We start from the raw sequence: 71,728 nt of genomic DNA, 5'->3' as shown, positions 1-71,728 counted from the left end.
AGGATCAAACTGCTAACGTTATACTCCTTCCGTCCCAGAATATAGCAATCTAGGACCGGATGGGATGTATCCTAGACTATAAATCTGAATATCTCTCTGTCTAGATTCAATATGATTTTAAGTTGCTATATTCTGGTACGGATCAGGGAGTAGGATATAATAACCACCGTGCGCACGCGCTACTCAAGCGTTCCGATGAGTTTTACCATATATTACTCCCCTCTTTCCTGTAATATAAGAAGAGATTTTGTCCTTTTTGAGGGATCAAGGATAAAGAAAAAAAAACTAGGATGTCTCATTAAACAAGAGGTGATAGTTGTTAGAAGTATAAATATGACGGCTAAAGATAAGAGTCAAATACAAATTATTGAGATAAGATATATTCTAGAGATAGAATCCTAGATATAAGATAGAGTTCTAGAGATAGAATCCTGGAGATAAATCGACTCTTACTTGTATTGTACTCCCTCCATTCTAAATTGATCTACATATTTCATAGGTACACCAAAACCAAGAAAAGCTAATAACTCTCTCATACTATATTTACTCTAGCAACAAACTCTATGCATGCACCATCCCTACTATTTCCTAGCCAATAGCAAACTAAGATATTACATGTGGGTTATAAATACTTGTGTGCATGGATGCATGCATCAATGTCCATTTACTCCAATGCACAAATAACGAATATACTTAATGAATGAACACAAATATGTAGATCATTTAGCAATAACCTCAAAAAACTATATGTAGATCAATTTAGAATGGAGAGGGTACTCTCTATCCCTTATATACTCCTATATATACCCCATAAGAGGATCAATGTATATTAGAGAAAACATGAATACAGCAATTAGATTAGATTTTTCCACAGTGGTGAGTGGAATGTTTATTGGGGGGCAAGGCGTATAGAAAATAGAATTAGAGTTGATTATGGGATAACTAGTACATCAATTTCGGATTAAGGCCAAACAATTGTAAATTATGGATGTAGGGAGTATATATAGGTCAACTAGACACAAACTCTCCCCTTACACATAAATTTCAGCTCTCCAAAGAGCAAGAACTGTCAAAATCTTAAACAAATGGTGTTTGAGTTATGGTTCAGCAAACAAAGAACAAAGTGGAGTGCATTCAGCTGATAGGAGACCATGATTTTGATTCCTACCAGCTATAAATCGTACGGCGAATAGCTTATTAGGGAGATAGGCCCTCGCGCCGCCCTCCCCCGGGCGGCTCGGGACGCGACGCGCGCGCCGCCGCTTTCCTCCTCCCCCCGCCCCCTCCTCCACCTCGCCGCTGCCCGAGCAGGTGCCGGCAAAGCCGCGCAGCCGCAAGGACGGTGGCGGCGGGGTCTCGCCTCGCCCACCCCACGCTCGGCGGCTGGGGGAGCTGTCCGGGGCGGCGGCAGTGGCGGCCAGATCCGCGCCGCATCCGGCCGGATCTGGAGGGGGGTGGCCGGCGGGGGGACAGACGGTGACGGTGCCGACGACGGCGGCAGACCTCGGCGACTGAAGGCAACATCGGCGGCGGACCACGACGACTCGACGTCGGTGGTGGACCGCGGCGCGTCTAGGACGCCACGGCAGGGACCTCCGTCGCGTCATCATGGTCGTCTCACTCCAGCCCGACACCGAGGCGTGCTCCGTCCCCCGGATCCGTGCCACCCCAGCCGGATCTGGACGGGCGGTGGCTGGTGGCGGCGACCGGTGATGGTGGCGGCGGGCGGCCGCGGCTAGTGACGGTGGCGGGGAGACGACCGGCGGACCACGGCGGCTGACGGTGGCGGCCATGGTGGTGTTGGCTGGCGATGGTGGCGCCGTGCGACAGACGACGCGTCGACGTCAGCGGCAGCATATGAAGGCGGCGAAGGAGTTGGGCGGCCGGAAAGGAGGAGACCAGGAGCGGGCGTGGCGTGGGCGGCGGTTGCGTGTGGTGGGCGTTGCACGGCTCGAGAGGGCTCCGGCAAGCTCGGCGGCTGCACGAAGTCGAGGCGGGCTTCGGCAGGGTTGCTCGCTGGCGGCGAGCCTCCTGCTCGTGATGTGTGGATGTGGATGCGTTGGCGTGTTTGGTTGCCTCGAGGTATGACTGCTTGTGAGACGTCATGGACTATTCCATGGTCGTTGATGTGGGGTGCTTGTGTGCGTGATGTGAAGACGCTGGTGAAAGCCTTGCCGTGCCTTTGGCCGGTTCGACGACGACGACGCTCATGGGCGCCGTAAACCTCCTTGGAGGCATTGTCATGGCATTCTTTCATATTCCCCACAAATCTCCAGGTGAAAACCGTGTTCCGATTTCGGACGAGCGGCTGCGACGTTACGCGTCGTGTCCTCCTTGGGGGCGTCGCTTCGGAGGAGTTCCTATGCATCGATGACCGTGGATGGTCTTTTTCGGTTCAAAAGCTTTCATACCTTGGCGTTCGGCGAGGCCTTTGCCTCCTTGGGTCCACTTCGCTCTTGTGGTGGGCGACACGCTCTTTGGTTGCTTCTGCCGATGAAGTCGGAGCTGCTCGCTGATGGGGTGCGGCGATGCTTGGCAACGATGACAAGTTGCAGTCTCTTCCAAGGAGTTTGGTGCTGGCTGTGTGAAGGAAGTGGCTCTTTGGTGGCTTGGCTGATGTCCATTGTTGGATGTTGGAGCTGCTTTTCGCTCTGGCGACTTTCGCGGCTTCAGTGTCGCTGCGGTTGTGAAGTCGGCGCTGCTGGGTCGCTTGGGCGGCCAGCTCGGCAACGATAACACCTCTTCTGTGATGTTGGAGCTGTTTAGGCCGCTTCTGTGTTTTAGCTTGACAATGATGTCGTACAATTGGGCTCCGCCGTCGTTGCTAGTTGTAGTTAGGTCTCTTGCTTTCTTCTGTGTGGTGGGTTTTAGCCGGTTTCCCGTAATTAATCGTGCAGCTGTATAGTTTTCGGGCCCAGTTTTCCTTATAAACTGGGTCAATTCTTTTCTTCTAAATATAAAAGTGGAACAAAGTTCCAACTTAGGTTTCAAAAAAAAATAAATCGTACGGCCCAGAGATCTTTCAGGCCAACAGATGCTAACTTTTTCCATGACTGGTCTTGCCAAGAGAATTTCTTCTCAAGAAACTGTACAAACATGATTAATATGCTCCATATCTCTAGGCTGGTAATACACATGCATCGAGCTACAATTGGGAAAGAAAATGCCAAAGTTTTATTGGTGATGTTCTAATGCTCCTAGCTAGAAAGCAAAGTCTGAACAGCACCCACCACATGCATGACCACTCATCTATCATGCGCTGCATATTCCCCACTCTCTCATGCCCATCTCTCTCTATCTCTCCTACTGCTGGTTCTCTTTGCTTGAAAGAAAAAGATGGTGTGGTTTTTTTTAGAGAAAAAGGATGGTGTGGTTATAGTAGGAAGCATGCACCTGGGTCAGACAGAACGTAGCATCACAAATTTCCAATTACAAATTGTACGTAAATCTTCTGTCTTAAAATATAAGAGATTTTACCCATAAAATTTGAGACGAAGGTAGTACTTAATTTGGCCAAAATACATCCTGCAGAAGCTGGATTGAATTCCTTTGTCGAAAAAACCGTAAACATACTATGTATACTAGTTTGATCATGCAAACTTTGTTGGTCTCATCATATATTTCATTAACCGGATATATCCACCGATGAAGAGGTTGGTTGAATTTATCGAAAAGAAAAAAAAACGAACTTACTACTATGTACGTACTGGTTCGATCACGCAAACTTAATTTGTTCTTCTCGTCATAAACACTGAGATCTTATACTATACACATCACGGCCGATCGATCAAGAACACAAGCGTGTACGCACGCACGCGTCGCCTACCTGCTGCAGAAGTGCACACAGATCATGCATTGAGATGCAAAGCATTCATGGTGCTCATTTGCCATGGCGTTTTTTTTTTTCGATCAGCAAATGGCGCACGAGTTGGGGTTCTCCTCCATGCTCATGTTGCGGACGTAGTAGTACTGCGGCGGCGGCACGTACGGGTAGGCCGGCGGCGGCGGCGGCGGCCGGTGATACTGGTTCATGTACTCCATGTTGAAGTACTGCGGTGGGAGGTGGTGCAGCGGCATCGGCATCGGTATCGGCGCCACCGCGGCTGGTTTCTTCCCTCCGCCGTCGCCGCCGCCGCCGCCTTCCTCCTTCTTGGCGGCCTTCGCGTCGCCCTCCTTCTTGCCGTCGCCGTCGCCGTCCTTCTTGTCGCCGCCGCCGTCGCCTTCCTTCTTGCCTTCGCCCTCCTTCTTGTCGCCGCCGCCGTCGCCTTCCTTCTTGCCTTCCCCCTCCTTCTTGCCGTCGCCGCCCTCCTCCTTCTTGCCGTCACCTCCTTCCTTCTTGCCGTCGCCGCCGCCGCCGCCGGCGTCCTTCTTGGCCTCCTCCTTCTTCTCCTCCTTCTTCTCCGGCTCCTTGGCCGGTCCGACCGACTCGATGTAGGCCGCCCACGACGCCTTGCGGAGCTTGCTCACCACGTCCACCGGATCCACCGTGCCGATCACCGTCATCTTCCGCGACGCCATGTCCATCGAAATGGCGTCGATTCCTGACACACGCACACACAACAATCAATCAGACATATGTTCAGACTTCAGAGAGTTCGTTGATGTACACAGAATCACAGACAGAAATGGTGGATGCATCGATCGAGATTCGAGACGATTGTTCGTACCGATAACCGAGGAGACGGCCTTCATGGCCTTCTGCTTGTCCTTGTTGTCATGCAGGTCCAGCTTCACCACAATTTTCTGCAGCAGAGCAACATGTGAAACAGAGGGTTAAGGTTGGCAATGTGTGAATCACAAACACCTGAACATGATACAATTCAGGAAGACAAGCAAGAAAAAAGGTTGTTGGGATCTGAAGAAGAAAAGATGATGATCCTGATTCTACACGAGCTAATCAGGATCAGAATCCAAGAGCAAGAAAGGCTCACCTTCGACATGTCACCAGCCAATCAGAATGGCCAATCAGGAAGACAAGAATTGGATGATCAGTGGAGCAGAGGAGAAAAAGCAGAGCAGAGATGAGCGGTGGCCAAAGCTAGGCGAGTGTATCACCACACCAGCAGCTGCCGAAGCAGGGGAAGGGGAGGGATGGGTGAGCGTGCTGGGAAGGGTCCTAAATACTCCCACTTCCCTTCACCTTTTTGAAGCGCCCGCCGTTGATTGTGCCGTCCGTGATACTACGATCATCGTAAAAGTTCTCTATTATCGTAATAGCTGCTTATTAAGCAAATGGCTTCTCCAGTTGTTTAATGGTGAAGGCATATGGTAAGACCTTTTACGAAATAAATACTTAAAGGGTAAACCTCTTTCTGGTATATCCAGCAAGATAGGTATTTCTCAGTTCTGGGCCGGTTTAATGAAAGTCAAAGACCAATTTCTTAGGTTTGGTTCTTTTAGATGTGGCAATGGGACAAACATAAGATTTTGGGAAGACATGTGGTTGGGATCGCGTGCTTTCAAAGATCAATACCCTACATTATATAATGTGGCTCGAAAGAAGCAGTCAACTGTGGCAGAGGTCATGAGCACAACGCCGCTAAATATTTCTTTTAGAAGAGCTATTGTTGGCCAAAAGCTAATCGAATGGAACGATTTGATTCTCAGGCTAGCTAATATAACTCTGTCAAATGAAAAGGACTGCTTTGTATGGTCGCTCCATAAGAATAGTCAATTTTCCGTCAAATCTATATATGCCGCGATCATGAACTATAATGTTCGGATCAAAAAGAGAATTCTGTGGGATTTGAAAATTCCACTAAAGATCAAGGTCTTTAGGTGGCTTCTTCACAAGAAAGTAATTCTAACGAAAGATAACCTGGCTAAAAGAAAATGGGGGGGGAGACAAACAATGTTCTTTCTGCTATGCACAAGAGACAATCCAACATCTTTTCTTTGAGTGTCATGTCACTCAGTTTGTTTGGAGATGTGTGTTTTTTGCTTTTAATATCCCTCCACCCCATAACGCCAAAAACATTTTCGGTAATTGGCTTAGAGGGGTATCTAGGTCCATTAAGAAGATGATTCTAGTTGGAGCTAGCGCTGTATGTTGGTCAATTTGGCGTTATCGCAATGATAAAGTTTTTAATGGTAAACAATTATCTAACCCTATGCAGGTTATCTTCATGTCTTCCTACTGGCTCCACTTCTGGTCTACAATGCTACCACAAGAGGAGCAGGATACTATGCGTAATGGTGCTACACTCTTGGAATCGGTAGCCAAGAGTCTCTTATTACACTATGGGTGGCGTAGTTCCATAAGAATTGCTAGCTAAAATATTTTATGTGATTTAACGCTAGTCAATAATAAAGGGGAGTTGGGGATTTGTCCCATCACCTTATTTCTTATTTTGATTTACTTTTATCTTACCTTTTTATTACTATTAAACTTATGGCTGTGTGTCTTTTGACAGAAGCCGAAGATGTAATCCATTTCCATTATCTAAAAAAATTATAACACGAATGCAGACATGAAGTGATTGTGCTTCCATGATCAAACTTTTGGCTAAGCCTAACTCCTAATTATAGATTAGGGTGGTCTTAACAAAACCATTCTGCAATAATCACTAGCTAGCCGACTAATCTTGAGTTTGGTTAGTGAAAAAAAATGTTTGCCAGTGCTACACTAGAAAACCGAAAGGAAGTGATTCTTGCTCTGTTTTTTTCAGCTCTTTCATGTGGCTGCTTCTTCCTGTAGGAAAGCATAAGACCTTTTGCTGATGAGTGCTAGCTGACCAAGCTGCTTTACTCCAATTCATGGCTGTAATGGCGGATTAGAGAAAGTGATTTAGGTAAGAATGTAAGATTGCGTCTGCCTACTCCAGGAGAGGAGAGAGACGTACCGAATATGATCGATTACCTCATGATAGCAACCGGTGATGACATGTTTTCAGCGCAGCCCTATCAGAAGAGCCGGTGTGCATGTTTCTTGCAGCTTATAATTATCATATATTCCTTTATTTGTCCTGGTTTACCTACCTACCTACTTACATTCTTTATTTTGGTTCATGTCAAAGTTAATGAAAGCATATTGTATGGTTCAAATTAATGTTTCTAGATGGTTTTCCGTTGATACTGGGATAAAAGGATGGAGATTTTAAGCCCTCGTTTCTTACATTTTTTTTTCTAGAAACATTAGAAAACTTGGATTATTGATTGTAGACGTCCCTATAAACTTGCAAAATCAAATTCAATATGCATGGACAAAAAAAATTCAAATTGCAAATGTGACTATGTTTTTTCAAGTCTAATCTGATATTTTTCTTTCTCCATGTGTATATCGTATTCTGGCATACTTTAGAATATTTATAATTATTTGTACCATAAGTGAAAAACAAAAACATTTAAGCTGTGTATAAGCATGTTTAACATGGCGATAGAACAGGACCCCAAATATTTAGTTATAAGTATATACTACAAAGGCCTGGTTCTATTCTTCAACTCCAATTTTAATTTCCTCGTTTTCCGTTAGCACGCTTTTCAAACTATTAAATGATGTGTTTTTTAACAAAATTCTATATAGAAGTTGTTTAAAAAAAGCAAATAAATCCATTTTTCAAATAGGAGAAGATTAATTACCAAATGGCCAATTTTAACTTAGGAAGGGAACTAGGAATTGATCAAAATAAGAATGGAGAAGTAGTTAGTCATATAAGATAATATAACATTGAAGAATTCTTTACAAGGGTATTATAGACTTTTTAAGATATCAGTAAGTGTTTACATAATATCTTTACTTAGTACTCTTTTAGGACGAATGCTTAATGCAATTCTTAGTGTTACATTTGCATTTATGTAACGAAACAAACATTACATTTTTGCTATTGTTGTTTCTTAATATATGGCCTTATTTTGTAACTCCAAGGTTTAATTTCTTTGGCTTGGCCTTAAAATCCATGTACCTTCAGAGGTTTAAAAGGGGATAAATTTTACGGTCCTTGGAAAATATTAAAAATATTTATACGTAACAAAATTTTACAAATTTTGATAATTCGAAATATATAGTTTTATAAGGATGTGATATAAGTTTTATAATAGAAAATGTGATACCTCCTAATACCTTATCAGGATGGTAGAATATTGGCAGTAGATTGTTCTTCCATGCAGTAGATAGACTTGATTCGGCCCTACACACAGGAATTCAAAGTTGCCAGCAACAAATTCTAGCCCCATGGCCTTGAATTCAGTTAAGCAACACGTGACGAACAATCTTGGCATGATCCATGAAACAAAGGACAGAGCGTCGTGCCTCCAGCTGTTTAGACTTAGGAGAGAGAACATGATTTTGATTCCATCGGCTAGAATAGTACGGCTCAGACATCTTTCCAACCAATGCTAAGCTTTCATGCCTGGTACGGTCTTTAATTTCTGAATTTTGTTACCAACAGCATCACTAGTATAATTACTTCATGGATCTATCTTTTAATTATCATTTACTCCCTCTGTTTCATAACGTATGTTATTCTAGCATTTTTCACATTCATGCTGATGTTAATAAATCTAGATAGATGCATTCTAGCATTTTCCACATTCATGCTGATGTTAATGAATGTATAAATGTGAGAAATGCTAGAATGACTTACATTGTGAAACGGAGGAAGTATGTCTTAAGACTGTCCTAGAGAGTTATATTTTCACGTGTGTGCGCGCCAACGCATGTAATTAAAAAAAGTATTGCGGAGACATGAAATGTGAAATATCACACGTGCTTATATACATCGAGTCGCCTTGCAATATAAAATGCCAAGAGATTATCGGTGTGGTTAATTATATTGCTGTTAGCAATAGAAATTATGCAAAGTTGAATTAATATAGCCCCTAATTAATTAACATGCATGACCAATTATCACATTATCCGCATAACGCACCGCAATATTCCGCGCACTCTCTCGTGACTGATGGCCTAGCAAGAAGAATATGATGTGGTTATCGTACGTAGCATCAGAAATTCCCAGTTACAAATATAGAGTACGTACGTACCTACGTACGAATTTCGTACTGCAGGCAACATAACAATTTTCTGTGAAATTCCTTGGAACGTACATTCGATGGAATTGATTCCTGTGAGGCTTATTAATCATGCTCGTCCTGTGCCCTGCCGGCCGCTTTATGGCTAGTTCGATCTGGCATGCATGCGTGGCAATGGCACCAAAAGGGCGAAGCCAGTCCCATGTCCGCCGCCCCACGCGGCCGTGCGCCCTCAGCTCAATTATTTCACCCTGATTTCCATTCATTCCATCGTCGCCATGGCCCTCTCTCTTGTTCTCATCACTGAGTAGTGCCAGTAGCCATCCGTCCTCAGCGCCTGCAGCCTCTGCTATTGTCAATTTCGAATATTCGTATTGATCGTAGCCACCTCTTTCAGTTATTAATTCCGTACTAAATGAGTTCTTGAGAAGTTGTCTCTTCGGTTGGTAATTTGGTATTGTCGAAACATGAATTCGGCAATAATAAAAAGGGGTAGCGCACGAGACCTAAAAGTGGATGGATGCGGAGACAAAGGATTTAGACAGGTTCAGGCCCTCTCAATGAAAGGTAATACCCTACTCCTGTTTGGGAATTTGAATCCGCCGGGTATAGTATAGATCTGACGATCATATGTGGTCATGCCCCCTAGAGGGCCTCCTGCCCACCTTATACAGGATGGGGGGCATGATTACAAGATAGAAACCTTAACCAATACAGTACCGGCTTCCTAAATCTACTTTACAATATTATCAAACCAGGACTTTAGGCCGTTCCATATTATATAGATATAAGTTATCCCCTACAACCAGTCGGATAACCATGCCGTGTGGGTATGGGGTACCCATAATCTCCACAGTAGCCCCTGAGACCTTCACAGTCGAGAAGATAATCTTTCCTCGAACCAGATTACTCCAAAGCCGAGTGCTTCAATCATCTTCGCCATGGTCTCTCGAGTACTTTTACCAAATCAGAAGACTGGAGGGCTGAAAAATAAGGTCAGGTGCATCGATTAGATGCACCTAATAGGTGTAGCCCCCGACTATGTAGTTAGTTGAACAAACCAAGCATATAGTCAAGGAATAAATAATCCAACCAAATGAGTGATTTTTGATAATTATAGTCAACCAAGTGACTTGATATCAATATATAGCATATGCGGTGTGAAATCCCGAATAACATGATCTAAGTGATATACCGATTGCTTTGTAAAGCATGATGCATGCAATCTAAAGTTGACTACATCATTGAAAATTCACATAGCAAAACAGCTCTAAAGAAGCTTGTATGTTGTGAATAAAGAAATTTCCAAGGTATTGAGCACACACCATGCGCACACTACTTTAACATATGTGCTTAAATCTCTAAAAGACACATGGTTTCACCACACCTGGAAATATATGGCCTATGTGGTGTAAAATCCGAGTAAATAAACTCATAAGGATTTACCAACCGTCTGAAAAATGACCACAATATATAATCAGCCTAAGCCATAATATTGGTCAATAATAATACACACTTACGTGGCAAAAAGCAATGATAGTGTATCCAATCAATTGCTTTATAAACCCAAACAACGCCTTGACTATATAAAAAAGTCAGCGGGGCAGCTATGAGAAACTTCACTATTGGGTACCTTTTAAAATGCATTGTACCAACTCCTAAAAAGTTGAGTAACTGCGATATAAAAGGATTTTAAAGTATTGGGCACTTGATCACGCGCACTTTGGCCTAAGCGAAAAGTGCCTAAGTACCTAAAAGAATGTGACAGGCCACACTTGAAAATATGGGCTGCAGACATATTAGGCCTAGGCAAAAAAATATGCCTTCGACACCCTTTAAAGGATGGCGCATGTAACATGCTCCCGAGTAATAAATCTTCCGGGTGATATAGACCAACTGTAGCTCATAAGAATAGCTTCTGATCTGAGTGATTATTCCTTATGGGATACTCCAAAATAGATATAAAAATTGAATCCCGACTGGTGCAAGTAGTCGGTTGATAGCCCTTGTGGGGAATAATGAATAGTCCAGCCGTTAAGCATATGAAATCGACTTGTGACCATAAATTCATGTTGAATGTATCCGGAACAAGTCCAAATTGAAGATATGATCCTTGTGATTGAGTTGATAAGCCCCTAAGTATATATAGCTTATCCTTCTGTCATAGTCAAAATTTTCCATTGGCAATAGCTTATGCAGTCGACATGAAGGCAAAATGACGAACATGGGGATGATATCGCCCGTCAGAGGTGACGAAAATGTTGGTGGTGGTAAAAACAATGACACCAATCAAAGGTGATGAAGTCGCATAGCCATCGAGGCGAATAAGCCAGTCGGCAGCAGTCAGGTCAGCTAGCAGTGAAGATGAAGGCGCCCAACAACAACGACAGAGCAATCGGTGGCGACGAAAGCAAGCCGACGATGAAGAAGTAGACACGCATCGATGGTGATGGCGAAATCCACCAATTATGAAGATGAAGAAAATAGTCGGCGATAGCAAATGCATCCGACGGTAATGATGATTAGCGGCAACAGAGATAGCCGGCTATGATGACGAAGTTGCCTATCAACGGCAACAGAGTAGGCTATGTTGAAGAGGCTTGACAGGATGTTGATGAAGATGACGATGTCGGCGATCCAGTCAATAGCAGTGTAGCAACCGATGATAATGACGAAGACGCTCATCAGCGTTTGCATTGTAGGTCAACCGTGAAGGTGAAATAATAAGTCGGCGAAGACATAGTCATCCATTAGCAATAGCGGAGATGTCAGGGCCGATGAAGCAGAGGTGCTAGTGATGATGTCAGCGACAATAATCCATCAAACTGTTGAGAAGATATCAAAGCTCGAGTAGTTTCCTTGACGCGAGCGTGTGCATAAAGAAGACTGATGCAACGCTTCTTGATTTACGAAGATGACTGCAGAACTTACTGTTATAGCTGTTGTAGATACTTTACTTGGAGGAAAGTAGATGTTGTTGTCCAACTCGTCTAAACCGAGCTGATTGGTTGATAACTCCAAACTCTCGAACATGTAGATTAAATCATAAACTTGATACTTTGAGAAATTTGGAGTAGATTATGGCAGCGTCCAAAAACCAAAATTGCTGGTGAAATAATTGGAGTTGCTGAAGTAGAATATCTGCTTCGAAGCAAAGATGAAGATAACGACTCCTGGAGTTGACTCGTTGGCTGATTAATTGATTTCTTCAGCTTGTTGAATTTTGAGTCTTGTATTTGTGTAGCCCCCGACTCTTTGGTTAGTTGGAAAGCAACTGAACATAGAATCGAGAACTATAGCTTCTTGTCGTCGAGTACTCATTGCACGAGTAAAGATATGCGTTGAGGATGTCCGAATAGAAATCTTGAAAATTAGGGAACCACTTGTTGTAGTAGAATAACACGGCATCGAATATGGAAGTGCATGCTGAGATGTCGAAGCTCTTGTAGACGTGGTTGGTGAAGTAGCAAAACATGCAAAGTTGCGACAATTGGGTTTGCCGGTGCCGAAGATAATAAAGATGAAGTCGCTCGACCATGGTGACAAAGTTGCATAGCCGTGACGAAGTGAACACGAGTTGGTGGCAACGGAAGCAAACCAGTAGCGAAGACGCGTAGTTGTGAAGATAAAAACACCAGTCGGCGGCGACATAACCAGTCGGCGACAGAAGACGATGACGTCCATCAGTAGTGGTAGTGGTATAAACCAGACGTAGAGGCGAGGGCACTAGTCAGCAGCAGACGAGACGACCGGCGATGAAGACGATAAGGCCAATCAACACTAGCAGAATCATGCAGCCATGGAAGTGAAGAGACCAGTCGGCAGCAGACGCAGACAGCTTGCATTGAAGATGACGACGCCTATTAGCGGTGGCGGCGACGTGGCCAACCGTGAAGACGATAGCTCCAGTTGGCATCATACAAGGTGGCGAAGGCAATCGGTCGGTGAAGACGTAGATGCCCATCAACGGCGGCATAATAGGCCAGCCGTGTAGGCGGAAACACCAGTCAGCGGCGACGAAGGCAAGCCAACGGTGAAAGTGTAGACGCCCAACAACGGTGGCGTGACCAACCAACCGTATAGGCGAAGACACCAATCGGCGGCGGACGAGGTGGCCGGTCGGTGAAGACAACAACGCCCTAACAGTGGTGTGACCACCCAACCGTATAGGCGAGGACACCAGTCGGTGGCGGCGACGGCAAGCCGGTGGTGATGTTCTGACTGATCCATTCCCGGAGCATAAGAGATAAGCTTAAAACCATGAATCCCTTTTTTGCATATTTGGATCTGGATCCTGCAGAACAAACATATAGGATGAGTAGTATCTTATGTAAATATAATACTCAAGGAGAATTCAAGTATTTTTAAAATGTTTATAAATATGTATTTCTCGTCTTGTCAATTTTGATTTCCCCGAGCGAATGACTCCTTACGTTTAAACACTCTGCCCGACTAGTCATAGCCCCAGCGCACCGGGAGTCGGCCTAGATACTTCCCAAACATGCATACGAGTGACATGAGTTCGTCATTAATGGAACAAAGATTCACGGATCAGAGTTTACTACTCGGGTACTTTTGCAATTGTTAAGAGTAGAAAATAAATTATCTTATCTCTATACTTTTGATTTATTCCGAGTAATACTTAGCACCTTGCGTTACTCGGTCCATCCAACGAGCCCCCGGGTGCTAGGAATCGGCCCAAAGGCAACTATCCATTGACAAACCAAACGGAAAGCATAGGAAGATAGAACTCCATAACTCGATAGGCAGCTTTGTACTCGGATTATGTCGCAAGCAATCAAGATAAATATTATAAAAATTGTTGAAAAAATATGATATAACATCTGTAGCCCCCGATTCACTAGTCAACGGTGAACCAGTTGATGTAGTGAGGCAGAGGAAAAGGAAAATATCATATAAAGAAAATTAATGATGACTTAGCTTTTTCGTATTCCCTCGGTGACAATAGAAGTAGCCGATGTGGGAACGAAGTCGTCCATCAATAACAATGCAGACACCAGTCGGCAGCGATGAAGGCGGTCGACGGTGAAAGCGAAGATGCCCACCAACGGCGGCATAATAGGCCAGCCGTGTAGGCAGAGACACCAGTCGGCGGCGGCAAAGGCAAGCTGGTCGGTGAAGACGTGGACGCCCATGAACGGTGGTGTGACCAACCAACCGTATAGGCGAGGACACCAGTCGGCGGCGACGAAGGCAGGCCGACGGTGAAGTCGTAGACACCCAACAACGACGGCATAATAGGCCAGCCGTGTAGACGGAGACACCAGTCGGCGGCGGCGATATCCAACCGGTCGGTGAAGATGTGGACGCCTATGAACGGTGGTGTGACCAACCAACCATGTAGGCGAGAACACCAGTCGGCGGTGACGAAATCCAGCCAGTCGTTGAAGACGTGGACGCCTATGAACGGTGGTGTGACCAACCAACCGTGTAGGCGAGGACACCAGTCGGCGGCGGATGAGGCGGCGGCGCACAAAGGCGAAACCCCTGAGCCCGCGGCGGAAGCGTCATAGTCGGGTTGTGTTGGCCGGGCGAAGACCGAAGCCCCCGACATGCGGCGTCGCACCCAGGTCGTGCGTGTCCTAGGAGCAGTCGGGCCGCGTTAGGCACGCAAAGGCGGCGCTGGCCCGCAGCCCCCAGGCATGTGGAATCTCCAAACATGCGAACAAAATAGCGAACACAAGCTTCAGTTAAGTTGTGATTATAAATAAATCTAATTAGCAATTAGAGATTAATGCTCTGTAGGTATAATGCACGTGTCAGTGCATATATGCAGTATGCATGTTGGTTCGTTTGCTAATAGCATGATTGACTGGAGATTTGGCCGGCATTAATCCAGCAACACATGCATGGATTAATACGTGGCAGAGATGACCTCAGTTGGATGCCGCCCGTCTCGTCACCAGTACATGCAAAAACAGAGAAAGCAAAACAGAGCAAATTAATCTGATTAGAAATCAATCTAATGATGATAGATTGGAGTATCCGAGGATGCCATCAGGGAGAGATCGGTCTTGCTGCCTCGCGACACCAGCGCGAGGTCACCACGAGCACTATCGCGAGTGCGATGCGAGGACACCGCTGACACCGCTGCAGGCACATGCAGCACACGATCTCCCTCCTCACGTGTCGGCGGTGGCGGCGTTCTCCAGTCGGGCGGAACTGATGAGGCCTCGTCGGGGAGATAACTCCTAAAAGTGGCATCTCCTTCTTAGTTAGATTGAATCTCTCCTGACTAGTTTGAATCCAAGTCAGAGAACGAGAGCTTGTTGAAGTTGTCGGCGATGAGGAAGCGACAATCCCGAAGTGAAGACGAAGCCGGCGACTCATGGAGTTGATTCCATCGCACTTTTCGACGGGTAATTCGACGCAACCCCTACCTGGCACACAACCTGTCGAAACATGAATTCGGCAATAATAAAAGGGGGTAGCGCACGAGACCTAAAAGTGGATGGATGCGGAGACAAAGGATTTAGAAAGGTTCAGGCCCTCTCAATGAGAGGTAATACTCTACTCCTGTTTGGGGATTTGAATCCACCGGGTATAGTATAGATCTGATGATCATATGTGCTTATGCCCCCTAGAGGGCCTCCTGCCCACCTTATATAGGATGGGGGGCAGGATTACAAGATAGAAACCTTAACCAATACGGTACCGGCTTCCTAAATCTACTTTACAATATTAACAAACCAGGACTTTAGGCCATTCCATATTATACTACGTAATACCCAAGTCATGATCCGTTACATATTTTATATAGATATAAGTTATCCCTATAACCAGTCGGATAACCATGCCATATGGGTATGGGGTACCCATAATCTCCACAGGTATCCTCTTCTTCGGTTAATTTGGTAGCCTTAAGTTCATACGTGAATCCAAATTCTGGATTATTCAACTTAATAGCATCTACTAACACTCTCAGTTCATACGTGAATCCAAGTTCTGGATTATTCAACTTAGTTTTTTCTTCAAATTCAAACTTGCCAAAACCCATTTTCAATATAATAACAGCCCTTGACACATTGAACTAATCTTGTAGAATGAGCATGACACTACTAGAAAAACGGTTTTTTACAGGCAACCAAAAGCACAAAACCATAACTATTTGCAAGCTAGCTAGATCTTATGACAAAGAGGCCGAACCAGGCCATCAGTGGACATGGAGAGGCACTGGCAGGTCCGACTCGGCGTCGGTGGTGGGTCCGACTCCACGACGATGACCACTGCTACTCAGCTGCTGGATCCGGATGGTAGTGAGCTAGAAAGCGGCGGGGTGGCTTGATCCGGATGGCGACTGGTTGGGGAGCAGTGGGGAGGCCAGGTCCAAACAATGGTGCAGGTGGTGGTGGCATCCACCCTAATCTCCCATCTCCCTCTCCAAACTCCTCTCGACCTAGAAACGACGACAACCATTGCTGGATCTGGGTGGTAGCGGGCCAAGGAGAAGGGGGTTGGAATACAGTAACAACAATAGCTGCGTGGATCCGGCAGTAAGAAGGTGGCGGTCTTCTAGTGAGTGGCAAAGCCCATGCGACAGTAGCTTCGTGCACGGGCGCTTAGAGGAGTGGAGTGGCAGGCTTTGGTGACAACGACGAAGCCCGAGTGACAGCAACTTCGTGCAGCCGACCTTGGGAGGGGCTGATCTGCTGTCGAAGTTAGGGTTTTGCGACTTTTTGGAATTTTTATTTTTATGCATATTTTTTCAGGTGGGCGGCATAACTTGATTGCCAATGAAAATCACTTTTCACATGCGGTTGTGCTGCCCAAAAATATGCCGATCTTTACAAATTAAAGGGGCATGTAGTTCCTCAATCTGCCTACGAAAATCTGTTGTTGCCATATGCAAAAATCCTTTTTTACTAGTGATAGAAAATGATGAAGGAAAAAAACCACCTGTCGCACTTACGGGTGATAACTATCCGCAGCACCGTCGTCCCACTTCCTCCCCTTCCTCTCCCCTTGGTGTCTACAAGGATAGTGGCGACATGGCTTCTTATTGTACCTTGAGCTCAAAGCCGACGGCATGGATGTTGCCATTGTTTAGACAAATCTAAGGATAGAGCTGGCATTGGTGGTAGGGCGACGGATTGTGCGGAGTCGCAGCTAAAGCACCGTGGTGGCGTCGATGGCAGTCATCCTACCATCCTCTCATGCTTGGTCGTTACGGATGAGCAACTATGACGGCTGGCTGGCTAGGGAGATGGAAGTTGGTGGCGTTAGGGATGGGTTGGAGCGAAGGAGCAGTTGAGGTGCCAGCCTGGTGTAGCAATGCTGCTGGCAACTCTCTCCCTTCACATGTGTTAGTCCTCCGGAGAGAGTGTTGATGGTCGATAAGTGCAAACTTTAACCGCTAACTCTTGCATAAAAGAATTCAAAATAAAATATCAAACTTAGTGGTAGGGGTTAATTACAAACCGTTTCCACGAGTTTTGGTAAATATATGTATGCAGGTGGTTTTGGAAGAAATTACACCCACCATACGATGAAATTCACCTCCGGCCAATCATGATAGTCAAAACCAACCTAAACTAGGACCAAACCATCCTCAAACCCCATAGGGGCCCACCTGTCATCTCCTGGTGAAAGACGGTGGAGAGGAGTGGCACCCATAGGTCAGCCAAACTGGTGGTTCCGCAGCATGCTAAAGGGTGCTAATAGCAGTGCACAACAGCGGTCTTGCTGATAGTAGGACTGGAAGTTGGCTTGCGGAGGGTTGTTGGTCCCATGTGGCAGAGGCCCTATGATCAGTGGCGGATTCACCGCCTGGCTTGGGCAGACAGTTGCTCGGGCTGCACGAGTGCAAATGAGACTGATTTCAGCAAATCTAGTAAAAGCGAGTGTGAACAAGAATGGTAAAATCCATAGATTTAATGACTTCCCAACAAATCTAGTAGATTAAACTTTCAATTACTTCAGTTGGACCGTACAAGCAGCAAGCCTTGTAAGCCGTATAGCATGAAATTGAGTTGTACTGTTCACCAGAAGCCAATTTACCTGAATCACAATGGATGATGTGACGCACTCGAGCTTATATAAATCGTTTGTTTTACAATAACATTATTTTTCTTCAACTATTGAAAATTTACATGCATTTAAACTAACAAAATTGTTTTGTCTTTAGTTAGTAGTAAAATGAAGGTATAGACATTATATATGTGGATAGCCGTTTTGGTTAGGCTTTCCCAGGCTTCACGAAATTCCTGGCTCCGCCACTGCATATGATGCAACGTTTGGATGGTGGAAACTGAGATGATGGGTGACGAACCACGGTCAATGTTGTAGGGGGTTCTAGGCAAAAGCCTCGCCCAATGTTGCACTGGGGCGGCAACAATTACACCTTTGAACACCGTAACCCTCCTGAGGGCGCTGCCAAGGTACCTCCTCTTGGCAAGAGTCTCTGGTGGAAACCATGTCCATCTTGGATAGGCAAAGTCAGCGCATCATCAATGGCATAACCTCCATGGAGGCGTTGTGTTTGGAGTCTACACACTGGATAGTGTGCAGACTCAGTGGAGATTGTTGTAGGCCAGTGGAATTTCGCCACGCATAGCGGTGTTCGGTTTAGTGCTAGGTTCCACTCTCAGCGACATGTGCTTGTGTGGTTGGCGTGTTACATGGGCATGCAGTTCGGTGCACAATCAACTTCGATTGCCTTCTATCGAGCTTTTGCAAACTTTTTTTTCCTCAATCTTAACGATATTTGAATGGTCTTTTTCTACCACCATTCCAGTAAAAATCTATCCAGTTCACATTCTATCCAAAATGGATTATCTCATCAAGCAAAGATTTCACCTTGTATTTTTTTTCTTCAATTGGAATTGTAGAGGCTATTTACGGATGGTCGAATCTGTCATGAGTGCGGAGAGGCAAAACTACGGATGACCCATCACGGTTTTGAGCTTTTTTTTTTGGGTTAATTGGCTCCATGCCACTACAAATTTATTGATTCAAAAAAATGCCACTACTATTAATGATATCGGCTATGTGCCACTGGAATTTCGGAAAAATTGGAACAATGCCACTCCGTCACGTTAACTGTCAAAAATCTCCGTTAACCCCAACTGCATGTGGGACCTAGCTGTCAGTTCCATCTTCATCACCTCTTTCCCTTACCTCTCTTCACTCTATCTCCGATGGTCATCATCCTCCACCACTAAGAGGGCTTGGAGCCGCTGCCATCATCGATCCCATCCACAACGTGAGGGCTCGGGAGGCACCGCCACGGCTATCGTCAACCTCCAAGGCGAGAGGGCTCGGAAGCCACCACTGTCGTGCCGCCATCGACCTCCCTCACGGCGGGCTGTTGTCGACGCAACCTCGTCGCGCGAGGGCTTGGAGCCACCACCGTGGCCATTGTCAACCTCCACAGTGAGAGGGCTTAGAAGCCACCGCCGTTGCACCGCCATCGACCTCCTTCACGGCGGGAGGGCTTGGGAGCCACCGCCGTCGCCACCGTCGTCTTCAACCCCATCGGCCTCCGCCGCCGCTGCCGTCTTTGGCCCCATCCGCGGCATCGGTGACATCATCGGCGAGGGAGGTAGAGGCGCCCGAGCCCTCCACCGCAGAGGAGGTCGACGACGGTGAGAGAGACGGTCGCGGCGGGCTGTCGTCGACCTCCTTCACGGCGTGAGGACTTTGGAGCCACCGCCGTCGCCACCATCGTCTTCGACCTTATCGGCCACCACTACCATCTTTGACCCCATCCATGGCATCAGTGACGTCATTGGCGAGAGAGGCAGAGGCGCCCGAGCCCTCCCGCCATAGAGGAGGTCGATGGTGGTGAGGGAGACGGCACAATGTGTGTCTGTATGGTGGTTGGGGCAGTCACGGCGTGCAGTCGGCGTGGAGGGGTGGCTTGGCGACGAGGTCCGGTGAATGAGGGGTGATGCCACCGCCATTGCTGGTGGTGATGGTGGTTGGTGTATGTGCCGGAGACGGAGAAAACATGATGGAGTGGCATGGTTCCAATTTTTCAAAATTTCCGTGGCACGTATTACATATCACGAATACTAGTGGTATTTGTTTGAATCAACATATTTGTAGTGGCATGGATCTATTTAGTGGGTTCGCGCTGCCGTTTGTGTCTAGGACGGTGGACCGCTCAGGGTGGGTTCCTGCTGGATGCTAGTGAAACGGACCATTTTTGAAAGAAGAATCTGGATTCTGCAACCGTTTGCTTTGCCGCGTCCTTGTAGCTAGCAAGATTTGAGGTATCAGGTGGTGATTCGAGCTGCGATCTCAACTTTACTTTTGATTTGCTCATGTCCTTTTCGATCCTTATTCTAAGTGATATATATTTTGAATATGGACATTTTTTTTATTTCTTTGGTACGTAACTATTATTAGGATGTCTATTTGAAGATAATGTACGGTGCTCATCATCAAACTTTACTCGCCAATAATTGAACGCACGTAAACTGGAATGAGGTGATACCGTATCGATCGCAAGGATGGTAACCAATCCTGGCGAAGAAGTAAGAATTGACAGGAAGCACTGAACGTGACAATGTGTGGTACTGGAGTTGTGGTACATGACTCTACTTCTCCCTCCGTTTTATGTTATAAATCTTTTTTTTTTTGGGAAAGGCTATAATTCGTTTTGATTTTGGTCAAAATCAAATTTAGTTAAACTTAAATAGTTTGATTTTGACCAAATTCAAAACTATGAAACGGAGGGAATAATCATCAGGCTTTAAATTTTGAGGACCATGTATATTACACATAACCTGGGGAGGAGGACCTTTAATCTAGGTTGTACTTCTCTAATCTTTAACTAAATCCTATTTTTCACTAAAGCATATCAAGTGGCTGGTTAATTTGCTACATTACTAATGTTACCAAAAATAAATAATTCAAGTCAGCCAACACATCAAACTGTCAATATCTACATTTTGTAATCTCGAATATTTTGAAATTACTAAAAAAAACAATTATTTTACTAAAAAACAATTATTTTAAAGGGTGTACTGTGCTCGACAATGGTCCGGGTTGCTAAGAGAAGAGGGTCGTGATGTCATGAAGGAAGGGTGTACTGTTATGCACTTTTGTTCAGGGACATGGCTGAAAATTTTTACCCACTAAATTATAAGATAATTTTCGCTTAAACGGAAGACCCATTATTTTGTTCTATTATTTTCGAATAACACGCTATTTGAAAATAAAGTTTACACTGTTATATTCTATACCCACTAAATTCATTATTTAAGATCTATATTGACTAAATTATATTTAAACCAATAGACCATTACTTTAGACTATTGTTTTTATAAAAATATTTAGTGATTGAGCATGAGTATGTCCCAACTAGACCGTATTAACTCTCAACCATGAAATTATTCAAAAGTCTTATTTTAATTTTCTATAAAACTCCTATTTACTCATCTATATACTGCCATAATACTATTTACTCGTCTATATAATGCCAGTATATACTGGTAATGTAATATATTGTACCGTAAAAGTTTTCTAAGTATTACCAATATTTGCAATATCATCTTTATTCTTCCTGTGCAGGGGTGAAGCTGGTTGAGAGTATCATTGGGGTAAGGTCTATTGGTCGGCATCATAAACCCTGGATTTTTCACCTTTTGGTCTTTTTAATACTTATTCTACAAATAAATCACTAAAACAACTTATTCGACTCCTTTTCGCGGCACCAACGTCATTAGTGTTGTGGTCCAACATGATGATTGGAATAACATTGGGGCCATCCCCTCGCCTCCCGGTGAAAGCTAAGTCATTGTAGTGTGAAAGGGACGACGCCAATATTGTTGGTGCCAAGAACCTATTTGTAAAATAATTAAAAATGACCTATTTGTAATAAAAAGATATTTACAAATAGATCCTCAGTACAGTGACGCTGGCATAGTCACTTGCGTCAAGGATCTATTTATAAATATTTTTATTACAAATAAGTGCTTTTCTATAAATAGGTACTTTTTCAAAAAAACATACAAATATGCCCTAGTCGTCAATGATGTTGGCGCCATCCCCCTACACATTAGTGACTTAGTTTCTATTTGGGCGCTAGGGAATGACGCCAACGTCTTTGATGTTGTCATGTTGAACCACGACGCCAATGATGTTTGTGCCACGAAAACGATTATTTATAGAATAAGTTTGTTTAAGTCTATGAATACGTTTACTAAAAAGATAAAAAAAAGTGAAACATCCCTCCATAAACCTTGAATTGAATCGAAACAATGGCTTACTAGAATATTTTGGAATTTTTCGGGTTTAAAATTTTTGAGGATGCTGGTTACACCAAGTATCATATTTTTGTCATCACTTTTGCAACGCCGTGATACATACGGCTTACAAGTTGACTGGTCCGATCAAATACATGACGTAGGTTCTTAATTAATATACGAAAGCATATACTCCACCGTTCTCAAATTTTAGTATTTCTAATATTTGGAGTTTACACAATATAAATATTTCAGGGACATTGATTAATTCTAATACACAAGAATCCGAGTTTTTTTTTTAATTCAAAAAAAAAAGATTCCAGTATTCACTACTGGAGAAACCCTCTTCTCTCCCGGTTCGCAACCCCCTTTACTCCCGGGTTGCGAACTGGAAGGGAGAATCCATCACTAAAGATGGCGGTCTTTAATGCCGGTTCAAATACCCGGGAGTAAAGATGCATGTTTAGTCCCGGTCAGTAAGATGTAGCCAGGCCAGGACCGATTGCTACTTTATTTTATTGTTTTTAACATTGAATATTGATTTCACTCCATCCCTAAATAGATCATCACAGATCACAAATCCAACAGATCACAGAACAAAAGATATCTCCAAATCCTCAAATTGATAATCTCCAAATACATCACAAATTATAAAAAATTGCATCACAAGTTATACAAAAATCACCACAAATACAACACATGAATACATCACACACAAATCAAATACATCTCAGATCCAATCACAAATTCAAAAAAAAAAAAAACGCTAGCCCGCCGCCGTCTCCCGTTTCCCTCCCGGCCTCCTCCTTCGCGCGTGCGGGCCGCCGCCGCTGCGCCCCACCGCCGGCCTCGCTGGCCCCGCCGCCGCGCCCCGCCCGCACCTTGCCAGCTCTGTGAGAAAAGGAGAGGATAAGACTGTGTGAGAGAAAGGAGGAGGAGGAGGAATAGGAAGATAAAGAGAGGATAAGAGTGAGAAGGAATAGGAGATAGAAATTTTTGAGGAAAAGTGCAAAGGGATTATATACGGTATATTGATTTTTAGGGATTAAAGATCTATAAAAACTTTAGTCCCGGTGGGGAACAACAAGCAGGACTAAAGTTAGGATCGATCTTTAGTCAACCGGGATTAAAGATCTCTAAGGACCTGACAGCCTTTGATATGAGGTGAACCGGGACTAAAGATCAAGTCCCAGTTGGTGTTACTAAACCGGGATTAAAGATCGTATAGTCCTCTTGCACAAATAAACCGGGAGTAAAGATTATCTTTAGTCCCGGTTTTTTAGCAACCAGGATTATTGTGGAAATCGACCGAACCAACAAACATCACTTCTCCGGTAGTGATTTCAGCCAATTAGGTGCTTATGGGAGGCATCCAAACAATTTAAAAATCAAAATTTAACTAACAAGATAATTGAAAATGAGAATCTTTTCTCTAAGAACTGCATGTATTAAGAATGGAGGAGTATGTACTAATGTACAACGAGATCACTATCTACAAGTTACGTCGCTGTCAAGTGTGTCACAGCACACTCATTCAATTCCACCTGGAATTTGCGATTCCTGCTGACACACCATGAGTCATCTACCCTTGAAACTTCCCATTGCCAACTAGATTTGCGTAGGATCTACAAGGGCAAATGACAAAAGCGATCGTCGGTTTTGGCCCGATCGAATTGAATGATATCGGTAGCAGCCAGCTGCCGCGCGCGCGCACGGTTTCGACGTCCACTTCGACCGGCCATCGTCGGTGGGCGGCAGCAATTTTCCCCGCGAGCCTGCGTGATTTCCACGCGCGAGGGCGGGCGAGCGGCACGGCCAACCGCTCGTGTACGTCTCTCCGCGCCGCGCACGGCCCACGAGCGGGCAGCACGCGTGCGTGAGCAATGATGGGTGAGTAGTTGTTGGCTTATTCTCTCTATCTCAACATAAACAAAATAAATATAACACATCGATATCAGTTCAGATTTAACTCGTGATAATAAAAGGTACTATCGTACTCCCTCCGTACTTATAAAAGAAGTCGTTTAAAACAACGACACGGTCTCCAAAACATAACTTTGACTTTTTTTCTAGACAAATCTATTCATATAATTTTTATATTTTCAAACTTAACAACTTGAGAGTTATTTATGATTTATATTCCCAAGGTTTGACTTAAACATTGTACTAAACGACTTTATTTATGAGTACGGAGGGAGTATAGTATAATACTTCCTCTATTCCATAATATAAGGCACAGCCACTTTTTCTAAACTAGGAAGGTAGCCCGCGGATTCGCGCGGGCATACGTCGTACGCTAAGCTGGGGACACTTATAGCAGCAAAATATTAACCAGAGAACATCTGCTACGATTTCTCCATAAATTATTTTTGTTGGCATTAATTGCTTTTATAATTTTCTAACCTATGAGCTTCTTATATGATATTTTAGTAATATCTACAAGTAATTATTTATAATCTTCTCCATCATTTGAAAAGTAGGTAGAATTATTTTCTTAGAAAACATGTCAAAAAAAGATAAAGTAAGGTTTTTTTTAATTGCATATATATTATCATGGTTTAATAGAGGAGAATTGGGTGGGACATGAAGCTCCACTAAATGTATGGGTTTATATAGCCTAATATAACTGATATATTTTGAGAGGTGATCCATCTATAAACATTTCATGTACAGTAGGTCAGACACTCCACACAGCCTAACATGAATACTATAATGACAAAACATAATTGTGCTGTATTAATTTTGAAATGTTATAGTATTCATATTACTATAGCATGAATACACATTTGTTTTTTATATAAGATCGATCCAACGATATGAAATAATGGTTCCACCGATTTAAAAGGCACAGGACTATTCCAAAAATATAGCTTAAAAATTATGTGTGTTTAAAATTCAATATTATTGCAAAGTGAGTGTAGCTCAACTGGTTAGGTTCCTTATATTGGAACTTGCCACCGGGTTCAAGTCCTAGACTTTGACATGGGTGCTCGCATTTACGACTAATTATTCTTTCAGTGGTGGGTGGAGTATCCATCGACAGCGAGACGCCCGTGGTGATTTCTTAAATCTCAAAATATGTCGTCTAATCTTTTGGAGATACACAAATGGGGGTAAGCTATATGTTTGTGAGTTAATAGGGGTGAGTGTGCGTCCATTAAGTTGTGAGCGCCTACGTTTGTTGTGTGTTTCAAAAAAAACATTCATAGGGGTAGGCTATGTATTTATGCGTTCATAGGGGTGAGTGTGCATGTGTTGTGAGTGCCTATATTTGTAATATGTTTCTAAAAAATATCAAACATTATTGATTGTTTTTCTTTTAGTTTAAGATCTAAACAATATGAAGGGGATGGGCAGTGTTGTGCGCATGTGAGGGCGAGGAGGAGGTGGAAGAGATTTTATTTTTGTAATTTTTCTAAATGATTTAAGTGATAGCCGATGATGGGGTGCTTCACTTTTATTTAAGAATTTCTAAGATACTTTCTTTGCTTTATAGGACGTGGCACACGACAATTTAAGATTATGTTTAAGAAATAGATCTAATAGTTAAAAATAATGGATACATCAATTTAGTTGTATTTTTAACTTAGGACATGATAGAGAGTGACTTATGAACGCTCGCGAGGGAGTTTAATTAATACATATTTTTAATAAATTTTTGGTTGTTAGGATATTATTTTTTAAGAGATATTATGGGTCCTAGTTTTGAGTTATATATTTTTATAAATACATTTAATTTTAGATCGATTAGAAAATACTTTGGGTGCTGTATTTTCTAATTAAACCACTTAGATTGTTTTAAATTGTTCTAGTCGAAGTACATGTTATTAATCAGAAGGTTTAAAGAGCTACTTGATATTTTCTTCAAAATGTATGAATCGTTGAACAATAGTTAGTCCGTAGAATATATATGACACAAAGTAATGAATTTCTTTAATAATATACTTAACTTAGATCTTCAGTTTTAAATTTTATAGTAAATAATCTAATAGTGTGCACCAATTAAAAAGTAGCTATATGATTTAGATAATATAGTTGTTTAAAATTAGTTTTCATAAAACATTTTTTTCCATCTAACTAAAAGAGAAAAATAGGGGAGAAAGAAAATATGTGGGGAGGCACGTATGTACTGAATGGGAGGGGTGGATATGCGGGGCTTGTTTTCTTATCCTTCCTTTTTCTATTTGATAAACAAATCTAATGATAGAAAATAATGGGTTATAAAATATTTTTTCCATCTAACAAATTGATGAAAATAGGAGAAAAATAGGAGAGTAAGAAAATTGGTAGGACTAGGAAGGTACATACTGGTCGGAGTAAGTACAGGAGAGGTTTGAGATATGGGGGCCTTTTTTTATCCTTATCTATTTGGATAAATAAGTCTAATGATAGAAAACAACGGGTCCACTGCATATTAGTGAAAATCGACGGACGGATGTTTTGTTTATTCTCAGATTTTTTTGTGATTTTCTTAAATTTATTAAAATGTCACGTGGTGGCATAGGAGCATTTAAAGGAGTGCCACGTGACGACTTGAGAGCGTTTATAGCACATGTGCAGGCACCTTACTTATTTAGTGATGATTAAAATTTTATTATAAATCCTTATGTGAAAATGACTTTTTAAAGGAAAAAGTCTGAATTACACCCTTAAACTACAACGACGGTACAAATTGTCCCGGTTATATATAAACTCATTTATCATCATTGTTTGTAAACATATGAGTTCATTTTTTTTGTTTTGTTTTTTCTTTTATTATACATTTGATTCACCTATGCATGTTCATGGGTATTATAAGATAGAATAATCTATATTATCAAAATTATTTGTGCTAATTATTAACATTATATAGATGAGAATGACATAATTAAAAGAAGATATGATGTGGTTCCATAAGACACTTTCATTGAATGTGTATATGTTTTTTCTGGCAAATACTAAGCACGTACTTATTCCTCTTTTTTGGAGACAAATTTTTTTTTCTCTTAGTGTAGGTGTGCGTATGTGTATTTATATGATGGATGTGCATACATTTATATATGCGCTCGTGAATGCCTTTTATATAATTAGTAAAAAAAATATTGTCAGGGTTATGGATACCACATACCTAATAGTAGTTGACTGAATCTCGGCAGGGCCCACCACATACTATGTCCTATACGGAAACAACCTTCGGATATAGGAGGAGTTCCGGATAAGGAAAGACACCCAGAGTTCTATATGGAAACGACAAGGACTACCCGGATTGTATCCATATTGGTTTCCCTCGTTCTACTTGGACAAGGGGACACCTATGGGTATAAATACAAACCCCCCTAGGAGGACAGGGGGACACCCACCATGGAGGATCAACACCCAACACAATCGACATAGAAGCCACAACATAGAAGCCTACATACGCCAAGACATGCCGCCGGATATCGACTTCAGGGATAAGCACGGCTAGTACCCTACGGTGTCTCCGGATACTGTCAGGAGAGACGAAAGCGCTATCTCTGATCTCGCCAGGCACGGATTCGAGGAGGAAGGCTACCCTGTTGTCGACTACGAGTCAGATCGTCAGACCGCCATGTCGACAACAGTTAGATAGGCTACCCCAAATATTGTACTGGTGTGATTATCATGAATAAGAGCAATACTGGCTTCGGCCAACAGGATGTAGGGTTATTACCTGACAATTCAGGGGCCCGAACCTGTATAAAAATCCCTGTCTCCGCCTCTTTTACCTCAGTCTCGCGTATACCCTAGCACCGACGATCCCCATACCATGCAAATACCAGAATTGTGACATCAAACGTCGACAAATACTTTCAAGAAAATTGGTGAGATGGCGCGAAGTGGTGCTGTGGTGACGTGGATTCTTCGACAATCTCGTCAGGAGTGGTCGCTACTCATATGCACAATTCGAGAAAAATCTCATAGCTGCAAAGAAAGAAAGAAAGAGAAAACTACTTGATGCAGCTGATCGTATACACACTCTTCTTTTTTTTCTTTATGATAACTCTTGTGTACGTATGTAGTGAGGGATTACTTGAATAGATATATATAATGGTTGAAATAATATATCCACGGGTTTTGTATAAATAAATAGCTAGATTCTACCTTTTTATATATTTTTCTTATATAAGCACGGGTTATGTAATATATATAATACTTAATTAATCTTACGCCGATGATATGCTTTATTTTGTGTGTCCTAGATATGCTCATCCAATGAGGTAGCCCAAATAATTCCTAAAAGATAAAATGACATCCACATGCTGTAAATATATATATATATATATATATATATATATATATATATATATATATATATATATATATATATATATATATATGATTGTTAATTTTCCAAAAAAAACATATGAACAAAGAAACATATAATATATGAAAATACATTCATGATAAATTTAATAACATCATTTGGACATATGATTGTTAATTTTCCAAAAAAAACATATGAACAAAGAAACATATAATATATGAAAAATACATTCATGATAAATTTAATAACATCATTTGGATATATCAGTATTACACAGTATGGAGTGAGTAAACTTTTAGAGTGCTACTCACAATTTAAATTGTTTTTTTGTCAAATATATGTCCAATTTAACTATGCTCTCCAGTGATATACAATCATATAATCCACAATTTTAATTTATTATTATTATTATTATTATGGAAGATTCGATGAGATGCATTATTTAGAATAAAACTTGAAATAACATGTACTTTTAGAACATAAAAAATATGGTTAACATGGATTTTTTTTAGATTTTCATCTAATCTAACTATACAAGAAGGAAAAAGGAAAAAGACATATAGGGGGATATGTACGTACATTGGGACGTAAGGACCTACAGGTTCTATGGGGACACGTACGGCCGGGTAACGTGGTATTTTTTTTAGATAGATTGATTTGGTATTTTCTTTAAATAAAATAAAGATCTAATGGTTAAAAATAATGGGTCCACTAGATTAAATGAAAACCGATGGCCAGATATTTTTTTTATTAGAATTTCTATGATTTATTAAAACGCCACGTGGCGAAGCTAGGAGTGTTTGTAGGAACGCCACATGGAAGCTTAGGAGCGTTTGTAGGAAGTTTAATGGACTTTTACTGTATAATAGATAGATGTTACATAATATAAGGTATGCACGCATATAAACAATTAACTATGACCCATTCTCCATTAAATTATTACTTTTTTAAATCCTCCACTCTCATGTTCTCTAATTCTATTAGATGAATTAGATGCATGCATTGTATTTATTAGGATGATCCAAGAATTAGATGCATGCATTGTATTTATTAGGATGATCCAAACTACAAGATGATAATAATTATTTTCTTAATCTTTGGGTTAGGGGTGGTTATGCCTTATACTTTAGAATGGAGGGAGTAATTTTATCTATACCGCTTTAACAGACCCTGGTAATACTGATGAGCGGTGAATCAATCTACTATCACCCGCCACCACTGTCACGTGGGTCTCTGTGGATTTTTGATACTTTTCCAATCTCAAGCCATCAAATATGATAATTTTCTTTTGAAGTGAAGCAAAATAATAACAAATAATATGATAAGAAGATTTTATAGTGAGAATAATTTTATTTGATTCTTGAGACTTTAAAGCGTACAACAGGTTCTGTTATTTAATTATATTGCAACACGTGAGCATTCACCTATTTATTTTATAGGAAGGAAGAAATAAGCCATATATCCCATTGTGGATGAGAAGTTGGAGATGATCGAACACGATGGATAAGAGGGTGGTGTTTGACCATCACCGACCGGTGACGAGGCCTACGACCTAGCTATGGACACACACGGCGCGGCACTGTAACGAATCACGTAACCTAAAGCAAAACTCCACAGTATGTATGCATGGAGCCCCATTCGTCCGTCCCTGCAGCTGCAGCAGCATTTACCTTTTTTCCTTTCTCTGTTCTTGATGAATTAGTTCAAGATGGATAGGAAATTAGGAGTAGGACAGGGCAAAATCTTTCTTGCCTCCCCTAGCTACCTAGCTAGTGGACCGGGCCTAGTTCCTTTAAGCAAAGTAATCGATCCACTTTTCTCTACAAGGCAGGGGTGACCTCCTGATTTCCTAAACTGCCGGTAACCACGTAGTTACCGTGCTTACTATGGATATGATAAAAGAAAACCGCACTTACTGTGGATATGGTAAAAGAAAACCGTAGTAACCTCCTTAAATTTAAATAAATTTAAAAATAATTTAAAATTTTAATAAATTTTATATTGTTTCGTACAGTTTCTCATGGTTACCGCGCGATAACTATGCTTACTGCCGGGGCCCAGTAACCCTGGCCCTGGTGGTTTGGGTAACCCTCTTCTTGCACGTTCAGTGTGACAGTGTCAACAAAGTCATGACAAGAGAGACCGTATTTTTGAGGCACTAGGTAAATAGAAGAAGCTCGCTGTTCACACAGGCATGTTTATTGCAACGGGAAGAAAAGGCAAAAAAAATGAGGAAAAGTTAAGAAAGATTCACATTATACAATTAATTAAAATACAAATTTCCCAAAATACTTGGGTGTGTATAATTAAATTAATTTACAAGTAAAATAAGTGTGGGAAATAAAATAACATGGCTGGATTTTATTTTTATTAAATTATCCGTGATTAATTACACTCTGAAATTTTCTCGAAATTTTCAGAGCTTAATAGCTAGTCTATTAACTTAATAAAGTAATAGAAAAAAGCCACCACGTTCACTCTCGCGGTCTAGATATTATCACGTTATTCAAAGAAAAAAACAAAAAAAAAACAAATGGACATGTATTCTTTTGGAAATGTGACATACCAGAAACACACTCATGCATTGTATAGGTTTAGGAAACTGATCACAACTCTTACTCGGATGAAAATTAGAAGAAAAAACAAACGGACATGATTCTTTTTGGAAATGTGATATAACAATAAATACTCATGTATGGTTATAGTGTAGGAAACGGACAACAGTTAACAAACCAATCGTAATTAGATTCATACATGGAATTAGCATCCATGTTGGTATTAGTTTATACGCTTCTGAATTATACACGATTCATATAGTAATAAATAGATCGATACTCTTAGCAATGAAAGCAAAACACAAAGCACAAATATCCAGCCATACATCTTTTAGCCACAGTCAGCTTTGCCACCAAATTAGCAAGACAGAAGTTTTGCCGCCGGAATCCACTTCATTAACAAATTGGCACCCGAGAATGTCGGAATCTTATAGCAAAGGATCGTCTAACAAATAAATTTGTGTGCAGCAAATTAACATATTAGATTGGTAATAAAAGGAACCTCCATATTCGTTCAAATTATCTAGGAAAACAAACATTAATTAAAAAAATAAAAGATAGAAATATGTCTATTGATTTATTAAAGTAATAAGAAAAAAAGGCTCCACAATCACTCTCACGACCTACAAATTCTCATATTAATCAATTCGAAATTAAAAATTAAGACATATTAAAAGAAAAGTCTAGAGTCTATATTGAACTAATTAAAATTCTGAATAAAAATTAAAAATAAGGAATATTGGAAGTAGAGTCTATATATGAATTTAGAGCTAATTGAAAGTCGAATTTGAAAAATAAGAAACATTAAAAGTAACGTTTAGAGTCCATATAAAAATATATTTAGAAATAGCTAAAATTCATAAAAAAATTTAAAAAAGAAGATTGAAAAAGAGTCTAGAGTCCAAATAGGGATATAATTTAAAAATAACTATAATTTGAAATAAAAAAATGAAATATTGGACGAAGAATCTATAGTCCATATAGGAATACAATTTATAAATAACATAAACTCATAATTAAAAATAAGAAATATTGGAAGAACAGTCTATTGTTCATATAGGAATACAATTTAAAAATAACATAAATATAAAATTAACAAATAAGAAATATTAAAAAAGGAGTATAAATTATATATAAATACAATTTAGAAATAATTAAAATAAAAAATAATAACTTCCATGCACATGCATTACAGTATGAATATTGCGTATTGGTTAGTTTTATCAAGTTAGTACATAATTTAAAATTATGTTGTCATTTCAATCTATTTCAATAATAAAATGTAAAAATATATATGATATTGTATGGGAAAAAATTATAACGATGATAGCCGCACAATCTGCGTGGACCACCATGCTAGTTTTTATAATACAAACATCATTTTAGCATTTATTTAAATAAAAATCCTCCTTTCTATCTAAACTATTTTTAGTTCATTTTCTTCTTTCGCTGTTCAATGCTGCCTGAAGCCCCTCCGTGAAATTCGGCTGCACCCTTGGAGGTATTTCAAAATTGATAAAAGGGGTTTTTTATCCTTACCTGCTCTTTCCGTTTTTCTAAGAATCGGAGCAAACCCACATCGTATTATGCTCGGAATTAAGATCTCTCCTAAACAAGTAAACCTTAAAGTTTAGCCCGTTTCGCTTGAAAAAAATCACGTAGAATGCAATGACAACAACAAACGAAAATTATCCCCAATGCCTTACGTATTTTTTAATTAGATACATAGATATCTAATTAATTAAGTATTCTTACGAAAATTATCACTGGTCACTGGAGGCAAGCGCTTACCCGGACAAGCAGCCATCAACAAAGCATCAAGCTTTAGAACCTTTGTATTGTTATTAGCTTAGGATTTACGAGTGCGTGGCAAAAGCGATTGTAGGTCAGTTGGTGGCTTGGTGCGAATGATCGGTAGCAGCCGGACGATGTTAATTTTGACGTGCGACGCAGCACCAGCCGTCTCGCTGGCGTCACCGCCGGCCGTCGGCGATTTTCCCCGTGAGCCGCCTAATTCCCACGCGCCCGAGCAGCCGGCCGAGGGCCGACCAACTGCTCGTGTGTACGTCCTATCCTACCCCACAACACGCGCGTGTGTGCATGCGTGTCGTTGGCGTAAGTTAATTAATTAGCCACCGCTTGTTGAGAGCAAGGCTAATAGAAGCGCTCGCTGCTTACTCCAGTAATTGCCACATCTGCTAAAGCCATGGTAAAAAGTTAATACATACAACAAGTAGTCTATCCATCTTTCTTTAATTGCAATAGTCTATTATTTATTTATTCTATCTTCTCTCATTCTACGTCACATCTTTATTCTATATGGTGTACTCCCTCCGTCCAAAAAAGAACCAATTCCTGGCTATAAGATTTATAGCAAGAATTGGTTCTTTTTGAAACGGAGGGAGTAGAAAGCATGCAACGGGTCCCACATTTTTTGGAGAGTGTGATGCTAGCGCTTAATTAGTCGCCTGCCGATCCTCTCTCTATCATCAGCTTTTTGACCAACTCAGCCTTTGGATTTGTTATCGCCGGCTCTTCAGCCCCCTATTATACTTGCTGAGAGCAGGTACAATAGCAGGCTATAAGCCAGCTATAACCATATATCGAGAAGAAAAGAGAAGAGAGAGAAGAAAGCGGGCTACAGATTTGTAGCCGGCTGCAACACGGATTCCAAGATGTTATGTGTGTATGAGAGGTGGGACCGGGTATTAATGGTGTAGTATATTTTTATAGTTAACTATTGTATGAATGAACTAGTAGATTGGCTATAGATATTTTGGAGTCAATAGTTGGCTATATTATTAACCTTGCTCTGAGGAAGTTAATTAAGTTGGAGAATGCAGAGGGGGGAGGGGAGGAGGGGGGGGGGGGGGTGGACACGGCCGTCGATAGAGATACACGAGTCTTCATTGTTTGACCCATCACCGGCAGGCCAGTCACAAACACGTACTGTTACACTTACGATGCCAGCACGGTAACGAATCACCCGACCCTGTCTATATATATCATTCGACACAGGTACTAATTCGTGAATCTCTTTTTCTCGAACACGATAAAGGCTTTTGCAGCGATATATTTGAAAAGAGAAAACAATTTATAAATTAATGTCCATCTAGTAACAATAGATTAGGTTGAGCGTTTCCTCTGTTTCAAAATATAATAAGCTATTACTGAATTAGATACTAGACTGGTACATTTAGAAGGCATAAAGTGAGAATTTATATACAAAAATTTGTGAACTTCTTTTTGTTATGTCTTTCCTTTGCTGTTCCGGGTTCAAGGTAGATAGGAAATTAGGTATAGGTGACAGCAGCTAGCCGCTGGCCAAAACCATTAATTCTTGCCTGCCCTAGGGTTTAGGAACAGGACTTGCTGGGTCCAGGGTTTCCCAAACCGTCGGGACCGGGGTTACCGTGTCCGGCAATAAGCACGATTACCGCGTGGTAACCGTGAGAAATCATACAAAATCATGTAAAACTTATCAAAATTTTAAAATTTTTTTAAAATTTATTTGAATTTAAGAAGATTATCGTGGTTTTCTTTTCACCGTACTCCCGCGGTAAGCACGGTTACCGGCGGTTTTGTAAACCCGGTGGGCCTAGCTATATGATCTCCCATTCTCCCCTTTTTTTTCAAGTCGCAAGCTTGGGCGACCTGTCCAGCCAATGTCACCGAAGACAAGACAAGAGCTTGCAGTTGCGAATTGTGAGGCACTAATAGGTTCATAAGCAACGTTCAATGGAAAAACATGAGACCATTATTGATGTGCGCCTGCCTTTCTCCAAGTGATCGATGGATCAATTGGAAAGGAGAAGGCCGTTTTTGACCCTAACCCATATGAGATCCATGGTTCCTGCAACTCTGCACGAGATTGTTTTCCTGTTCCCTACACATATGCATCGACACTAACTGGCTACAGTTTTTCTGATCCATAGCCTTTTCTTTTCAGACTAGCCTATTTAGGAGAGTTCGCTATAAACTTAATCTGAAAAAACTAGGTTTTTCAGGTCCATAGTTTATTTTATTTTGGATTATATTGCTATAGATAATCATAATATGGATGAGAATATACATTATCTACGAGAGATGGAGATTTTGAGAGTAGTTACAGCTCCTATAAGATTCTCAAACACTGGCTAAAAGAAATTGGGGAGGAGACCAGCACTAATTTTTCTGCTACGTATAAGAGTCAATCCAATATATTTTCTTTAAGAATCATGTTGATGGGGGAGACAAATATTGTTGTTTCTACTATGCAAAAAAGACAATATCCAATATCTTTATTTTAGCGTCATGTTCTTAGTTTTTTGTTGAGATGCATGTTTTTTTCTTTTAATATCTCTCCATCCCATAATGCCAAATATTTTTGTTAATTGGCTTAAAGGTGTAACTAGTCTATAAAAAAGATTATTCTAATTGGAGTGTTTTATGTTAGTCAATTTGTGTTGCCTTAATGATAAAGTTCTTTTTTATCTTCATGTCTTTCTGTTGGCTTTATTTTTTATTTACTATGCTAGTACAGGGGAACAAGAAACTATTCGCAATAATGCCACACTCTGAAAATAAGTAGTCAAAGGTCTCTTATTTCACTATAAATAGCGTAGTTCCATTAGAATTACTAGCTAAAAAAAATTATTGGTTTAGCACTATCATGTACTAATAAAAGAGACTTAAGGATTTGTCCCATCACCGTATGTCTTATTTTTCTTTTTCTTTTATTCTTCTTTTAACAAACTTGTGGTTGCGTGTCTTATAACAGAAATTGAAGATGTAAACCATTTTCATTATTAAAAAAAATATGTTCACAAAAAGGGCCTTAGCCATAAATTGAGCTAGCCTACAGTAAATAAATCATATTATCTCTGTTTTATAATATATGATGCCGTTGATTTTTACATCAAGTTTGACCGTTCGTCTTATTAAAAAATTTAAGTAAATATCTTTTGTTTTGTTGTGGCTTGATTTATCACTAAAGAAACTTTTAAGCAATACTTATATTTTTAAGATTTGCATAAAATTTTTAAATAAAATGAATAATAATATTGTAAAAAAATAAAATAACGTCATGTATTAAAAATGAAGGGAGTTTATGTTCTCATTCCTCGTCAGCTCCAATCACCAACTTTTTTTCTCTCTTCCTCTCATCAGCTAATTTATGTCACTGGTCACTGGAGATGACCACAAAGCAACACGCTATACATCTCGATCGGTCTGAAAGAGATGATGACTGCAAAACCTATCCACGAAACCAATTGCTTGAGAGAGACGACGACGTCTCTAACTACAGAATGGTTTTTTTAGATAATGAACTCCAGAATGGTTAACGTACGGATTGAATTGACGAATAATTCGTAATAATAATTTGAGGATAAAAAATAAATTAACTATTCTAAAGTTGAAAAATGGGTTTAAAACAGTATGTATGATTTACATACACAAATATATATATATATATATATATATATATAGGTAAAATATATAGATATATATAGAGAGAGAGAGAGAGAATTATTGTAAAGAAAACTTATTTTTAGGAGATCGAGAAACGTGTGCATTCATCGATGTATTCATTTGTTAAGCACGAAAGAACAGGAGGGAATAATTTGGTGCTACACGCATGGACAGGGTGACCAGGCGGATTTCCAAGACAGATCGAAAAACCTGACGGAGGGAATGGAAAAGGAGTGGCTGGTCTGATTGGAGCATTGGAGGGATGGGGACGCCTCGGAAAAAGGGCTACGCTACATTCTCAACGAAGTGTTTTCTTTTCCTCAGCTGAAAGAGAAAACCTTTTTTTTCACATCAGGTCCATACCTATACAGGTAGGATGTTAAGGTCCATGAACAGTACTAGCTACAGTATAGCGAGGTAGTACAAATTGATGGTTAGTTTCGGTTTACCTGTTTGCAAATTGCAATATTGTTAAAGCGAGAACGGTTATTTGCTCCCGTTAATTCCAAATCTAAGGCTGCGTTCGGAAGTGAGGGTTGGGCCTGGCACGAAAAACAGAGCAGCGATTAGCGCATGATTAATTAAGTATTTGCTAATTTTTTTTAAAAAAATGGATTAATATGATTTTTTAAGCAACTTTCGTATATAAATTTTTTTGCAAAAAACGCAACGTTCAGCTATTTGAAATACGTGCGCGTGGAAAACGAGGGAAGGAAGTTGGGAACCTTTGATATCGAAAGCAGCCTAAGGTGGTGTTTGGATTCAGGGATTTAACTTTAGTCTCTATATTTAGACACTAATTTAGAGTATTAAATATAGACTACTTACAAAACTAATTACATAAATGAAAGCTAATTTGCAAGACAAATTTTTTAAGCCTAATTAATCCATAATTAGATAATATTTACTGTAGCATCACATAGGCTAATCATAGATTAATTAGGCTCAATAGATTCATCTCGCGAATCAATCCAAGATTATGCATGGGTTTTATTAATAGTCTACGTTTAATATTTATAATTAGTGTCAAACATCCGATGTGATAGGGACTTAAAAGTTTTTGTCCCATCTAAACAGGGTCTAAGAGCAAGTTTAATAGTATGGCCCGCTACTAGTTTCAATTCATCCATAGCCAATGTAATAGTTAATTCATACAATAGTTGCTTACTATACTATTAATACCTGGTCACACATGTCATACACACATTGTGTCTTGGAGTCCGTGCTGCAGCTGGCTACATATTTGTAGCCCGTAGCTCTTCTCTCTCATCTTTTATCTCATTAAAATATGTTTATAGCTGGCTAATAGTCTGCTATTGTACCTGCTCTAATAGAGAGCACGAATGACTTTGTTGTATGGTTTACTGTCCTAGCGTTAAGAAAGGTAACCACAAACTGTGAAAACCCGGGTAAAGTTTATAAAAATTCAGATTAATTTTTATTTTTTGAAAAAAAATTGATGGAGTTAAGCAAAGTTACCATTGCTGTACCTCGATGGTAAGCCCAATTACCATGTCTATGAATGGATGCTGGCTATGTACGCATGGTTCTACCTACATCACTACATGGTGCCGTACTAATTTGGGCCGGTAGAAAGGAAAGATGATTTGGGCCCGTAGGAAAGAAAAGAAGGAATGGGCTGAAGAGAGCGGGGTATTTGGCCCATAATGAATAGTGGTGTTTCTCAATCAAAATAAGTTCACTATAGGTCCCTCCTTTGTCGCTGAGTCTAAAATTCATCTCTGAACCAAAATACCACATATGACGTGTCCTTCAATTCCCAAAACTAGTGCAAATAAGGTCTCAAGGCAGTTTGGATAGCGGTTTCAGCAGATGTGGCGCTTAAAGTCAGAATGAACCGTGGGACCCACATGTTAATGAGTGTTTGGTTAAAAATAACAAAAATGCAGTGGGACCCATGTCATCACCTCTCTCTCTTTTTTTTTCTCCTCTCCCTTCCTCTTTTCTCTCTTTGTCGGTGAGGGGCAGGTAATGACGATGACCAGGATCCGGTAGGACGCTGAGGCGGTCAGCGACCTAGGGTCCTCCAGTGCAAGGAACGACCAGACCGGCGATGGAAGGCGGTACCTCTGGTGGAGGAGTAGCATAGTGCATGACGAACGCGATGCCCCATCCTTCCTATGAGGAGACCAAGAAAGGGGACGAGGTGGAGGACTCCGCGTCGCGCTTGGCTGGCGGGCTCGACACGCATGTCGCCGCCGTTGCCACCGCCGCAGTGGCGTGCTGCAGCTTCGCCACGCCGCTGTTGGTTTGACGCGAGTTTGTTTGATTGGCTCGGCTGCGACTGCGAGAGAGGTGGCACTGGCAACAATGCCACCTCGAGCGCCTCGCGGTGGGAGAACAATGGAGAGGTAGAGGTTGAGGGAGCTGTTGCGCTCGAAGACGAAGAGGATGAAGTCGGAGGTAGGACCGAAGTTTCCGTTGTAGTTGAGGAAGACACCATTGGTGAGGCGGAGCTCAGAAGCGGGGTTATGAGACGGTGCGAGGGGAGGGAGCAGATAAAGGTCTGGTGCATGGCTGGCGCACGACGCCTCACCATCGCTTCCACCTCACTGCCACCGGCTTTAGGACAAGGTGGCCTCCCCGGACCCATCCCTAGCCATCGCCGAGCTCCGTCAGGCTATTGCGATGCTTGCACACGCGAGAGAGAAGAGAGAAAGAGAGAATAAGGAAAGGAGAGAAGAGAGGAAAGAGAGAATAATGAAACTAGAGAAGTGGGGAGAGAGAGAGAGAGAGAGACAGAGAGAGAGTTAGGGGTGGCAGAGGGGCGAGGCGGGGTTAGGTTGGACACCGGGTGGAAAACCTCTCCCGCCCTCACCCCCACAGGGGACCCAGCGAGTGAGCGGGCCCCTGTACCACCCGGATGGCCAACAACTGCGATGCACCTATTGTGGCTGCTGGAGGTGGCGTGCCGCGACGAGGTGACGGTTGGGGACGGTGACAAGGTGTCTACGGCTGAGGACGGTGGCCACTAGGCGGCGGCGGCCTGGGGCGGCGTCAGCTAGGAGTAGCACGCTACAAGGAGGCGACGCTGGCCAGGGGCAGTGGACCATGAGGAGGCGGCGGCAGTTGGTGGCAGCATGCTGTGACGAGGCGGCGGCGAAGAGGCGATGCCGTGTCGGGGCGGTGACAGCTGGGAATGGCGTGCGAAGAGGCAGGCTGGTTGGGACGGTGCACTAGGAGGGAGAGACGTGAGAGTCAGAGAGGAGAGAGTGGTGGCTAGGTAGGGATTTGGGAAAAATTAGGGTTTTGCCGATATAGTCCTTCACCTAATGGGTCGTTTGGGCCTTAGAATGTGCTATCTTTTGATTTGTAACTCATATCTTTGGAGCGCCGCGGGTCAACTCCCATCCCCGCCCCCACCCCCGCATTTTTGTGGGGCCTCAGCCCCACTCATTACCCGTGGTGAGAATTTCCCCTCACCCCCAGCCCCGTATGGCTGGTCCCTGCCGGCTCCCCGGCCCCAACGGGGAAATTGCCACCCCTAGATAGAGTGATGATGTGGGTTCCATTCAAATGCTTTTATTTTTTTACCAAATACTCACTGACATGTGGGTCCCATGTTTTTTTTTTTTACTCTAAGCGCGATGTAGGCACCACATCAGCGAAAACCGTCATCCAAACTGTATTGGGACCTTATTTGCACTAGTTTGAAGAGTTGAGGGACGCGTCATATATGGTATTACGACTCAGTCAAACTCGACAACAGTTGAGCGACCTAAAGTGAACTTATTCCTTCTAGATTTTAGATCCTATAGAGCCCATCCAGGATGTGAGGCCCACGTGTGGCCATCTGGCCCTAGCAATATAATGTGGGCTAGAGGATGGAGGTGCCCAAGGGGGCAAGAAGCTGTGGGCTTGAGCCCCGGGCCCTATGGCACATGATCAATTTTTGGCTCAATTTACGGTCGTCTCACCGCAAGAGATCGCTGTGCTCTTTTTTTTTCTTTTTTTTTTAACCATAGATTGCTGTACTCTTCTTTACTCCCTCCCACCCTAGCTGGCTTTTCTCATCAGCCTCCATTCTTCCATCGGTGGCATCTCAACTCCTAACCGAGCTATATACTACTATACGGCAAGTCCTAGGTAAAGTCCCCTTTGAAGCGGAGCAGTGGCCCAGCTAGTATACAAAGAGTGGTGTCATAGGACACCAATGACATCCATATTAATCTAGGTATCCTCCTAATTTTCCAATGAATGGCACTAGTAAATCTTGCTTTGTTACACCAGCGTGTGAATAATTTTACACTTTCGTTAGACAAGTTAGCTTATGTGGACATGGATAACTTGACAACACAGCAATAAATTAACTACTAGCAAACTATAATTTATAGTTATTTGACCATTCACAACGGCTAATTCAACGAGACTATGCATAATGGCTAAATAAAGTTCATGCATTATAAGTTTTCTTGAGTGATTAGGTGAACATATGCTGAGCAACCACTATTGTGAGGAATTTTTTGTATTTTCCATATGTATTATTGTTTCATTTAAACCGTGGTCATCAATTAGAGTTGACGAATGATACCACCGACCTAAAATCCTGGCTCCGCTCCTGAAGCGGAGGAGTTTTATAGGATTTTCTAATTATTTAAACTAAATTCTGTGGAAAGCTTATAAAATTCATGCACAAGCAGCCCGAACCTTGGGTGCAAGATTACTCTCGGATCAGATGATCAGATGGTTCTTGGTAAGTTAGTTTCTACCAATAGCCTGTATCGATAAGAGAAATGACATCATATCATCTTCCGCTGCATTGGTAGAAAACTTACACTGAATTCTATCGACAAGGATCAAACTCTCTAAGTTTTAGCATTTTATCAATAGTGTATCAGTATAATCATTATGCAGTCATATAAACTTGACACGTACTGGATACTATTCACTACCAAATTTAACCGGCCGCGCGCTTGGTCTCTTTTTTCTTTGGAAAAATATTACTAATATCTTAAAAATATTTTATTATTAAAGTGTCTAGCATGCTACATATAACTATACTACTTGCATTCACCAAAACATCGTCTATTAAAAAAATTATTAGTCTAAATAAAATTACACTGGTCAGCACTGAAGTACGTGGGGGAGTATATCTTTGTCCTTGGGATTCCCCTGCAGAATGATGCTTATATACGCTCTTTAATTCTCAAGATCACAATATAAAATGTAATGTATAAATTTATTACTATCGTGCAATCAACCATTTCTTATATAAATGGAATGTTTTTTTTTCTCATTTTTCCTCATTTTTATAGGCTACTATGGTTGACTGTTTTATGTTGGTGAGGCTTGTCATCACTTGTGTGTTTTGAAACTTCATCTATCACATCCTGGCGCTTTTCCTACAATTAGTACTACAAGCTGAAGACTGGAAGACTACTGCTATACATCCGACCCTGTTGTTCGACTCTTGTCCGACGCTGTCGTATCTGCCAATCAATTTACTCCAACGAGCCAGCTTCTCTCCATGTGGGCCAGAGCAAGGAGCAGGTAAGTCGTACACCCCAGTCAGATGTGTAGCAATTTCCAGACTAGAAATCTTAGTTTTTGTAGGAATGACAGCTGCTGTATATTACTATTGAATATATAGCATATACTATATTATTTCAGGGTCGGAGCCAAGGCCCGGCCACCACGGCCAAGTGCCTGGGCTCCGCCCGCTGTGCTAGCACGTACCCTGCTTAATTAACAATGCAATTAGCAAAGTAGTTAAGGCTAATGCAAAAGAATATACTAGTCTCTCATACTACATTAATCGATATAACCTTCACGTTGATTTTAGTCTACTCAATTACAAATTAAATTATATATATATAGTCTATATATATATATATATAGTGTATAGATTTTATATGTATGCTTATATCTTATTAGATTTGTCTAGGTAAAAAAAAAATTCTAGATCCGCCACTGTATTATTTGATATTGAGAGTATGAACGATTTAGTTGTGATACAGGAATACTCTGTGTCATTTTGTTCTCGAAGTTCTCCTGCCGGTTTAGTTTTAAAAAAAACTGTTGTTGATTCTCGCCCTTGCAAATTAACTAATATAATTACAACAAACTGATTAATTATCATTGTTAAAACTTTTTCTTTCCATGTAAATTATCTGCAAAGTAAGAAAGTAACACTCCCAAGTTACAACAGCACACCATCCATATATCCATGCAGGCAGCCTGTTTGTGCCCTTGTGCAGATGCATTTCATTTATACAAGTAGAAGGCACTCAAATCAGCCACCACATGAACACACACATGTTCCATCATCGATCGATCTACACATGCATCACCCGGTCATGCACTTACAAACAAAAGATCTACTTGAAGAAGTACGGGAGGTCGAGCACGTAGAGGAGGAAGTAGGCCCAGAGGACGCCGGAGATGCCGCCGAAGAAGAAGCCGCCGGTGAACTTGGCCCAGCCGTCGGCGGTCTGCAGCTTGTCGGCCTCCTTCTTGCGGCCGGTGAGCGTCAGCGTCGGCGCCGTGGACGGCTCGCCCTCGCCGAAGGAGGCGACGCCGTACATGGTGAGGCAGACGCTGAGGATGGCGACGAGGCCGGCGGCGCCGAGGGCGCCGGCCTGGCCGTGCACCGGCGTGTTGCGGAGCGGGCCGGTGAGCGCGAAGGGCCCGACGAGGAGGTAGCCGTGGGCGAGGCCGACCTCGATGCCGCGGAGCAGCGGGCTGACGGCGGTGCGGTACGCCGGGAGGTTGGAGAGGTACCAGGCGACCAGCGGGCTGGAGGTCACCGGCGTCTCCAGGCTGCCGATGAAGGGGTCGCCATTGATGGGCTGCACCACCTGGTACGTTGGCTGTGTACAACGCCACAAGAATCACACATATCAGATACTCCCTCTGTCCCAATTTACTCTTTAAGATTCATACTCCCTCTGTCTCAAAATGGTTATCATAAAGAATTATTACTTATCCCATCAATCACTTCTAATTTAAATTTCTATCTTTCCTACCCTTAACCATCCTCCTACATCCAACTATACAATATTTAATTAGGAGTATTATAGTTTTTTTTTCTCAAACCTTAATCTATGCTAAATTATCTAAAACGACAGGTAATATGAGACGAAGGGAGTAAATGTTTCATTTATCGTTCCATCAGAAGTAGACACGTGTAAATACACACCACCATATATATTTCTTTTAGATAATACTATATTTCAATTCGGCTTCTGCGTCAAGATGTATCCGGCCTACAGACGCCGATATAGTCACGCTCACACAAATAAAGCTATTTAATTAAGCTCTAGAAAACGTACGCTCTAGTTTCTTGCATATATTATGGACTTATGGTTTACACTTATCATATAGCTAGAACTTATACAAAGTTAACTATAAATTAATGCATCCAATTTTGGCTAAATTAGTGTAACTATATCTTCTAAAATCGTCATGCTAATAATCCAACCCTCTCTCCCAAAAAGGGGATTTGTGATCGAAATAACGATGGCAAAAAGTTTAAGGATGTACTATGCAGGCAAACTTATTACTCCCTTCATCTTTGAAATTTTTCACATTTCATAGTACTACGATGTGTCTAATCTACAGAGGGATTACAACAATTCAATATTATATTGCTAATTGAGGAAATAAACTAGTGAACAGAGCAATAAAAATACAACAAAATGAAAAACGATTATGTCTGAAATCTACCATCTGATTTTAATTAACAGAGCTTGTTCTTGAGAAACGTGCAAGTTTTACACTAGCTTTGATGAAGCGAAATGGGAAATCTCTCAATGCTCTTTAGCAGTCTAGCTAGCTCTACTGACCTTCTCAGACTGGATGGCCTTGACTGTGAAGCGGGGCCTCCTTGTCAGCGAAGCACCAGACAGCCCCCTCGGCTTGGAGCACACCAAGCTGCTCTTCATCAGCTGGCTCGCCATGGGAGCATAAGCAGTGGCCATCTCTCTCCTCTCGTCTCTTCCTTTCTCTCCCTAGCTAGATGCTCTCTCTCCCGGCCAAAAAAAATGGATGTGAAACAGCCTTCTTGGCAACTGCCCTAGAAATTAAAGTTTGTGATCTTTACAAGCTGCAGGAGAGAAAATCTGGAGTATGTGTTTGGGTGGGTCCCTGAAGATGAGATATGGTTGAGAGCTGTGTGGCGTTCATTGGATGGAGGATGCCCGCAACCCTATCCCTTATCTGAATTCCTGGAGATCCCCCTCCTTACGTTGGACGCCTAGCTGGCGGTGCCGCCCGTCGCGCCAAGTGGAAAACAGAATCTGCAGCCTGCAGGGCTTGTGGTTGGGGCAAGGTTGCTGAATCAATATATCTGGAGATGGCATAACAGAATGGTCGCAGACTCGGAGTTTGGTCAAAAGGTTACTTTGGGATATTTTTGAGGAAATGTTATTAAGAATTAGTAAATTTCATGGGCATGTGTTTCAACGGAATCTCATCAGTACAATTAAACACATCTTGCATAAGAAAGAGCAGAGCAAACGAACTGGCAATTTATAGGTTCTCAACTTCTCTAGTGATCCGCGGGGAGACTATCACAACATCTAATGTGATCCGCGGGGAGAGTATCACGAGAAAGTACTTCCTCCGTTTCAAAATGTTTGACACTGTCGACTTTTTAGTACGTGTTTGACCATTCGTCTTATTTAAAAAATTTAAGTAATTATTTATTCTTTTCATATCATTTGATTCATTGTTAAATATACTTTCATATACACATATAATTTTACATATTTTATAAATTTTTTTAATAAGCGAACGGTCAAATATGTGCTAAAAAATCAACAGTGTCAAACATTTTGAAACGGAGGGAGTATATATTAAGACCGCGTGATTAATTAATTGCCAGGGTTCTACTTCTCGAAGAATGTAAGGACTGGCAAACAGGTGTTTGGTTGTTATATTTTCTGAGGATGCGCACTACCATAGCAATACACCACACTTAATAATCATAAACTTGCTTAGACTTATATTTAGGGTGGTGAAATTAACGTCAAAGACCATGCTCAAAGAATATATATATTATAAAAAGAACCAAGGCATGAAGATATAAAAAAAGAATCAACAGATGCCCGGTAACTCGAGTCTTTGTGTTACAACTCCGACCAATTCCCCTCCAAAAAGGAAAAATAGTCCGACCAATTCTTCTCCAGGGATATACTCATGACACAGGAGATAGTTTCCACAGTAGTTTATCTCTCGCTGTATGCCAGGCGCTTGCTTTTCTGAAGGCAACCATGGTAGTGGTAGATGAGCCTGAGCAGGCAATCCGTCATGCAGTTGACATCAAATGATTCGATAAACTTCAGATCTGACAACCGTGACTTTCCAGCAGCATACCGATGGTACTCTTCAAAGACTGATGAGAGACACCAATTCTGCAGCTTTCTGAAGCAGCCCACAAGACATCCAGTACGGTGCTGCGGTCGAAACAGATAAAATATCAAGAACATGTGGTGTGGACAAAAACAATTATGGATTTTGAACAGATGAGTGCTTTTTGGTACCTTTCCTCTTTTGCAATGGATTAGAACTGGGTGATTCCTTACATCTGAAACCAAGAATCAGTACTAGTAAGTCAAAATTATTAGCTTGATGGTCATCAGAGAGTTTTAGGATACAGCAAAGATAAACAGGACAGAAGAAGCCTAATTCAGTACCAAGTATGACCCTAAGAGCCCCCATGATGGCATCCACAGGAATGGACACGTTAGGGTCCTGCAGATGCAAACATTTAAGAGATACTGAACTTCTTCATATATGTAATCAAGAATGAAGAAACAAGCAAACATCAAGGGTTATTTTATCCAAAAGCAATGATAGAACAGAGTAACAAGCACAAGCACTTGGTGAATCACGACAATGTCTATTGGAGTGTCTGACAGAACTAAAAAAAACTTACTTCTTCACCTGTAGTAAGACACAACTCACAACAGTGGAAAGGTATAATGAGCAAACATCAAAGTGAAGGGAGTGACTACTGATCGACAAGAAAATGCAGGTGCTCTTCCAACATTAGGAGTACCTAACTGGATACTACCACAAAAGGAACAGAGGCGGTTCTAATCATTCATTCAGCACAAAAAATCGGTAGTTTGTACTTGCAACCGTAAAATCATGCTAAAGTTGTAAACGTTAATTAGACATTGAACATTGGTCGCCAAATTTTTATTTCAGAGCAAGTAAAAGACTAGGAAAATGAGCCTCAACTTTTGATTTAAACTTTTTTTTCAAACAATTTCTAGACCATGCCTCACCTATACTTCCAAGAAAGAAAATGTGGAAAAATCCATTTTAGTCAAGCCTTTTAGGCCAAAGTACAAGAAAGTATGTAACATGAGGCTTCTTGTACATCAGCAACTAAACTATCAAATAACTAAGGAACAAAAAAAAACTATCAAATGGTCAGCAAAAAACAAATACTTCTTTTTAAAAAAATAGCATTGCATCCTGAATAGAAGAGGGAAGGAAAAAAAAAATCTAAATCACGTTTACTGGCTTAGGCTATTTCCATGAGAAATGGAAAAAAATAGATTGTACTTTCTTCTGACAAAAATGTTGGACACAACTACTCCCTCTGTTTCAAATTATTTGTCGTTCTAGGTTTGTCCTAAGTCAAACATGTCTATTTTTTACCATTAGTTTTTAAAAATCCATGCAGTTCATCATGTGAATTATTTATTATGAAAGTATTTCTCATCGCAAATCCAAAAATATAAACCTTATGATGTTAAACTATATGAGTTTATAGAAATTGATGGTCAAATTAAAATGCTTGACTTAAGAAAAACATAGAACGACAAGTAATTTGAAACAAAGGGAGTATTGGACATAAAATTTCACATAACCCTATGTAATAATGGAAGCAACTTTGTATTCAATTCATGTTTAAATATAAAAAAAGGCATATTGAAAATTTAATAATGCATGTTTTGCAGGGGTATAATTGAAGGAAAAATGAATACAAATGAATGACCATGAAAAAGGCTGCGATGTCAAAAAATAACGGATGTCCAACTATCTGTCCTTGCTGAGTATAGAAAGTTATGTTAAAAATTCATTCTACAGACCATGTATGACTGAAGAAATTTCCTTACAAGAAACATTCCGGATGCATTATGAAACTGCCTAATATTAGCAGTTACAATGGTGAAAATGACACTGATCAACTTCAATTCAATAACTGAAAAGGCATCACCTAATTAAGCATCAACCAGTATAAATTGCAACAGAGAAATTCTAAATCAACTTCCTTTTGAAGTTTGTGGATTGTTACTACAAACATCACTTGACACTAAACATTTTATTGTTATATAGTTATCATTTATCAAGGCAACCTTCAATCATCAAATTAGCACCAATTTCCAGAAATGCCTGTAAATTCTATGATCCCTACGATTTGACAAGGAAAGCTTAGGACCCCACACTCTCTGGAATAAGTACTTAGTGTACAGATTTTATGACACATAATTACTTAATCATGCATTAGGTTGTGAGGTTTAAAATCAACACTCGATGTGTTCCAACTCTGATTGGGGAATGTTGTTGTATATTTAAAGAACAAAAACACGCCCTTCTCAGCATATTGCATCAGGATTCCACACCCATCAGAGCACAATCGCACCTAAACAACATGCATCTATTAAACATAGAAGTTAACAAACCTAAAGAGAAAATTCCCACAAATATCACACACAAACATGAATTAGGAAGAAAATAAATAAAGGAACAGCGTGATCACCTTGTTCCCCTCAATCCCAAATTGCCACAAATATCACACAAACATGAATTAGGAAGAAAATAAATAAAGGAACAGCGTGATCACCTTGTTCCCCTGAATCCCAAATTGCCACATATATCACACAAACATGAATTAGGAAGAAAATAAATAAAGGAACAGCGTGATCACCTTGTTCCCCTCAATCCCAAATTGGAAGAGGCGGATCCCCTCCGCCTTCAAGAACTCGGCATTCGTCTCCATGTAAGGTTCAGGGCACAGATACCTAAATCCAGATGAAATCCACCACATGAGCACATACACCGAAGGAATAATACCAACAGCAATCCAATCCAATCTAAACGAACCCAACCCCCCGAGAACCGCTCACACGACAGATCGGAGGCCGAGGCCCCTGAGGAAACCGAAGCTGGCAGGGTCCGGGAACCCCGACCGGTACACCCCCGTGTCCACCATCCCGAAGTTGGACGGCGGCGCCACCACCATCGCCGCATCCGCTTTCTCCGCCGCCGACTCGTCGAACTGCTCCAAGATCATGGCTGACCCGGCCCGGATTCCGCGGATCCGGGGCCGGATTCGGCGGCGATTTGCCCGCGGGGTGGGGGGATCGAGATCGGTGGGGGTGGCGGCGAGGGCGCGGCGGCGGCGGCGGCGGAAACTAGGGCTCGGCGGAGTCGCAACACGCGGACGCAACGGTCGGCTCGTCGGCGAACACCGTTTCGTGGAGGCGGGTGGGGCAACTTGTACTGGGCGCGATCTTAACGGGCTAACGGGTGAGCGGTTTCGGTTGGTGGATTTGGTGGTTGGTCTCGTAGATAGGTTGGTCTTCGGGTTTGGTGATTGAAGTACGGAGGGCATTTCAGTCACGTAGAGAAAAAGAATATAGATTATGAATCAGATTAGGCATGCAAAGGGATAAAGAAAAATCAGTTATACTGCTCTCCCAAACTATTTCGTCAGAAAATACCATAGTGAGATTAAGTCAGTATTTTTCTAAACAATAATCTGCAGCATTATTAGCACCTGTAACGATACTAAAATAAAAACAAAATCAGCAAAGTTGTGAATGGGAAATGATCGGTGACACTAAGGCCTAGTTCTATTCTTCAACTCTAAACTTCAACTTCCTTATTTTTCGTTAGCACGATTTTCAAACGGTTAAATAGTGTTATTTTTTTTAAAAAAAGTTTATATATACAAGTTGTTTTTAAAAAAAGCAAATAAATCCATTTTCAAATTTATAATAGTTAATACTTAATTAATCATGTGCTAATGAGGTTTTTCGTTTTGCGTGCAACAAAAATCTAACTCCTAAAAGAGAGATCAAACGGGGCCTAAGTTAAGTAGTGTGAATTGGAAGGTGATTGAATGAAGATCAAGAGAGGGTTTCCCTCCCGTTATAATTAAGGAGATAGGTAGGCTGGCAAGGCAATGAGATAGTAATGGCAACGTCCAGCTCTGTAAATAAAACTAGGGAAGAAAAGTGTGTGGTAATAAAGAAGTACCGTGAGAAGGAGGCAAAGTTTTCTTACGAAGCAATGATATACCTAAATTATAGTCATTGTAGATAAAACAGGAGTATGGGCTGGCATCAAAATTATTGTGCTGAACTTGATAAACTTACATGAAGGTTTTGTATCTTTCCATCACGAAATAGGCAGATTCTCTTTATATCGTTATATGTAAAATTTCTTTTATGTATGGTTCTGCTGTTGATCATTTATATTGGACAATATACCATGGAGTATTTATGTTTTAGGTGAAAATTTCTTACTGATTTGTGGTTTTGATTTTTTAGGAAAAAAAACTTTTCTATCATAATGCAAAAAAGTTAGGGATGCAAGTGGGCAGACTTGTGGCCCACTAAGCCGGAGTTTGAAAATGGGTTTGCATGTTGCTACCGCTCGTTTACCATATATGCATGTTTCCCAAACTAATAAGCGTTGTCATTTTTTTTCAAAAAAAGAAAAATAAACTTTTTTTTCAAGTTTGGAATAATCAATATCCAATTAATCATGCGCGAGTGACTCGTCTTGTTTTGTGTGCCACTAAAAATCTAAGCCAAACTTCACTTTCAAAGTTAATTTTAGCCATATTTTTACATCGATTTTATAGTGATGGGTACAAAATAAACTAGCACGTGGGCTCTTGTACGCCTGTACGGGATGGTGCAAAATAAACTAGCACGTTTGAATGTGTAGTGAAAGTCGTTTCTTCGTCTTACATTTCTAGACTAGTTTTTTCCTACGAAAGATTATGTTTGTAGGTGAGTTTTTCATGTATTTTTTTTAATTTATACTACTAAGTAAAGGCTTAGTATGGATTCTGTTTTATGTGTTACGATTATGAGGTGTTCTAATTTTCAATTGACACAAAGATTCTCATGTTTATGTACCTTTATATAGACAATTCATAGGTTTATTTATTTTGGTTTTGGGTGAATAAGCACAAAACAAGAAACTAGTTCCTCATATTCCAAATTTCATCTTGTCCATGTTTGAGCCTAGCTTACGTAGAAAAGTGATCGGCTAAAAGTCTAAAACTATCATGCTTCTTTTTTTTATATAATTGCGGCACATTATTGATTAAGGAGCATCAGAACAACGTACTTCCCAGAACAAGAGTTAGACTCGACATAGCGAGCTATTAAGTATATATGTGCCACAACATTAGACAACTGACTAGCATGGATAATAAAGGAACAAAGTAGGAACTCAGACGTGAGCTTCTTTATGTAGCCTATCACACAAACGATGTTAGATCGATCTCGGATCATCTTTTGGACCTACTGTATGACAGAAAGGGCAGTCTAATGCCAAAATCAGCTTCAGGAAGCCTTTTTCTTTTGCGCGTTGCAGGGTGCACTGGATCGCGAGGGCTTCAGCAAGCTCTGGGTTGACAATCATGGGTATATGCTCATTGCTGGTAAAAATACAACTGTCATTATGGTAACAAATAATTAGACCTGCACTCATGCGACGAGAACCATGAAAAATTGTAGCATCAACATTGAAAAGAATTGTTCCTGCAGACGGTGGAATCCATCATTGAACAACATAAGAGATATAGCTTGGTGCATTCATAGGTTTAAAGCAGTGCTGCTGGATTATATCATGTAAGTCGTGAATATCATAGCCACCCAATGAGGACGCCATAAGTCATTGTTGTTCTTTGCCTCATTCCTTGCTTCCCAGATGTGCTAGAAAATTACAACAAGAGCCATTTTTTTGATGCGCAAGCTTTTGTTCATGAAATCAAATATCCAATGCCTCATATCTATAAGATTTCTTTTGCACATCTCGAAGCCAAACTTTTGCTTGAGTACTCCCCAAATTTATTTGGCAAAGGGGCAGGTCAAAAGGACATTTTCTATTTGATCATCTTGGTTGCAAAACACACAACCGTTGATTGCAGGGATGTGTGGTGTCATCATAGCTGGAAGCCCGTCGGAAGGCAATGATGTGCCGCCCTCCGAACATTTATTTTCGTCTTCCCTGGCGTCGTAGTCTTCCAAAGATCCTTCCAGACCGCGGTATCAACTTCCCATACTAAAGATAGCCCCCTTCCATTTGTGCTTTGAGGAAATAGGAACCGCTCAAATTTCACCAAGTTTTAGGCTGAACGAACAGTGTATGACCCAAATTTTTCATGGGGCCAAGATGCATAGTCATCCAAACCTTGGTGGCTAATTGAAACTTGCAGGATCGAGTTTGTAATCTCTTCCTGCAAGTCCTTTCACTAACTCTGTGCCCTACCTACTGCCATTCCTCATCTCGGTTGGCATGCCAAGATAGGAGTCTTGAAGGATCTCATTAGAGACTTGTAGACTTGCTTTCACTCTCTCTTTGGTGTCAGATTGGCAATGCTTGCCAAAGAAGATCGATGATTATTGGAGAATGACCTTCTATTCTGAGTCATCACAATAGGTCTTGATGGAGGACTTGAGTGTATGGACTCTCCTGGCATCACTCTTGGCAAATAACATAGCACTTTGTGGAAATCCCCACAACAAAAACATGGGCCAATCCATTAACGATGGAGACGGCGAATAAGGTTCAAAACACATGTCTCAATTCCTGCTTTGGTTCCCTATAGACAATGGCCCCTTCCGTTGAAACTGATGATCAAAACAGGGCAAGCTCCCTGGTGAGGCTATTATATTGCAGCTGAAGGCAAAAGAGCTTGAGAATCCCAAGGACCACATCATGTTTCTTGCTTTGTTATCGTCTTAGGGTGTGTTCGCCATTCCTAGTTCCTAGTACGCACGGAAAACGGAGCGGTCCATTAGCGCGTGATTAATTAAGTATTAGCTAATTTTTTTTCAAAAATGGATTAATTTGAATTTTTTAAGCAACTTTCGTATAGAAACTTTTTTGTAAAATACGCACCGTTTAACAGTTTGAAAAACGTGCGTATGGAAAACGAGGAGAGGGGTTGGAAAAAAGGGGCGCCGAACATGGCCTTAGAGAGAAAGATGAGGAGGGTGAGTCTTCACCAGCCAGCGAAGCTCACTCACTATCACACCTGACCCCAGCCCACAACAGTTATAGCACAAGATACTCATTGAGTCTGGCGAGACTACTCCACAACCACCGCTTGATCCGCTGATCAAGGTTGAAGCACTCTCGCTTCTTGTTCGAGTCGATTTCGCCTGTATCCTCCGCCCACAGCTTGAGAGGGGAGGTTTGTTGCCCGGTGGTACCAAAGCCAAGCTGACAACTTCCAATGCCCCAACAGCCTAATCATCCCTCGGCGAGATAACTTTACTAGATTTCTTGTTCTAACTTGAGACCACCAGCAATGTCCCTTGGTCTGGGAACAGATCTCTCCCTTAGGCCATTGGCCCGTCCCCTGGCCCTGCCCGCTGGCAGCCCTATCGGTCCCCCTGCTTCCGCCCCTCATCAATCCCTCGTGGTTTGAATCCTACCCCTCGGTTTCTCGAAGCAGCCAGTCGGACAGGTCCTCCGGAGGAGCCTTGGGAATCAAAGCCGGAGGCATTGACACCTGACAAGGAAGACACATTGTCTGATTTGGCACTACCTGTTTTCTGCTCTACTCTTGAGGCACACGTGGCCTCTTCGCTGCATATGGAAAATCCCCATCTTCATCTCGTTCCGCCGGGGTTGGGCAGACCAAGAAGGAACTAGTAGCTAAATGAATTACTGTACATACTATGGTATTATGGAGTCATATAAAATCTACTACATATATACGAGTCTATCAGTTTGCAATACTGCTGTTTATATCAGCCGTGAATATCATTGGGTTTTATGCTCATGTTTAGTTGTGCCTTTTAGCATTCAACGTTCTTTTCACTCGTAGTGAAGCACGGGCATTTTGCTAGTTATATCATATATATTAGATGAAGTTTAGTCTCCCTTGTATCACATCTTACAGTTTCCCAATCCCAATACATTGCAGCTTACGCCTGTACGCGTGTATCCAACTATCCATATTGTACCAAACCAGCGTTGATAACAAAACTGAAACCGTCTCCGCTTGCTCCTGCCCACCGGCCATGGCGGCCCGGCCGGTCAGCCGCTCGCGTCGCGAAGCAAGCAATCCGTCCGCTGTCCGGAAAGGACGGCGGCGAGCTCAGACGCTGACGAGCTTCTTGCCGAGGATCATGTCGTCGGTGGTGAAGTCGGCCGCCTTCCTGAACGTGCCGCGGCCGAAGTCGAGGTTGTACGAGTCGGTGAGGCCCTCCACCAGGTCGTACTCCGGCTTCCACCCGAGCTCCAAGGTCGCCTTCTCGATTGACGCGAAGAAATGCTGCAGTTGTTGCAATCACATCGAATTCAGAACACTAGCAGCAGCAGCAGCAGCAAATTTTTCTTCAGATTTAGCAGAGAAGCCATTGCTGGATATAATATATAACCTGGTCTCTGAAGGGGAAGGCCTTCTTCTTCCCGAAATCGAAGTCCTTGGGGTTGTAGTGGACGATCTCCGGCTCGGGGAATCCTCCAGCCTGCATGATCAAAGTTCAAACACACCAAGATTCATGGCAATCCTGCCGGAAAGTCCCATGTCATTTCTTGGCCGTTACAGCTTCGTTGATGCCACGTACCTTGGCGCACGCCCGTGCTAGACCGTCGAAGGTGACGTACTTGGCGCCGGAGATGTTGAACACCTGCTTGCTCGCCTTCGGGTTGCCGAGCGTCAGCACGAACGCCGTCGCCAAGTCCTGCAAAAACCACCACAAAGATTCAGAGTTTCAGGTCGACACCCAAATACACACTCTGAATTCTCTGAATAATGATCACTGATCGAATTGACCTTGACATGGCCTAGCTGGGTGATTTGGTTGCCGGCGCCGGGGACAGGGATGGGGCGGCCAGCCTTGAGCCGGTGGAAGAACCACTCCTCCACGGGGTTGTAGTTGAGCGGGCCGTAGATGTACACCGGCCTGATCGACGTCCAGTTCACGTCCCGGGTCTCCAGCAGGCTCTCCGTCTCCAGCTTCCCCTTGTGCCGGCTCTTCGGGTCGACGGCGTCGGTCTGCCAGACACACAAAAGCTCGGCATGATCAATGGCATTCCATCAGTGGTGATCATTAGTTAGCATGAGCGGAAAATGCGGTGGCGTACCTCGAAGTGCGGGAGCAGGTCTGATTTCAGGTACACTCCTGCTGATGAGCAGTAGATGTACCTGAAGATGACACATATGGGAAAATTCAGACATTGGAAATTTGGTTTGTTCAGAAATGCTGTAATTTGGGCTATGGTCAGATGGTGTAGTTAGGCTTACTGTTCAAGGTTCGGCAATGCGTCTAGGATTGGGGCTACCTCAACAGCTTCTCTCCCTGTAAAACCATGAGCCGATATGCATGAAAAATCGCGTGATAGTACTATATTTGATGGAAGATTGAAGGTGATAGTTTCAGTTGGTGGGGTGGAAGATTGCTGTTTTTTGAAGTTGCTAGGCTGGTTTACAGTGACCATTAGCATTGACATGTTTTATGATCTATGCAGGGCTACTATGGTGGTTTTTTTGGCTTTGAAGTGTTACCGTTTATGTCGTAAACAACATCGAAGCCCTTTGCCGCAAGGCTTGTCTTAACGAAATCAAAGTCTTGCCTGTCACCTTTCAAGTGCAACACCTACAGAAAAAACCATCCCAAATTAACGCCATCTCACTGAACTTAAATGATAATTGTTGAGAACAAGATATTCATTCAGTTAGGCCTTTATACTGTCCTAATTCCTAAATAATCCTACATTAGAAATTTTATAATACCTTGTGTATACATTAGCATCTCTACTGCAGTATTATTTATCACACTGCAAATGGACAATCCTCTTTTACATGGTATACACAGGAATAAGATAGGAGGAAACAGCACACCTTTGAAGAGAACTCTGCAAACTCTGCATCTGACTCTCCTGGCAACTGCTGGGTAATGGGGGCCTTTCCTCTAGTGAACAATGTGACCTAACAAATACAGTTTTTCAATTAACTTACTTCTCCAAAACACAGAAAATATTGTACTTACAGGGGAAAAAATATCACACTACACAACTGACAGACCTGGTGCCCCTCCTTGACAAGGAGCCTGGACAAGAAGACACCAATGAACCTGGTTCCCCCCATCACAAGAATGTTCTTGGAGTCTGCAGCTGCTGCTACCTGCATCCTTGCCCCCCTTGGCTGCCATGACCTCCTCCTAGCCTGTCGATAAAGAATTCACAACCATCTCTTAGCTTTTCTGCCATGCTTGAACCTCATGGAACTGAAAGTTTCATGTTTTTCTGTTCTTCAGATTACCTGGGTTGAGATGGAGAGTGCTGCACTACTGAAGTCAGAGATAGGAGATGGTAGCAGGAGGCTGCTCTTCAGGGAGGCTGTTGCTGCCATCTCTCTCTCTTTTTTTTCTTGTTTACTCTCCTCAACCCTCCTCTCCCTGTGCTTGAGCTGTTATAAAAAAAAAAACAAGGTACAAACAAGAGGAGGGGCTTTGTTTGTTCAGGATGGTAGTATATCCCTTGTCTGAAACTTGTGGTTCAGTCTTGTGTGCTAATGGAACAAAGCAAGAGAGAAAAAAAAAAGAGGTGCTGGGACTGTTTTGGCTTGTGTGGATGGGGCAGCCAGCCCTATCCTGTGATGGATCCTCTCCTCTCATTCTTTCTTCTGTCCACTTGGCAGCATTCTGATCAACTGATGGGGACATCTAACTCTTTTTTTTATTGCTTTTGTACATAAACCCTGTAAATATTATATTTATTAATATAATACAGTAGTAGCCTCTCCTACTGTTTCCCGTAAAAAAAAAAGTACACAAAGTGAGGCTATGGTGTCCACAGTCATTTTCATCAATATATACTTTTTTTTAATTGGTAAAATAGATAAAGAACTAGAAGTTTGTTATACTTAAGAATGTAATCTTATTGCAATGGGTATAAAAGTTATCTAATCATCTTGTAACTGATACTCTAGTATCAACCTGTATTGTAGTTCTTTTTCACCTAAGAGATCGCTGGGTTTCCGTATGGCATCAAATTCATTCTGAACATTTAAAAAGGTTGCAACTTGGTTTTCCTCATCACTGTACACTCCATTTGGTTAAAAAAAATCCTAGAATCTTTAATAGTTCTTTTAAGAACATATCTATGTTGGTGGATGATATCAAAGACCGCATGTACTCAATCGAGGCTGGGTGGAGCAAAGTGCATTGGCTAGATCTTTAGATAGCCTCCCAGGATGTTGTTTTCTTTAACCATTATTAGATCATTTTAATGTTTGTAAAAGCTTGACCAGTTAAGGGGCAATGGATTTTTTTTCTTCTATTCAAGTGGGACACAGAGCTCCTGTGTGTTAAAAAAAAACTGTAGTTCTTTCCAAAGTTTAAAATTTGAAGTTAAAAAACATTGGAAAACACAAATATGGGCAATTCAAGCCAAAAATTGAAATCTGCCTCTCTTATCACCAGTATATATAGATGTCCTGAATCTATTAAACTAAAATCATCCTTGCTTGCAAAATCTGAAGTACAAAAAGTAGAATACTAGAAGTACAAAATCTGAAGAAGTTCTCAACCAGTACAAGACATCTTATTATTCATACAACCAAAACTAGCATAACAAAAAAGCACTCCAGCAGCTGCCAACAGTGATAATAATCCAACTCAAACCTCACTTTTTATCATCTTCCTGAACCAACGTGTTGAGTCTTTAGGGTACCGTGTGAAAGTGCTCCGGTCTACATAGACGATTCCGAATTTTGAAGTGAACCCGAGCCGCCACTCGAAGTTGTCAAGCAGGGACCAAGCAAAATACCCAGTGACCCTTGCACCATCCTTGATCGCCCTCTTAAGCTCATGGAGGTACTGATCAAAATATTGTATCCTGAAGAAGTCATACAGTGCACCAGGTAGGGTCTCATTGCCTGGCTGGTCAATGCCTGCAAAAGGTTCTTGTTAGATTTTGCTCCTAGATTCATTCTGCAGAGCACTTTTATAGTTGTACTGTTCACTGTCCGAAAATTGAAAGGGTCTCCAGTATTATCTTTATTTACCATTTTCTCCGATGATTATAATGGGGTCCTTGTACTTCTCCTTGACATGCATGACAGCTTTGTAGATCCCCCAAGGAACAACATAAAGCCAGTTCGAGTACGCCTGCATAGATGTTTAAAAACCAGAATTTAGTTCATGATCTACCATTCTTTTCAACCTTTCTTGTAAATTGTTGCTTACCTGTTTCCCAATTGGCACACCGTTACGCTCATCTGAATAGAGGACCAAAATGTGTTAGCTAGGACGGCAAAGAATTGAAAAGGTACAAATATTTCTGGTCTAATACTGTGTGATTTGAAAGTGTCATACATGAAATTTTCACATCCCAATCATTGAGATAGCTGATGGATGTCTTGTTGACGTGGTGACTGACATAATAAGTTGTGTAATGGTTGATCGCAATATAATCCGCTGATCCTTTTATCATCTCAGACTGCTCACGTGTGAAATTGGGCAGCCTTTCCTTAACAGCATTCTGCATAGTTTCTGGGTAATGACCATATGTAATCGGGTGCAGGTACCTAGCAAAAGTTTCAAGTGGAAGTTCAGTTCAACCTTCGTGCGGACACCGTGTAAGAGCAATGATTGATGAACAGTGTAAGATGTATCACCAGCCAAGGGTGAACTCCCTGGCTCTATGTGCAGCTTCGTGATCCTCTTCTTTGTCGGTGAGTGGCTCATACCATACAAAATCGAGAAGGATGCCAATCTTCCCCTTCTGAATAGCCTGAAAATCGCAAGGTATCATGAACATGAGCTGATACATTGGAGATTTTAAGAAATGTTGAATTGGATAGTAGGGGCATGGATATCATTCACTAGCCTGGTACTTGTCGCGATATGTCCTGACAGCAGCGGCATGTGAAAGGAGAAGGTTATGGGCTGCGATGTAAGGCTCGGTGGCGGAATTCCCACCGGGTTGGCAGCCGGTGCATCTGCCAGGGGGGAAGAAGCCGTCACCGTAGCCATGATTTGCCATCATCCTAGGTTCGTTAATGGTAAACCAGTTCTTCACCTTATGACCATATGTCTTGAAGCAGAAGTCTGCAAATCTCACAAAATCTCTCCTGCAAAATGAAGTCGCAGACATGAATCACACATTAATTCAAGAAAAAGGGAGTAAGGAACGTAAGAAAGGGAGGATACAGATTGTCTGGGTTTGATATTTGTGTATGTCGGATATGCTACAGTGAAACCTATTTTGGTTAAACACCTGCAGAACTTTCACTGTCAGGATTTCGCAGTTAGAGAGCTATGGGTTTCATAATTTAGCACAAAATCTTCAGAGGTGCTTCTGTAGTTTGTCAAACAATTTAAAGGGTATTTAATTTTAAGTTTTACAGCCAAACAGATGGCTTTGATCACGAACACTTACACAATTCTGGGGTGTAGCCATCCCTTGTATTGATCATGGAGCACCTGTGGAAGGTCGTAGTGGTAGAGCACAACATATGGAATAATGTCTGATGTGCAAATCAAACCAAAAAAAAACCTATTAATTCGAGATCATGAAATCCGAAATGGGCAAGAACTAGAAGAAATGCCAAGACCAACGTACTGTTAGCAAGCATGTAATCAATGAGCCTGTGGTAATAATCCACGCCGTCTTTGTTAATCTTCCCAAGTCCACCTACAACACGCAGAAGAAAAACCATCAATGAAAGGAATATCCCATGATCTCATTGTTGGAATTAATGAATGGGCCTTAGCCCACTCGAAGATTAATTCTTTGGAAAATCACAAAAGCCCACCTCATGGGATGGCATGCATGTGGAGTTTAGTACCACCTTACTTATTCTAGGAGAAGGGGACCTCCTTAAAAGGGAGGATGCCTTCCTAGTCATTTGAAGCATGTGTGGTGGAGAGAAGAGGGGAAACACACGCGCGCTTGCTCGCCTCGCCTCGCCGGGCAGGCGGCGCGCGTGCACGACGTACGCGTCGAATGGTCCGAAAAATTGGCTCCTCACCCTTGCGCAGATGCAGCCTCCTTTTGCAGTTTTGTTTTGCTGCAAATTCGAATTCGTTTTTGTTTTGGAAACGTTCCGAAAAATCCTGTGCGTGCAAACGGCATGGAGTCCGGATAAGTTACGCGCGACTTATCCGGTTCGGTTACGCGCAGTAGAGATCGTGCGGGCGCCCTGATCAAGCGACCCTTCTCTATATAAATCGACCCGCCGTCTTCACGCAACACACGCGAAATCAATCTAGGGTTTGCCTCCTACTCTGTACTGCGCCGTCGCTCGTAGACTACTCTATCTCGCTTGCCGGCGTGCACCGGCGATCGGGAGAGCAGGTCTCCGGAACCTCTGTCTTCGACGTCCTGCACCGGGAGAAGGCGGCAATAAGGTTTTTGGGAAGCGCTTCGCGCGACTGCTCCCTGTTCGTTCGCGACGGCTCGTCTTCCTCTTCGCTCACGTGTTTCGTGCCTTCGTAGACGCTTGCAAAAAGTTTCGACCAAGCAGCCGGTCTGTCCGTCAACTCGGTACGTGTTCAATATGTTGCGCATATTTGATCTGTTCATGTTATACTGTGTAGTTTATATGTGTAGATCTAATGATGCGTTCATACTAGTTTTCATCTGTAATGTCATGATTTATTTATGGAATATATTAAATCATTATATGCCTATAATCTCAACACTCATCACTGTGCCTGACCATGTTTCAGCCGGTAACTTACTGGGGAAAATGCGAGACCAGGAGATCGAGAAGCGATACGCGTCGAAGCCCACTCTCACCATGTTGTCCACATCATCCTGCAAAGAAGATCATCAGAGGAGCCACATAAGCTACAAATCAAGAGTCATACAGAGGAACAGAAACCCATTAGAACAGGCACTGAAACACATGAGACTTTCACTGACCATGTAGCGGTGGTACTCGTCGACGGTCACATTCGCGGTCGAATTATCAGGAGTTACACCTATCCAAAGGAACAATCAGAGCCAAATCAACAACCAGTCATACATCCACTAGAGACGTACAAAATGCAACGCGCCGTAATGCAACAACATTTCAATATCAGGCTATGTAATTCTTTTTAGATTGTTGTTGTCATATTCTCTTTTTAGGTGGATCGTCCCAACACATTGTTAATTCCATTATCTGAAAAATGCGACAAACTGTTTATGATCTGTATATTTAGATACCACATTGCTAGTTTTGCCTGAACATGTATCATCGATCTCACCAGGTTGCATCAGGAAGGTGTCCCAGATGCAGGGCCCTCGGCCATACTGGAGGGCGTTCCCCTCAACCTGGTACGCCGACGACGCGGTGCCGAAGACGAAGCCCGCGGGGAACGTCTCCCGCGTGAGGTCAGTCTGCTCCCCGTTGCCACGGGAGAGGGAGACGACGACGATGGCGATGAGGAGTAGCAATGGCATCTTCATGTTGGAGAGGAAGAGAGAGCGGCGGTGAGAGTGTCTGATCTGCTGCAAACTGCGTATATATGGAGAGGCAGGTGAAGTGGTCAGGGCGGGGCGATGCATGCATGCAGCAGGGGAACAGCGATTTTCTCTGGCACGAATGGTGGCAGCGGCAAGGAGGACTCCTTCCACCCTGCCTTTGTGGAGCAGTGTGGCTTGCACTGGTCCTGAGCCACTAGAATTTTTTTTTATTTTTTTCTATTTCTGTTTTTACCCTGTTTTTTTTCTTCTTTTAATCAGGTGATGGATTAAACACCGTCTGGACTAGTGGGCATGACAGTGAGCTTATCGCCTTTAAATTTGGAAACTGCATGGTACGTACCTCAGTCTGAAAATATAACAATTTCTGAGATCCCCAAATACACAGTAAAAAAAATGTTATATTTTGAGATACAGATAGTATATCATATTTAAAAAACTCCCCTATCAATATGACAAGTTTTTTACCACCGGATTAAGATCCAAATGCTGTCCATGTCCCTCCATCTCCTGCTATCTTCCACCAGTCCTCCACTGGCCCACCCTCAACCCACTCATATGAGCGTCTCCTCCATGCCGCAGCTTCCACCGCCACCGTCTTTTCATCACTATTCCTGTTCTACGTGCCACCACTTGTCTATCTCGCTACGACCGTTAAAGGCCCACTAGAGATGTTATTTGGCTAGCCCCAACACTGCCTCCTTCTGCTCTGGCTCTCTGGCTTAATTAATTCTTCCCATTACCTGTATATATTTTTTTGTCTCTAAAGCCCCACACTACCATAATTTCTCTGATGTTTCCTTTGTATTCCGCCATAGGATGTGCCATCGCCGTCACCTAACCACTGGTTTCTTGATGCCCCCATTTGCCTCCACCGTCCTATTACGTCTTCGTGGTGTGTCGCTGTAACGACCCGATTTTCATTCGGGGTTAAAAATTATTTAATAATGCATTCTCTAGAAATTAAATAAAAATTTAAGCAATTTAATCAAGTAAAATAATGGGAGAATTAAAATTTTCCCTTAAAAATCATTGGCCGAGAATACTTTGTAATATTCTTTGTGCCCTAAAATACTCTCCGGATTTTTCCGCAAATTTTCGGAGCTCAAGAAATAATTATAACAATACAAAGCTCATATAATCAAATTAAATAAAAAAAGAAAACAAAATAAAACCTTCCCTTCCTCCTTGGGCCATTTTCGGCCCATGTCCCTTTCCCCTCCTGCGGCCCGCGCCCCTCTCTCCCTCTCTCGGCCAGCCTTCCCTTCCTCTCTCGGGCCGTCGGCCCGTCTCCCTCAAGTCTGCTTTGCGTCCCCGTGCCGGTCTCCTCCCTCCTCCCCTCGCTGACAGGTGGGACCCGCGGCCCCACCCGTCAGGCCCATCCCCTTCCTCCGGCTCCAACCGCTGCCATGGACGCCCGAGCCGCCCCACGACGCCACCTCCTCCGCGCGTCTCCCGGCTCCCACGCGCGTGTGGACGTGGTCCACCCCACGTCCTCCCCATCCTCCACGTTCTCCCCCATTTTCCCAAAGAATCGGAGTCGTTCGAGCCTCACTCGCCCACGTCGCCGGAGCTCCCTCCGCCGGCGGTTGCCGCCCACCTCGGCCACGATCTCCCCCTCCGGGGCCTATAAAAATGCATCCCGCACCTCCCTATCCCCTTTTCCCCAAACTCCCGAGCCCGCCGCACCTTTTACCGCCCTCCCCACGCCGAACCGTGCGCCGCCGCCCGCCGGAGCTCTCCAGCCGCGCGCCTCCGCCGTTTCCGCCGCCCCCGCGCTACGCCGAGGCCACCTTTGGCCTCGCCGCTCCATGCCGCACCCCGGCCACCACCTCTCTTCCCCTAGCCGTCGCCGAAACCGCACCACCACCACACACCCGAGCCATTGCCCTTTCCACCGTCTCTAGCCGCTCCCCGCCGGCGAGACAGGCCTCGCCCGGCCGTGTTGCCGCCACCCTCAGCACCGCTGCACCACACCGCACTCGGCGTCCACTCTTCTTCGCCAAAAACCCGCTGGAGTTCCACTCCCCTCGCGCACCGGTGAGCTCCCCTAATTCCTTCGCCTTCGGTCGGTTTTTCCTGTTGTCTCACGCCTTATCCCATCTTCCTAACCCTACCACTGCATTCCCCATGTCCTCGCAGCCGCCGTCCGCCGGTTCCCGCTCACGGAACGACGTCGCCGTTGCCTCCCCAAGGAGCCGCCACCGCCGTCCCGTCGCTTTCTCGCTGATTGCGCGAGCTCGGTGAGCACTCCCCTCCATCTCCCTTTTTTCTCCCCTTCGCCGGCTGCCTCCCATGCCCGCCGCCGCGTCGCGTCGTGTCACCGGTGTCGTCGCCGGTGGCCGCGTCCGGCCCGTGTGTGCCGCTGTCCTCCGGTCGCCCGCCCCCGTTCCGCGTCGCCTGCTGCCGCTGGTGGCCGCGTGCCGCCGCGGTGCCTTGGCTCGGCCGGGCCTGCTTTGAGCCGCGCCTGTGCCTTGGCTGCGCCGCGCCATCACCCTCTCGCGTGCGCCGCTGCCACTCCCGCGCCGTCGTGTGTCATCGCTCGGCCGGGCCGGTCTCGGCCGCGCTCGTGCCCTCCCTGGCTGTCTTCCCCTCAGCCGCCCGATCGGCTTGACCGATCTAGCCCATCCAACCCGTGGACCGGCGGTGGACCGCCCTTGTGGTCCCGGTCCACAGTGGACCGCTTCCTTGCCCACTGACGTGTGGGGCCCACCTGTCAGCGCCAGCCTCTTTGATGACATCAGCGACGGCTTTTTTCCTTTGAAAGAATAATTAATAATTGCGTCATAAATCGTATTTAATTCTAGAAATTCATTTAATTGGCTCAAAACTTCTAAAATTCATAACTAATTCATTCGAACTCCGAATTGAGCCATTCAACTTGCAAAATTCATCTAAAATTGAGCTCTAAATGTTTGTTTACTTTTCATGTACTGTTCCCTTGATGTTTATTAGAGTTTTTCCTTGTTTGCGTGCCAGCGCGTAGAATCCGTTGTTTCGGAAGTCCGCGGTCGCAAGGAAAAGGGTTCAGAAGATTCTTTCGAAGAAGCAAGGCAAGTCACACATTCCCCTTGAGCGTGTTGATCCCAATTTATAAATGTTTTATTGTTTGCAAATAAATATGCATCGTTTTGCTAATTACATGGGACCAGGGTTTACCTATCTGCTTGCTTGTGCCATATTATTTGATATATGTCCTTTATCAACCGTGGGTGATAATTCGACTAGGCTGTGTCACTTATGTTGATCTAGCTAGAACTTTATGCTTAGCCATGCTTAATTACCACTAGCTCATTTGATGAGATAACTACAGTATTAGACCTGTTAGTGTCATGATGAGCTGCGTGCTCAAGACACCCGACCATGTTTCATTGGCCATAAGTATCCAACTAAAACGTGACTGAATGGTGGGCTGTTGGTGCATGGTTTTGTTGGTCGCACCCACGACAATTAAGGACTGGTTCGCGGGATGCACTGGAAGACATACAACGCTTGCCACAAGCGGGAATGGGTAACTGCCTGACTTGAAGTATAGCTTTTCTCTGGCTGACGCATCCAGGCAAGGGTGGGCGTGATGGAGCGGGGCGGGCCCTGCGATGGCCTCTGTCGCTTCCGGATTCACCTAGGCATGAGAGGGGACTGCCCGCTAGCCGTGCCCGCGGTTATGGGCGATCGACCAGAATCACCATGATTAGTCTCACACTTAATAAATCAACCCAATGCATTGTAGTTCAGGTGGGTTGGTTGGGCCTGTTCAACGTGGTGTAGCGTTGATCAGTGGAGATTTAATATTACTTTAATTACTCAAAAATTTTACTGTTTTGCTCAATAAAATGTTTTACAACCGCCTTTATGCAAATAGCCACAAACCGTCCTTGTATGCCCTTGCACGTATGCATCATTGGTGTGGCTTGCTGAGTACGGTGGTTGTACTCAGCCTTGCTATTGTTCCCCCTTTTCAGAAGTGTAGTGCTTCTGAGCTGAAGACGAAGTTAGAGGACCAAGGCTCAGACCCCAGTTGAGTTTTGCCTGTGGAGTGGAGCTGAAGCCCCGCTAGGATCGCCTTTTTCCACTGCTGCTGCTTTCGTTTCGGTGTGAGGATTAAGTGCCTCTTCTGTAAGTATTTACGCTTTATTTACGTTTGGATCTGTTTATTACTTGTTATTTTGTGTACCCTGGTTGGTCCTGGACAGGGATTTAATCACAAAATAGTCTAGAAATTTAGGCTATATTTCTGGGCGTGACAGTCACCCCGTCTCACCTCCCTCACGATGTCGTGGTCTACCATCAAGTCGCCGCCACCTCGACGTTCATCTAAATCGAAGAACTCCCCCTTCCCCCTCATCCCATCTTGATTCTGACTTTGAGATCTAAGTTGTTTTGGTAAATTTGAAAAAAGAAGGGTAAATTTGATCGTGCCATTACGGAAATGTTGTATTGGAAAAATGTTAGATTAATGGGCTAGGCCCAATTAAATCCTAATAAATTCCATTGGCCCACATTAAGTGCTATGGGTAATAATACCACCTTGAAAATCTAAGTGAAGAGGTCTCAACTTAAATACGGAGCTAGTGGAGAGTCTCTGTTGACCGGTTGAGATGGTGCGCGGACAACCAAGCGAGGCGAGGCGAGGCGAGGCAGACAGTTGCTGCTGCTGCGCGCTCTCTCGTTTTATAACGGACGGTAATAAACACGGAGAATTGATTTCATATCAATGAACGTAAACGTCGTGAATTGATTTCGTCGGTTACGGAATTAAACACCGTGAATTGATTCCGTCGGTTACAGAATTGAACGCCGTGAATAGATTTGATTCCGTCGGTTACGGAATTGAACGTGGTGAATTGATTCCGTATTAATGAGCGCGTCGGTTACGAAATTAAACACCGTGGTTGATGACTCCGAACTGATTTGATTCCGTCGGTTACGGAATTGAACGCGGTGAATTGATTCTGTATTAATGAGCGCGTCGGTTATGAAATTAAACACCGTGGTTGATGACTCCGAACGTTACTCTCGCCCTCGCATATATATACTCCGCAGCGACCAGAAGGACGTAAGAAGTTCTTCCCGACCTCTCTTGCACTTCGAGTTCCTCCTCCTCTGTTCCTGAGCTGCAGAATCCTTCCCCGGTTCTATTCACCTACGCGCACAGGTGTACGGGATGAGCAGGTGCCTCCGAAACTCCGTCCGCTTGAGAACCTGCATGGGTAGGCGGGCGATCAAGTTTTTGGGTAGCGCTTCAAGCGCGACTGCTCTTGTTCTTCACGGCTACTGCTGCTGCATCGACGCCTTCACCAAGATGTCAATGAAGATTGGAGACAAGATGATGAACGACATCAACGGAGGCAATACTGCCTCAAAATCCAGCGGTGGGACGTTCTCGGGGTATACTTTCATTCTCCTGATTCTATTAGATGTTTCTTTGTTAATACCCTCCGCAATGGCAGCATTGCGTTACTATGTAAATGTTGATGCTTATTTCATATTAAGCATACTCAAGTTGTATACATCTAGCACTGCCACTAGATCTACTCATATTGCAAATGTCATGTTTATTGTCTTAATATTTTGGACTAAAATATGCCGAATTATGACCAAATTTCCAACAGAAAAATACCACTACTAAAGCCGAAACTAGGTGGGTATCACTGAATTATCATAAATTAGAAACGTGCCATCGCCATAAATATTTCCGTCAAACAGGAAACATGCATCATTTTTCTTCCTCTCCAAGCAACCACCGGTGGATGGTCAAGAGGGCAGGACCGGCTCTATAATTTCAAGAGCCCCTTGATTCTATAGGCCCTAAACCTTTTTATTTGCAATATATATTCGGAGTATAAACCATGTTTTTTTATAAAGTGATATTAATAAACCCTACTAACATGATAAAAAGTAAATTAATGATAAACAGTAAAGTAAGTAGTGCAAATTAAGATATGGTATTTTATTCTCGATAAATATTGCTGATAGTACTGTAATAAAAAACTAAAAGGACTGTAGAAACAAAATAGTATGATTATGAATACCTTAAATACGAGACCGCAAATATACAATATCTCTCATATAAAATCTTGATGACAATGGCATGGTAAATTTATAGAAGTATGAGTGGCATCCACCCGATTTTGGTTTTCATAGTGGTATTTTTCCAATTTACCATTTTCGTAACGGCATGAGCCAATATATTTTATTTTAAAAAATACTCACTATGGATTGCAAAGACCGGTTGTTGAATCAAAACTAGACCCAACTATAAATCGGGTGCCTGATGTGCCCCTTCGCAACATGCAAATCACTTTTCTCTCCATAGCACCTCTGCATGCATACCTCATTTCTCTCTCTTCCACTCTTTCTATGCGCATGCAAGCTCTCCCCACCACACACTCTCTCTCTCCTCCTATACACTTTTTTTTCCGACACCTCCTGGTATCGATCACCTCTCTCTCTCCTCCTATATACTTTTTTTTTCAAGACCTCCTGGTATGTACTTAACTAGGTGATTCCCCGCGTTATGCTACGAAAATTACTATGTAAGTTTTAATATGTTTTTTTAATAATCGAGCTAAGAGTGAAAAGTATATTAGTTGTTAACAATAAATAAAACTGATTTGCCAAACTATGTTCGATAAGAAATAAATTTAGTAGACTTTGTAGGAGATTATACATGAAATATGATATCCCGCACTTTGATTATATGAAAATTCAAATGCAAAAATAAGATCAAATTGTGATTCTAAGATGCATTCCTAATAAAACAAAACATGTGTTTTCTCCAAATGGCAGCAAGCACGCTCGGCTGAGCAAAAAAAAAAAGAACGAGTGATGACTAAGCAGAAAAAAAAGGTCGACGCAGCATAGGATTAATAGAGAAAAAAAGAATCCAATTCTCATGAAATTCACGCAAACCTGCAGCTCCTCAGTAATTAAATTAGAGATACATATTGTTAGAAAAATAGAGAATAAAAAGTAAGTTATTATTCACATGAATAATACCGATGAAACTATAGCTCTTCATCATCAATCACACATTTATCCCAGTTTTCGGACCCTTAACTTATTCCTACCCGCGAATCACCATCCATAGCACACACTAATTGAGCTAATTATAAGCAAATGACACAGGCCAATACTGCACCTAACTTTGCATCCCTCCTCAATTCAAACATGTGATAGAAAATTATAGCTACACTTACCTTTGAAAACTTCAATTAACGAAATGTACTCACCTGGAGTGCTATCATGTTCCCAATTGTGATGACTTCCTCCCACGGTTGTGTTATGTGATGCGAGCAGGGATTAATTAATTTCTCAACGAAATTTCGCTCTCGGGCCATCGCTATATATTATAATCCTGGCTGAAAATTTCGAGTTCAATACAATATAATTTCTCTAAATTTTATTAAATTTTGTTCAAACTGCTTCAAGTTCAAATAAAATCTGATTAAAAAAATCAACTTCTCTCAACAAGATTTTGCCCGATCTCGCGAGATTTCCCTGTAGTTTATTCTTCACGGGATATTGATCCCTGGAAGGCTGGAAGTGACTGCTGGACTATTGCGTCGCTATTGTGGTCTTTCTTCGTTCGTGACCTTAGTTTTGATCTACTGTAAGTTGACCTATTCAGATGTAGTGTACTGTACTACTACCTGACAGTGAAGCGTTTGAAGTGTTCAATTGTCACGTGGGGAAGGAAAAAACTGAAAAAAACTAGTTTTCTTCTGTAGCTCATCAATCCAAGTACTTCGTATCCGTCCTATAAAAACCAAACGTAAAATAAAATATGACACATCACAGTACTACGAATCTGATCTAAAATCTATCGTATTCCGTCCTATATTTGTTTTTTATGAAACCGAGGAAATACATATAAGAATTTTGGCTTCGACAAACTACCGGAAAATGGGCATTGTACATTGTCTCCACTTTTTAAGTTTGATCACCTTTCTGCTTCTGCAGATCAGTCGATAAATAAGTACTTTTAAAGCTGGCAGTGCTACTGCCAGCCGCTTGGGCCAAGTGGCAGTATTAATCTTTGAGATAAATTTAGGAATTATATGAGAGAAAAAATTCCTAAGAAAAGAAAGTTTTGAGCAACACATCTAGCATATGCTAGAAGCTTCCCAACTGTCACAGTAGCGAGTACAAGTATATGCTACTTTGAAAGGAAATTTCACTTCCTTCCCAACTGCGCTGTGTGTTTGTGGTACTGTTGGTGTCAGCTGCCCCGCAGCAACAGAACATGCAGCCAAACATGAAGACTGCCGAATGTAATGACTAAGGAGAAAAAAATAAACAAAATCCATAAAAAATTTACAGTAAAAAAATATGATTTTGGAATTTATGTGTTGTAAACTAATTCTAAATACGACACACATGCTACACAGTATGCGTGCCAAAAGAAAGAAATATAACGGTTTGACTATAATCACATACCCTTATTTTATTAATTATGTTTAAAATTACAACAAATTTTCTAAGGAAAAGTCTTGCATTTTCAACATTTTTCTTGAAACCGTGTCACGCATTATGATAATATATAAATCCACTGATTATAGAGTTAGTTGGTCTTATTAATTTAAAAAGAATGATTTTATCTACCTATAATGAAATATTTGATATTTGTTATTATAATATTGTTTTCATATACTCCCTCTGTTTTATATTATAAGTCGTTTGACTTTTTCTTACTCAAATTTCTTTACATTTAACCAAGTTTGAAAAAAATACTAATATTTTCAATAAAAAACAAACATACTATCAAAATATATTCGATGTTAGATTTAATAAAACTATTTTCGTATTGTAGATATTGCTAATTTTTTCTATTAATTTGGTTAAATCTAAAGAACTTTGATAAAAAAGAATCAATCAGTCAAAATATATCTAATGTTGGCTCTTCTGCCAGCTGTTTATTGGTCCGAATCAGCCACGCGTGGCACTAGGGAAAAAGAAAACGAAAAGAGATAGTATGAGCGTTGTAACAGTCCGGAAAATGCCAGCGATAGGGCTCCCGATCAAAGGCAGAAAAATGGGGCACCCGCCGCCTCCTGCGCGTCCGCTGCATGCTCCCGCGCCTCCCACGCCTCCGAGCACTCCCTCCACGCGCCCCACCACACACGTCGTTGCAACAAATCACTTGCATATTACGGAAATGCTCTATTAAGGGAATCCGTTTCATTTGTTTTCCACCAATAGTGTTTCAGCAGGTATACTTGTGATGTTTTACTATGTATGGATCAAATATTGCAGTGATTTGAAACATCTTTTCGCTAATTATTGAAACATTGTTTTTATATAAGGTGAAACAACGTCTGATTTTTTTTAGAACCGTTGTTTCATACGTTACGAGGCGATTTGGTTGTGTATCAGCTTTTTTAAAATAATAAAACATTTTCGATATACTAACAATTCCGATCTACTTAGTGAAACAGCGTCCAATTTTTACCAAAAAGAAATCAGGCACCTGATTTGTTAGCACCTTGTAACAGTCCCGATTATTTTATTTGGGCAAATGCCCTCTGCCCAAGCAGCACTTAGCTGGCCGGTGGGCCGACCCCGCCCTACTGGTTTGATATCACCAGCTATGCCCAAGTAAATCGGTTTATTTTGGGAATTTCAAGGTTTGATATCACCAGCTATTCCCAAGTAAATCGATTTATTTTGGGAATTTCAATCGCATCAATTAATAATCACGTAAACGTCATGATGAATAAATTATTTCTACCAATTAATGCAATTAATCATCCAAATATAGATCAGATTATTAGTGCATCAATGTCAAGTGGCATAGTGATATCAGTTTTAAGTTTTAAAACTCCAAGTTGACAACCTTCAAACAAGCACAAAAAGCTCTCTCCCTGCCTTAATTTCATCTACAATTTTCCAACGTATTTTGACAAAAAAATCAACTAAAAAATGCAAGACTTATATTATTTGAACGAGTTTATGTTATGCATGGGCAGCCACCTTCGAACAAGCACAAAAGGCTTTGTCCTGCCTTAATTTTATATACAACTAGCATTCTGGTCCGTGCAGATTGCGCGGCTAGCATCATTATATTTTCTCTCATATAATAGCATATATGTTTTCTCAATGTATTATTCAAACATATTAAAATGACACCATAATTTTAAATTTTGTACTAACTTTATGAACTAGTAATGTGTAATATTCATATTGAATTGTATATACGTGTTACTTATTAATTATTTATAATATCAAATTTTAGTTATTTTTATATTATATTCCTATATGGACTCTAGACTCGTCTTTCAATATTTTTTAATTTCTGAATTTTCGTTATCTGTAAATTGTATTTCTATATAGACTCTAAGCTCTTCTTCTAATATTATTTATTTTAAATTCTGAATTTTTATTATTTATAATTGTATTTCTATGTGGACTCTAAACTCATCTTTCAATTTTCTTTAATTTTTAATTTCGAATTTCACTTACTTTTAAATTATATTTCTATATTGACTTTAGACTCTTCTTCCTATGTTTTTTTTAAAAATTCGAATTTTAGTTATTTATAAACTATATTTTTTTTGTACGGACTCTAAACTCTAGTTTTAATTTTATTATGTTTATTATGAATTCTGGTTAGTTTTTAATTCCTATAT

At 42.0% G+C, this 71,728-nt stretch overlaps 5 protein-coding genes across 5 annotated transcripts; all 5 read right to left on the bottom strand.

The window, feature by feature from the left end:
• Positions 1-3,585: 3,585 nt before the first annotated feature.
• LOC127757877 (heavy metal-associated isoprenylated plant protein 39-like) lies at positions 3,586-5,112 on the bottom strand. Its single transcript, XM_052283466.1, has 3 exons — positions 4,932-5,112; positions 4,668-4,743; positions 3,586-4,541 (listed from the first exon to the last, which is right to left on the bottom strand). Exons 1-3 carry the CDS (start codon positions 4,938-4,940, stop codon positions 3,910-3,912), a joined length of 717 nt encoding a protein of 238 aa, XP_052139426.1. The 5' UTR covers positions 4,941-5,112; the 3' UTR covers positions 3,586-3,909.
• A 37,430-nt stretch (positions 5,113-42,542) lies between these two features.
• Positions 42,543-44,500, bottom strand: LOC127757271 (photosystem I reaction center subunit XI, chloroplastic). The gene is made up of 2 exons (XM_052282765.1): positions 44,255-44,500; positions 42,543-43,279 (listed from the first exon to the last, which is right to left on the bottom strand). The coding sequence occupies exons 1-2, from the start codon at positions 44,387-44,389 to the stop codon at positions 42,788-42,790; spliced, it is 627 nt and encodes a 208-aa protein (XP_052138725.1). The 5' UTR covers positions 44,390-44,500; the 3' UTR covers positions 42,543-42,787.
• Positions 44,501-45,448: 948 nt separating this feature from the next.
• On the bottom strand, positions 45,449-48,916 carry LOC127757272 (tyrosine-protein phosphatase DSP3). Its single transcript, XM_052282766.1, has 5 exons — positions 48,554-48,916; positions 48,355-48,448; positions 46,106-46,163; positions 45,953-45,996; positions 45,449-45,865 (listed from the first exon to the last, which is right to left on the bottom strand). The coding sequence occupies exons 1-5, from the start codon at positions 48,718-48,720 to the stop codon at positions 45,638-45,640; spliced, it is 591 nt and encodes a 196-aa protein (XP_052138726.1). The 5' UTR covers positions 48,721-48,916; the 3' UTR covers positions 45,449-45,637.
• A 4,602-nt stretch (positions 48,917-53,518) lies between these two features.
• Positions 53,519-56,172, bottom strand: LOC127756223 (chloroplast stem-loop binding protein of 41 kDa b, chloroplastic). Its single transcript, XM_052281621.1, has 10 exons — positions 55,948-56,172; positions 55,711-55,851; positions 55,528-55,614; positions 55,192-55,282; positions 54,931-54,985; positions 54,771-54,831; positions 54,460-54,681; positions 54,251-54,367; positions 54,062-54,151; positions 53,519-53,955 (listed from the first exon to the last, which is right to left on the bottom strand). Exons 1-10 carry the CDS (start codon positions 56,035-56,037, stop codon positions 53,779-53,781), a joined length of 1,131 nt encoding a protein of 376 aa, XP_052137581.1. The 5' UTR covers positions 56,038-56,172; the 3' UTR covers positions 53,519-53,778.
• Positions 56,173-57,204: 1,032 nt separating this feature from the next.
• LOC127756831 (beta-glucosidase 38) lies at positions 57,205-61,101 on the bottom strand. The gene is made up of 11 exons (XM_052282210.1): positions 60,884-61,101; positions 60,558-60,616; positions 60,374-60,449; positions 59,253-59,324; positions 59,070-59,157; positions 58,518-58,761; positions 58,306-58,421; positions 58,004-58,215; positions 57,875-57,906; positions 57,694-57,796; positions 57,205-57,579 (listed from the first exon to the last, which is right to left on the bottom strand). Exons 1-11 carry the CDS (start codon positions 61,083-61,085, stop codon positions 57,305-57,307), a joined length of 1,479 nt encoding a protein of 492 aa, XP_052138170.1. The 5' UTR covers positions 61,086-61,101; the 3' UTR covers positions 57,205-57,304.
• Positions 61,102-71,728: the final 10,627 nt, after the last annotated feature.

The sequence above is a fragment of the Oryza glaberrima genome, chromosome 12, assembly GCF_000147395.1.
Source record: "Oryza glaberrima chromosome 12, OglaRS2, whole genome shotgun sequence".
Taxonomy (NCBI): Eukaryota; Viridiplantae; Streptophyta; class Magnoliopsida; order Poales; family Poaceae; genus Oryza; species Oryza glaberrima.
Note: the sequence above shows the minus strand (reverse complement) of the source record. Positions and strands in the feature narration are given on the sequence as shown.

Coding starts and splice junctions, on each gene's coding strand:
- LOC127757877 (XM_052283466.1), bottom strand. Junction 4,542..4,667: donor GGCCGTCTCCTCGGTTATCG/GTACGAACAATC, acceptor TGCGTGTGTCAG/GAATCGACGCCATTTCGATG.
- LOC127757271 (XM_052282765.1), bottom strand. CDS start 44,389: ATGGCCACTGCTTATGCTCCCATGGCGAGCCAGCTGATGAAGAGCAGC. Junction 43,280..44,254: donor AGGCCATCCAGTCTGAGAAG/GTCAGTAGAGCT, acceptor CGTTGTACACAG/CCAACGTACCAGGTGGTGCA.
- LOC127757272 (XM_052282766.1), bottom strand. CDS start 48,720: ATGATCTTGGAGCAGTTCGACGAGTCGGCGGCGGAGAAAGCGGATGCG. Junction 46,164..48,354: donor TTGGGATTGAGGGGAACAAG/GTGATCACGCTG, acceptor TTGCATCTGCAG/GACCCTAACGTGTCCATTCC. Junction 45,866..45,952: donor TCCATTGCAAAAGAGGAAAG/GTACCAAAAAGC, acceptor TTTCGACCGCAG/CACCGTACTGGATGTCTTGT.
- LOC127756223 (XM_052281621.1), bottom strand. CDS start 56,037: ATGGCAGCAACAGCCTCCCTGAAGAGCAGCCTCCTGCTACCATCTCCT. Junction 55,852..55,947: donor CACTCTCCATCTCAACCCAG/GTAATCTGAAGA, acceptor CTTTATCGACAG/GCTAGGAGGAGGTCATGGCA. Junction 55,283..55,527: donor TTGCAGAGTTCTCTTCAAAG/GTGTGCTGTTTC, acceptor TTTTTTCTGTAG/GTGTTGCACTTGAAAGGTGA.
- LOC127756831 (XM_052282210.1), bottom strand. CDS start 61,085: ATGAAGATGCCATTGCTACTCCTCATCGCCATCGTCGTCGTCTCCCTC. Junction 59,158..59,252: donor TGATTACATGCTTGCTAACA/GTACGTTGGTCT, acceptor TTTGCACATCAG/ACATTATTCCATATGTTGTG. Junction 57,797..57,874: donor GTGTGCCAATTGGGAAACAG/GTAAGCAACAAT, acceptor ACATCTATGCAG/GCGTACTCGAACTGGCTTTA.